The 55,199-nt window shown below is 32.3% G+C and overlaps 3 protein-coding genes across 3 annotated transcripts; 2 read left to right on the plus strand and 1 right to left on the minus strand.

Annotated features, from left to right (window-relative positions):
* Nucleotides 1-11,805: 11,805 nt before the first annotated feature.
* Nucleotides 11,806-36,633, minus strand: LOC115884937 (serine proteinase stubble-like). Its single transcript, XM_030903658.1, has 10 exons — nt 36,504-36,633; nt 26,220-26,530; nt 24,802-25,336; nt 24,221-24,604; nt 23,966-24,163; nt 23,547-23,906; nt 17,696-17,873; nt 17,089-17,357; nt 14,080-14,278; nt 11,806-12,177 (listed from the first exon to the last, which is right to left on the minus strand). The coding sequence occupies exons 1-10, from the start codon at nt 36,631-36,633 to the stop codon at nt 12,060-12,062; spliced, it is 2,682 nt and encodes an 893-aa protein (XP_030759518.1). The 3' UTR covers nt 11,806-12,059.
* Nucleotides 36,634-36,722: 89 nt separating this feature from the next.
* LOC115884816 (salivary glue protein Sgs-3-like) lies at nt 36,723-38,480 on the plus strand (the record flags this gene model as incomplete). Its single annotated transcript, XM_030903516.1, has 3 exons — nt 36,723-36,750; nt 36,808-37,115; nt 37,968-38,480. Coding segments are annotated over exons 1-3 (849 nt in total), but the record flags the coding sequence as incomplete, so codon positions are not given.
* Nucleotides 38,481-39,222: 742 nt separating this feature from the next.
* LOC115884908 (serine proteinase stubble-like) lies at nt 39,223-51,602 on the plus strand. Its single transcript, XM_030903630.1, has 6 exons — nt 39,223-39,263; nt 39,323-39,682; nt 45,228-45,405; nt 45,747-46,015; nt 48,872-49,070; nt 50,975-51,602. Exons 2-6 carry the CDS (start codon nt 39,622-39,624, stop codon nt 51,090-51,092), a joined length of 825 nt encoding a protein of 274 aa, XP_030759490.1. The 5' UTR covers nt 39,223-39,263; nt 39,323-39,621; the 3' UTR covers nt 51,093-51,602.
* The last annotated feature ends 3,597 nt before the right edge of the window (nt 51,603-55,199 follow it).

Below are 55,199 nucleotides of genomic sequence, written 5' to 3' on the forward strand. Positions count from 1 at the left end.
TTGGAGAAATGAAGCTTTAAAATTTTTACTGCAATTTCACAAAATTGAAAATATTTCAAAAACGGTAAGGTTTAAGTATAATAAACCTTAATCAAATTTACCTTTATTTTAATCGTAGAAACTAAAAATGTAATAATATACAGATTGTTCCATTTAAAAAAATACAACTTTGATATTTTTAATTTATTTGGGACACTCTGTATCTGGTAAAAATATTTTTAAATTGTAGCTCTAATAGTCCTTCAACGAACCCCAAACTTACAATTTGTAAAAATCTCATCCTTTAGCTACAATACTCCGTGTCGTATGTGGTGAACAACCCTGTATATATATTTCGGCTGAAATTTATAAGCACAAAGATGTTTTTTGATATAAACCGTTAACACTTTAAGAAAGTATATTTGATATGAATTACATGAAGAAAATGATGAAATCGACGTTTCTGCGTGTAATAATAGGTATGGGCCATATTATATGTAAAAATAGGAAATATATTAACTGTTTTTATATTTTTTTAGCTTTAGACCCAATGATCTTGGGATATTTTTTGCCAAGGATTTTTCCGTATCCCTACTTTAAAGACTCTGATCGGTGATTTTGAGCAATTGAACGCAAGTTATACAAGGTAAATTATGATTATTAAACTATTTATTACATATCTATTACATTAATTGTCTACAAGATGAACAGAAATGCGTAATTACATACCACATAGGTACCTATTATGTATTTTAATAGCAATAATGCAATAAATCTATGTGTGTAGATTATTTTTACATATAAAATGCGGTATTAGATGTATATGTATCATATTTTTATTCATTTTATTTTCATTCAAGTCCTGTTTGATTTAATTCACAAAAGTCTTATGTACCTATATTCATGATATTTTACATATTTTTTTTTTGGATTCCAGCTTTTGTGTGGGTCCCTGTTGTCTATTTCCTGCTTACGCCCGTGAAGCTGTGAAAACATTTATTTATCTTCAAGTTTCTGTAAGTCAATGCTCTGTTACTTTACTAATTCACTTTGACACAGTATCTCTGATATTATTTAAATATTTGATATTGATACAGTAGTTTATGTGTTTATATCCTCTTTAATTGTGTTGATTTGCATATTTACATTGTTCTAAATTTCAAATAAATATTTTTGAGTAGTTTTGTTGTATTATTTACTACTAGAAAGAGTAAAAAGTATATTAACCCTCATTTAAACCTCCTGAACAGCCCGCTATTAAAAACCGGAAACGGAAATAAATTTAATAAAATTGACATTGTCATTGCTATGTCATGTCAAATATCCCAGCCGCCATATCTGGAAATTAGTTACCCAGGCAGCCACACTCTTTCCATAATTTAACACTGACTTGACACTTACTCTTGTATTTATTATATGTTACCCTGTGTGTATTATATTCTCCATCTATTTTTAATCCTTTGTTGGTGCAGTCTAGTTGACGGAAGGTTTATTCTAATGTTCGCTGTAAACAGTAAACAGCTTTAGGGATATCATGTCTTCCTCCTCCTCGTACTCCTTTGCCACTTGGGATGTACGAATAATATGTGGTAGTAAATAATAGATACTCATTTTATTTAATGTTCTGTCGAATTATTTGAGCTAAAGCTCTTGGACTACAATGTCAAAGATGAAATCGGAGCGGTGAAATGTTTGCTCTTTTAATTGTGAACGCTCGGACTTCGTTGACGCTTAGTTTGCGGTTAAAAGTTTATGCTTTCGTTCGATTTTCGTTCTTTTTCTCCTTGCTTAATCGTTTTTAATACACTTTCTTTGCCCGGCATTCTGATCAAAATATCATTAGTAGTAAAAGAGAGTGTAGAATTTATTGTCGATTAAAAAACTATAAATAAAACTCAATTACTTCTTTAAATATCGCAGAAAATGACAACTTAATCATTGATGGTTGAAATTCATGATGTATCGAGGATGCTTTTTGGGGATTTTTTTCTGTTGCATCCCAGTCTTTTGTAAATAAATAAATAAATCTCATCAAGTCTTTTTCGATTTACATCATTTTCAAAATGATTTGTTATTTAAATCTTTATTTCGAAATAGAAGAAGATTTAAGTCTCTTTAGAAAAGACTAGTCTAAGTGTTTCTAATTCTGTCTCTTCTAGTCTTCCCCATTATGGTCCTTATGTTCTTCATTTCAGCGACTCTTAAAATGCTTTTGGTCTTATTTGTTTCCTCTCGGTTTTCTATATACAGGGTGTCCCACTTAAGATGGATCCAAGCCAATATCTTGGTTGTTTGTTGAGCGATCTTTTTCATTTTTGGCAGGAGGCTGTATGCCTATAAGACGTACATTTTGCCCAGGGTAAGAAATGCGATACCTCATAGACGTACGTTTTAATGGGGTTTGTTATTTTTCGAGTCAAGAGTAAACTACCCTTAGGACAGTATTTATTTCAAATCTGATAAATTATATTAAATCCTCCTTACCCAAGATACTTTAGTTGAATTCTTAAATTATTAACTTTAAAAAAAATTATACTTAAACATTTAAATTCTACGTAAAAAGGTGATTTGGAAATGTTTTCATAAAAATACAAAATTTTCCATAGCAAAAAAGTTACAGCGATTTGTTAAAAATGCATATATATGTATACCTATTTTTGAAAAATACCCCATAGATAACTCCGAAACGGCAACAGATATCGATATGCGGTTTTCATCATCATGTTTTTGAGAAAAATTGAGCTCCAGACACCGATATTAGTTTTTGTTTATCTCCTATAGAAAAGGGTGTTTCCATTTAAAAGCGTCAAATTTGACCCACCCTGTACAAGCAAAAAGTAAACAAACCGTTTGGTTATTTACAGATTGATTCGTAGGATTCTTCTTGTGTACTTTTTAATGCTAATCTATTCTTTGTTTATATTGTATTTCTGGCTCAAATTCGTCCAAACCCCAAAACCCAAATTTCTCTCAAAATCATCTTCTCCCAACGATCCAATCGTCGCGATGAGAGCGCGATCAACGGAAGAGAACGGCGATGACCACTGGAAGCTTTCACTCCTTCTTTAATAGTACCACAACGATAATAAAGTACCGTCACCGTCAGGGGTACGGAGGCTGCAGTGCCGGTACCCAGATGTCGTTCACGAATCGCCTGCAGTAAGTATCTGAAAAAGAACTTGGAGATGAATGAGCCGAGAAGAGAACCAGTTTTTACTTTTTTTTCATCCGCTAGGTACGACTATAATAGTACTGCGACACTGTAAAATAGTATTTGAAAAATGGGAAATTTATAGTTAATTTGTAAAAAAAATGTATAGTTAATTTGTGTAAAACAGAAAATTTGATTTTTATATGGGACACCCTGTATATTTTTAGTTTATTGAAAAGAATTGAAAATTACCTTTCTAAAAATATAACATTTGATATTTTGCTCGATTCCTCTTCGAGATATAGAGTATATAAAAATTCGCCCGCTTTAAATAAGTATATAGGCTTTGAACGGCACCGGCTGTAATGCAAAAAAAATTAGCTGTGAGCATTAATTAAAACGAAAATAATATAATATAACCAAACTAAGACATGAGATTTTGCTACAGGTGTTCGACATATCGACCGTCTTCTGTTATGGACAGACACGGGGCAGTTTTTGAACATTTCTCGCGGAATTCATTAACTCAATGCGGGTGAAAGATACCCTCTCATAACTGTTAAGTATTTCTAATTCTTGTCTAGATTATACTGAAAAATAAGGAACCTTTATTCTTCTGCAAATATATCCATAGGGTAAATAGGACTAGATCCATGGGCACTAAGTCAGGCGGCCTCGAAGGGATCTTGGTTAGCTATTCAATTATTCTTGAAATTGGCTGCAAAATTTGCTGATAACTTCAGCGTTCAGAGGCGGTGCTCGTCTTGCTGAAAAAATATGTTTTCGAGTTTCATTAAGGGCATATCATCAATAAGGGGTCCAAAGCCTAACTAATTAAATGTGGCGAACTTTTAAAAATTCTGTATTTCGAAGGGGATTATAATAAAATATCAAGTGTGCTCTGTTTTTGGAAAGGTAATTTTAATATTATTAAATAATACGGCGTATTTTTTTTGAACAATAAATATTATTATTGTTGTATTATGTCTATTGTTATTTAATAATCAGTAAAGTCATAAAGCTATTTTATATTTGTTTCTCAACATTTAATTGTTTGTGTAAAGCACTTTAGCGATAAACAAAATTATCTAACAAAAAGCAATTAAAATCACCTAGAAACTAATTAGAAAACTAATAATAGACCAGTGTCGGTCTCTCAATAAGTGAACGTGACACCCAAATTTAATGCATCTTCAAAATAATTTAAATGGTATTATTCTTTCGTTTTATCATTTAACAACTACCTGAAACTTGGAGTGATTTAATTTGGAATTATAATTTTACACTTTGAAGCAAACATTTTAGCAACTGTGAAAGCCTTATATATTTCATACCAATTAATCGTTTAGTTACGTAATCGAGGGCGCGATTTTTAAATTCATTGTTGCCAGCCATGGACATATTCGGCGCCGTGCTGGCTAACTGGAATTTAAATTTCGCGCTGGTGATTTAGGTGGTAGCTCTGCTGTAAAAAAATTCAAGTAACCGCATTTATTTATTTGTTTCCTGATATTGTCTTTCGTTTTTTGTATTTTGTATGAGTTTTTGGTTTAAATAAATAATGTAGTAAAACTTTAGGCTTGAAAATGTTTACTAGCAGATCTTGCAGTCGAACATTGTTCTTTTTAGAACCACTTTTAGTACGAAGTGTACAAGATAATAATGATAATAATAATATGTCTTTATTTTAATAATCCTCGGCGAAGTTCAGTAAATAACTGCTTAGTTAACCGAGTACTATTACAGTATAACCTAACAAATAATATCAATATCTACTACCTTATCTTAAATTAATATATCAAATGTATAAATATAATAACAAAAAAAACAATGAAAAATACAAAAAAATATAAAAAATATAAAGCATTAACAAAACTATTAGTGTAACACATAGAGCACACATAGAAAACAATTAATACTTATAAGTACATTATGCAATAACATAAGACAACAGGCATGTATTGGTGTTGATGAGAGCCAAGGAGAGGCATAGTTGGCTGGTTTCAAAAAGTATGCTCAACTCACAGTATGGAATAATAAATCACTGAACCCCGATCTAAATGAACCGAGGGACTTAGCTATTAAAGCACTTGGCAGGGAATTATATAACGAGACCGCAGAATACGTAAATGATCGTCGATATAAAGAGGTCTTATATAGCCAAATGCAGTCTACGGCGTTCATACATATTAAGCCACTTCAATTCTTTAAGCCAAGGTGAGATATGCTCCCCTCTATCCAGAGAACAAATAAAACGTACACATGAATTTTGAATCTTCTGAATTCTGGAAGAGGATTGCACGTCAAGACAAGGTCCATAGACAATGTCAGCATAGTTGGCATGGCTAAGAACTAAACTGTCACATAGGCTACGTTTCAATGCTTGACTCACAATATTTTTATTCCTATACAATCCCCTCAATGCTGTATAACTTTTCTGCACAATCGAATTGACATGATTTCGAAATCTCAAATTACAATCTAGAGCCAAACCCAAATTCTTGACAGTTTTTAGTGGATGGATTATTTCGTCATTCAGTTTAACAGATAATCCCTTTGCTAAGGGTACCCTACCAAAACAAATCATTTGAGTTTTGCCAAGATTCAACTGAAGACCATGATTCAATGAGTATATACTTATTTTCCCAAGAGCAGAATTAATATTATTGTAAACAGCTGCTGCATTTTCAGCAGTGTAAGTTGCATATATTTGCGTGTCATCGGCAAATTGATGCAGTTCGCAATCCACAACATTATTTTTCAAATCAGCGGTGTAAATAAGGAATAAGAGTGGTCCCAAAATGGAACCCTGAGGTACACCTCTAGAAAGCGGTAAAGCATCCGACTGAGCCTCATCGAGAACTACACACTGGCATCTATTAGACAAATAACTGCCAACCAATTCCACAACATTTTCCGAAAACCCGTAATAATGAAGCTTTGCCAGTAAAAGGTCATGCCCCAAGGTGTCAAATGCCTTAGTAGCTTAATAACCGTAAAAAAACTTATCGCTACTTTATTAGAATATTTTGAACGGGAAATCGTTAGTTTTTGGGGCTTATATGTCCCTTAAGTGCTGTTAAGAAGGCGAGTCTTGTTGATGTAAACAATAACTGTTTATATATTTATAATTAATTTATTTTTGTTTCTTGAAATATTTTGATTAAAAGAAAATACATAAAAGTGGGCAACGCTGTGCCGGTCAAGCTGCTTAATCACGTGACTAAAAGTTTATTTGGTATTGAACTGTAGACCTGAGTATATGGTTTTAATTTCAACTTTTTCAATAATGTTCCCGAGATAAAGTGCTTTGACAGACAGATGGACGGACAGACAACAAAGTGGGAGATCGGGGAAGTTAGCAACTCATTGAAAGCAGGAATTATAAAATACGATCCTGCTTGGGCTGCTACAATCCTGCTTTTTAACCCTAAGCTGACACTTATCAAGTTCAATCATTCATTCAAAACAAATCATTCTTAATCTTAATGTGCGACTGATTACCAGGAATCGATTCGTTTTATTTTAAAAACGACAAGAGTGGCTGGTATCGGGTTTGAAACAGGATAATGCAGGATTATAGCAGCCAAAGCAGTAACTTGTTTCAGCCATCCTGCTTTTATTATGTTGCTTTGTGTGACGTCACCAATCAGACTAAAACTTGCTGTATTCTAAAAACAGCAAGTGTTGCTGGGATGAAATTTACAGTAGGATGCAACAGGGGTATATGATTTAAATTTCAACTTTTTCAATAATGTTCCCGAGATAATGTTTCCGTTCTTGCAGCGCAAGCAGGAATCAGTTTTGGCGATCTTGCTTCTCATGTGTTGCCAACTGGGAAGTTAGCAACCAAAATAAAAGTAACTATGGCTCAAAATTGGTAGGTGTGGCTGGGTTGGGATTTGAAGCAGGATAAAGCAGAATTGTAGCAGCCCAAGCAGGATCGTATTTTATAATTCCTGCTTTCAAAGCTAACTGCCCTGATCTTAAAGTGGGTTCAAAGTTGTGCACTCCCAAAGTATTGAACCACGCGCCGCTACTGTTGTATTGGACAGATCATATACACCGAAGAGATATCTCATAAATGAAAAGCGATAAAATTAAATGACTCATTAACGTTTTCGTCGGTGTGAAAATGAATTTCCCTAAAGCGCAAAGCGAGAATCGGGGTCAATATGTCGCGTGGACATTTTATATCGAAAACTTGTGGAGGAGAAGTAAACAACATGGTGGTTTTGTGTTATATGTTATGTCGTGGTTTGTTTTAGAAATGCGTCACCCAAAATGCCACTCTCTTTCAATCAAACCGTACGCGCATTGTGACTAAATTAATGCTGATATTTAACTAATATACAGTGTGTTATGCCCACTTGCACCGTTTGTATAAATTTTGTTTAAAGCCTAAACAGTGATTAACTATAATAAAATAAAATAGTTAATCACTGTTTAGTCTTTAAACAAAGTTTATACAAACGGTGCAAGTGGGCATTAGTCTCGGTTACAACCAAATGAAATAAATATGACAATATTTGCTAGTTTTCCTTTTTGTCATATACCTAGATATTATAATAATAGTTATTTATAGCTTTATTATTATTTATAGTTTTTTTCCATAGCGAGTTACGTTTTAAAAATTGCTTGGGGGGGTGGAGCGAGCTCCATGAGCACGCCATATGCCAGGTTATACGCCGTTTTGCAAAACCTCCCGTTCAGTTTTGACGCGAAGGACCCCTCTGAGTCCAATTCTAATCTAGATAATAAAATACTAATGAGTTTTAATAAAAAATGATATTTTTTATTACATTTCTTAACCCATATAACACACAATATTCGCAGGATATTCATAGAATGTCGGAATGTCCCATTATAAGATCATCTTATAAAGACATCAATAAGATATCCTCCAGACATCCTGAAATCCTGTAGATGTCTCAGAATAGAATATCCTATGGATATCTCTGTCGTATATCTATTGTACATCCAGCTGAGATATCCAAACATGCTCATGATAATAAAATATCCTAACAATATCGTCTAGATATTTAGGAAAAATAAATAATGTACTACTTTTTATATTACATCAAATGCAATAAACCATACAGATAGATATATATTACGTCAAGGCAACAAAATATCCTGTTGGTATCTTCTGGATAATCTGGATATGTATGAGCTTGGCCACTCCCAGTAATATAGAGAATTTAAAACGCCCGCGCAAAAAATTTCCCACAATCCATCTCGACAGTTGTTTATTTTTGATGGTTTTTGCATCCTGTATTATTCAGTTCATACTCTGGTTCATATTCAGTTCTTTGAGTTAGTGAAATTCGAGGCGAATTCGGTCGTTTGTCGATATTGGATGGGCTTAAAAATGACTGAAACTAACAAAACTGGTTGAGTTTGACTTAGTTTTTCTTATACTCATAGTTCTAGCCTTGTTCTAGCAGAAATTCTATCCTAACCTCAACTAATGTCGAAAAACAACTCAGTGTCTCACAATGAAGAATTTGTGACAAAATTATAGGTGAAAATTTGTTGAAAATCGCTTGTTCTTTATCCCTAAACCCATTTTCGTGTTTGATCTATTCAAACAGAAATCCTATTTTTGGGTTTAAATTGTGAATTTCTGGAATGTGTGGTGTTAGAAGTTATACCTGTATCCTGTGTGCTAACCTTGATGTAAACTGTTGCTGCTAGACATAAACTGATAGACTCCATAAAGGGTAGTATAATCTGGTATAATACCATACGACCGAAAAAAACGGCGTCATAGGTGGCTTGGAAATGAAGATTGCTGTTATTTTGTACGTAAAATGATATGGGGAATGTCATCGATCGTAATTTTCAAGCCAATTGAACGCCGTTTTTTCGATGGTACAGTATAAATTGAAAGCTCTTAACTCATACAAATAAACTTCTAAATTTTGACGCAAAATTCATTGACATAATATGTAGGTATATTTTAGAGCTGTTAATAAAAATATCCAATGAATAACGTCAAAATGTGGCTAAATAAAACTAAATCGCGAACGTTTTTACTATAAACTAAGGATGAAGTAAGTATTGTCAAATAACAGTCCTCATATAATGTCCTAAAAATATTCCATAATGCTCCCAACATCATCCTTGTATTATCCTAGAAATATCCCAAATAATCCTAAAAGGCTTGCCTAGAGATGTCTTGCCTAGTGAAGATAACTTTTTTTGTCCCACTTGGATATCCCATAAATATCCTCCTCTGGTTTTGGATATCCCTAAGATATTTACTATATCCTTGGTGGATATCCTCAAGATATCTATAGGATTGTGTTGTGTTATATGGGAAGCTGAACGCTTGAAGAAAATTATTAAGTCTGCACTTAGCAGGGGTGGATGGGGACGTGGAAACCGGCCCGGGAAAAAGAGGCAACCGGCCCGAGTCCACAAAAACAAAATGACCATAACGAAGAAACATATTTTATTTATTAATATATAATTAAGAGTCTTTTTCGGTCGTGCGAAAAAGTTCTTTTGCCTCCGGTTAAAAAAAAAAAATTGTCTTGATCAAAATTTTCGTAAAGACCAATTTGGGTCGGACATCTGAATTTTACTACAAAATGGCTCAGTTTTACAGGTTTCTACTGCTTTATTTCCATTATCGATCACGGTAATTTGATCTTGAATAGGCACGATTTTCAGTCATGATTTTGAGAAACTTTAAGGCTTTCTGATTCATTCATTTCAGCTGACCCAATCCTCTGTGAAATATATTACTTTTAGCTTTTCGGGTATATACTTTCTTACACATTGTAGAAAGAAATTCTCTCTTTTCTGCTACAGCAGCAGCTTCCTCGATGTACACGCGTGTTTTTTAACGGAATGAACCGCGGTCGCCATTAAAACTGCAGCATTTTTTAGGTTATTATATAGTTCTTATCACGAAACTTTTCCTCCATACTTTTCTACATTTGGCATCTTGTATGATAATGCCATGACTCAAACGAAAAATACTTAGGCAATGCCTAGACAGTGGATATAAATGTATTCTGATGTAATAATATGTTACAGTTCATAATAAGAATATTTGGATTTTCGAGACATATTAATATTTTATTATCTAATCTAGGTTAAACCTTATTAACTCTTCTCTGCTGTCTCAGTAATTTTTAGCAAATTCATTTTAGCAACATTTTAAACAACAATTTAGACTTGGCTTTTAGTTCTCAGATTTGGACTTTTTAGTCCGTCCCCAATTCAAGCAAACCATAGATATGTTTTTTCCGTCAACCGCAGAGAGTTCGCGTCAACTTCGTCTACCATTTTACAAAGGGAGCTGGAAAAATATTGCACCCAGTTCCCCAGTTGTTAATCTACGCTACCGTATTCTTAGTATACATTTAGATCGAGGCTATTTAAATTCACCTAATGTTATTCATTCTTTTTTTTGCTGCCAATCATATTTATTAGTTATTAATAAAAGAATAGTGGGTAAAACTATACAGGGTGGGTCTTAAATAAGTGCAAATATTTTCAGGGGTGGTATATTTCGACCCCAGGACCCCAGGTCTATGAGGTTTTTTTTGCAAAAAAATATGTTAAAAATCGAGCATTTTCTTTTAAATTTTCCTGTATATTTTAGTAAACTTTTTAGAACTTCCTGCTCACCGCAAATTTTCCCACGGTATAGTTTCTTAATCTCTAATATTACGGCACTAAAAGAGATGCGAATACCGAAAAATTGAGGTGGCTCAATTTTTTTTTTAAATTTCCAAACTTTAATAACTCGATTGAACTTATTTGAAACTCGATAAAGAGAATATATTATGTTTATTTTATTGAGATCTACCAGCTCTGAAAATATTTGCACTTATAGACTCACCTTGTATAATAAAAATTTTCAAACCGAACAAACAACAGATGATTATTAAAATTATACGTGTCCCAGAGAAAGACATTTTACAATAGTTATTTTACAAATTGGTGTTTATGTTTAAAAGCAACTGACGATTATACTGATGTAAATTGATTAGTTAGTTATGGATCACTAAGGATTTTACGTCACTTTAGTTAGAAGATTAACCGTTTAATTTTTGCTAATCCAATATTTTTTGAGCTCTGATCGGGACCGGCCCACCGGCCCACCGGGAATTTTCCCGTTTTTCCATATGGCCCATCCGCCCCTGGCACTTAGTGCACTATGGTATTCATGACAAATGGTGAAGGACTCGAAGATTGTTTCTCATAAATTTACAGTAAACTGATCGTGCTGCCATCTAAACAATTAGACCGTAAACTCAAAGTACCTTAAGGTTGTTTAAATTCTTATTCATTGAGTTATTAGTGCGATTAGTTTGTACATAGATGGCACTGTGTGTTATAAAAAGAAAATTATATTAAATAAAAATCCGTAGATACTATAAATAATGTTTTATTGTTGGTTTTTCTACATAAAAAACTGTAGTTACAGGCACCATTAATTTACTATGTACAATTAACGTAAAAAACATATATTTAAAACTTTTTTTGAATAACATATATATTCTTCAGTCTATATATTAAAGTTATTTGTATTTTTTTTTACTTAATATACTATGGGAATATAAAATGTGACATGAGCAAGAAAAATGAGCTATTTTATTCTTAATGCTGTTAAATAAAGAAAAAAATATATCTACTATATATTTAATAAATATTAGGTGATAAAAGGTATTTTGTGCATAATATTAAAATAAATAAATATAATATCAGAATTTCTGTTTTTTTGTTTGTTTCTTAACTCTAAGTCGTAGAAAAAATACTGTACAATAATTCGATACTTAGTTCACTTATTAAATGTCATTTTTTTTCTTTGAGAAAATCTTGTTTTATCACAAAAAGTACGTTTTTTAATGTTTATAAAAACACTCGCGCTTTGTATTTGTCGTTTGGTTCGTTTTTTTTTCGTTTGGTTCTAGAACTGTAGAATTTTATTGATCCACACTCTAAACTCGCTGATCCTAGTATAGACTCCCGGTTGGTTCGGTTCTGCACAGCCTATACCCCAAGATATGATGCCGGCTAAAAGAAACCTAAAAAATAAAACAAAATTAAATTAAAGAAAATATTAAATATAAATAAAATATAAAAACATATTAAAAAAAAATTACCATAAAGATTTAAAAAAATATATATATTTAAAGAGATTTTACTAATAGAAAATAATGATCATAAAAATAGATTATCTATACAGGGTGTTTCAAAACGAATGCGAAAAACTTTAGGGGGTAATTCCTTGTTCAAAATAAAGGGTAGTTTGCTTTATAAACGTTGGGTCAAAAGTCAACCATTAGGGAAATATCGCGGTACAAAGATGGCGGAAAAATAATGTTTTTATTTTTTATCTTGAAAACGAAAAGAGATAGACTAATGAAATTTTATGGAAGCATTACTGTTATGAAAACACACTTTCAGGTAATTTTTACTTTTTTTTAAAATGAGTGGAAGGGGTTGAAATAAACTACCCTATCATTCTTGTTAACGAAATTTAAAGAAAAATCTTATCAAACACATGCAAATTCTTTAATTTGGACAGTTTAGTTTGTTTAGAAACTTTTTACCTCTTGTGTTTTTTTGATAAAACTCACCGATTCGAAATTAAAAATAAAATGTAAAGCATTACATGTCAGGACAAAAACATTTTTAGATTAAGAATCTAGTGATAATAACGATAATAATAATCATCTAGATAATAGCGTATTGCAGTAGAGTAATGTCAAATAAAAAATAATATTAGGAATATCCTAAAAGTAACAGCGGCCGACTAGATTTTTCGTAAAAAATTACAGCAGCCCACTAGATTCTTTATCAGAAAATGTTTTTTGTCCTGACATGTAATGCTTTACATTTTATTTTTAATTTCAAATCGGCGAGTTTTATCAAAAAATACAAGAGATAAAAAGTTTCTAAACAAACTAAACTATCCAAATTAATTTTTTTGCATGTGTTTGATAAGATTTTTCTTTAAATTTCGTTAACAAGATTGATAGGGGTAGTTTATTTCAACCCCTTCCACTCATTTTAAAAAAAGAAAAAATTACCTGAAAGTGTGTTTTCATAACAGTAATGCTTCCATAAAATTTTATTTGTCTATCTCTGTTCGTTTTCAAGGTAAAAAATAAAAACCTTATTTTTCCGCCATCTTTGTACCGCAATATCTCCCTAATGGTTGACTTTTGACCCAACGTTTATGAAGCAAACTACCCTTTATTTTGAACAAGGAATCACCCCCTGAAGTTTTTCGCATTTGTTTTGAAACACCCTGTATTTTGGCGCTAAAATGACGACGAATGAAAAAAAAAACTGCCTAACACTCATCACCGTAGTCATGGCGATAATGGTTTTTAAAAAATACCATTGTCAAATATATTAATTCGTTCCTGTTCCTTTAAATAAAAGACTATGAAAGATGTCTAATAGTATTTATACCATACGATTGAAAAGAAACGCCGTCAAAGACGGCAGGGGAATGACAGTCGATGATACTTTTGGCGGGGTTAATCTCTAGACGGTCTACTAAAAATTGACATAAAACTTGTCAAAGTAAACAACATCTAGAGATTGACCTCGTCAAAATTATATTTGATTATCATTACCCAGCCGTCTTTGACGCCGTTTTTTTTCGATCATAAGGTGTATATTATATTCATGCATTAGAGGCGGGATTGACATCATGATTCCATCTTTGACGGTTTTGTGTGACGTTTCAATTGACATATTTGAAATCGATTTGAAATTTTGCGGATCTGTTGTGCTTTTTCGAGCATTATTCTATGTTATTTATTATTTAATCTATCGGTTTTGTTTAGAGGTACTAAATCAGGAAGGATATTGTGTCAGAGCTTAAATTTATAGTCAGATTATTGCAAATTCCAGAAAAGGTTGTAAAATAGTTAAGCAGCTCAGCGAATTCAATTTGGCAGACATGTCCAAACCTTTTGTCCTCTCTTTGTATGACCATTGGTCCTCCTGAATCACCCTCGCATGAGTCAAAACCACCTTTTCTCCATCCTGCGCATATAAATATGTTGGGGATGTGCTCAATGTACCCTGCAGATCGGTACATTGTTTCGCAGACTGAATTGTTGATCACTGGTACGGACACTTCTTGCAGAACGCTCGGTAGAGGTCCATCTGTATGAGAAAATACAATTATTGGTGAGAATTGAAAAAATTAATTTTATTTGAAAGGGGTAGATATAATGTGATAATATAATATTATGAAATACCGGTTGCCTCTCAAAAATTGAAACCACCTCCTATAACTTTTTCAGATAAAAAAATGAGACTTAGTATGATAGTATATGACATAAATTGGGATTGATTGACATATTCATTGTTTTTCGGTCACTTCCTGTTTCACCGTAAATGACTTCGCTTTTGATTTATAAATGGCACCCTTGGTATTTTTACATTATTCGATTGAAAAGCCAACCACTGAATCCGATGACTTATCAATAATAACTTTTGATATATTCATAAAGAAATAAGGTATATTTTTCATTTCAATCTAGAAGTGCCATGACATGTTAAAAACTCTAAAATTTTTAATCAAAGGAGCCTTGGAAAAATAAAATTTTGAGTCGTCTAATGTTTTAGTGTCTTATCCTGGCCGTTTAAAAGATGCCCAAATCATTTTTTTAACCCATATCTCAATTTTTCAAATGGAACGAGGGTGGCTCAGTAGCATATTTTGAAAAAAGCATTTTTTTTAACGAATAATTTCCGCATGTTACAATTCCAAACCATAATACAAAAATGTAAAAGTTGACATATATGATATGTCATTCTATTCAGAGTGTCATTTTCTATCGAGGAATAAAGTAAAAAAAATACCGAAGGTGCCATTTAAAATTCACTTTTAGTCATTTCCGGTGAAACCAGGAAGTGACAGAAAACAAATGAACATGTCAATAAATCCCAATTTATTTCATATTCTAATATACCAAATCTCGTTGTTTATCTGAAAAAATAAAAAAAGTTAGGGGCGAGCCACTTTTGAGACACACCAGGTATAATATACTTTACTAATAATAATAATTACTAACTAATATTGGCTTTATATTTGAAATTTATACAACGTTTTGGTGAGATGTATCACCGACTAATACGACGAATAATATTTTAATAAATCTAACAAGTCCACAAATGACGCTATGTTTCCCTCCTTAATAAAGTTTACTCCAGCCTAAACAACCATCATTCTACAGCAACAATTTTTCTGTGATTTTTCTAAGGCGTTCGATTGTGTAAATCATAAGATCTTAATTAATAAACTGCAGCACTATGGGTTCAGGGGATCATCTCTCGAATGGTTTAAAGTCGTATCTGAGCAACAGAAGTCAACTTGTGAGGGTGCATACCACGTTGTCTTCTAACAAGCCAATAGAATGTGGAGTACCACAAGGCTCAGTACTAGCCCCTATTTTTTGTTTCTTCTTTTTATTAACGACATTGCTAACATAAACATCAGTGGCAAAATATGTCTTTTTGCGGACGACACTAGCTTCACTTGGAGCAACAAGGACCTCACGGCACTTCATAGGATTATATCAAATAACTTAATCACCATTAAATCTTGGTGCGATTCGAACCTCCTGAGTCTCGACATTTCTAAAACTAAAGCTTTGTCGTATAAAAACTCGTCGCAGCCTTTTGTACTTAACAACACCACCATTGACGTCGTCAAATCTGTAAGATTCCTGGGGCTTGTTGTGGACAATTCTGAAATGGGACATACATATCGAAGCTTTGTCGAAAAAATCGAGCTCTGCCTGTTTTGCATTAACATCTGTGAAGTGTGAGCTTAACTTGTCAGTGGCTAGAGCTGTTTATTATGCACTTTTTGAGTCGCACCTCAGGTATGCCCTTCCATTCAGGGTACGTGTTGTGGGCTCAGATTTATTTATTTTTCGAGATGTTCGTGTTCACTGGGTTAAACAGCAGAACTCATTGCGGGAACTTTTTGGTAAAAATAATGACTCTTCCTTCCTTATTTATATTTGAATCCGTTTGCCTAATACGTAAACATGTAGCCAACTTCTCAAAGAAGGCCATCTCACACTTATCCACTCAGGAACGCGGAGCAAGATCTTTATCTACCCCACGCTCCAGAGTTAGTTAAAAGTTCAATATTGCTTCTACAACTCGAAAAAAAAATGCACAATCACCTGCCATTTTGAAATCAAATCCATAACATCATTTCTTCATTTTAAAGCGTGAGCTCTTATTTACTAGACAAGGCTTTCTACGCGTAAAATGGTATATTTTGAAAATCGAATTTGATCTTGTAAACACTGGTCTAATGTTTACTATTGCTATATTTACTAATGACATCCAAATAATTTATTTTGAGGTCATTGATATTTTACTATTAACTAGCTAAATATTTTTTGAATATTATTTTATTTTTTTGTTCTTTGACATTTATAAATGTTTATAAATTGTTTATTTAACAATAAGACTGACAATATTATTTGTATAATGTTTGTATTATCTTTTTGTTTGTTTTTGTGTACCTTGTTTTTTTACTTTGTTTGTTGGTTTACCTTTGTCTACAGAGTGTAAAAAATTTTTTTTGACAATAAAGGCATTTATTTATTTATTTATTTATTTATAATCCCTACAATTACTGAGCTTATAAAATAGAGCAAGACATTCATTCATGAAGAGTTGGTTGTAATGAAGCGTCATTTTTTCTAATGGGGACACCGACAGCATTTCGTACGTTATCTAGAGCTCTGGATCGCAAGCGACAATTGCTATTTGGGACATCAAGGCTCCGTAACAACAGGAAGAAAAGGACAAAATCAGTACAAAAATAGGTACCTACTAAAACTATTTTTATTTTACTCAAAACAGTTGGCTGGCGGACTGCCGGCTGCAGTATTGGAACCACCGGGAACCATATAAAACTGCACATGCATGTGTTAAATGAAACATACCTTCATATAATCTTCCCCATCCAGTTACATAAGCAGTTCTTCCAACAAAGTTCTCGTCTTCAGTAGGAACACAGATTGGAATGATGTTAGGTTGAAACTGAACTGGTTCGTAGAACCTGAGCAATGCCAAGTCGTACTCGAACGTCCTAGGGTCGAAGTTTGGATGAGAGGCTACTATCTGGACTCTTCTTTCTTCATGAAGGTAGGGTTCTCCTTCGGTGGAGAGATCGTGTTCTCCCAGTCGAAGTAGAAGGTCACTTGGAGGTACGCTGTGGAAGAGAAATAGTTTAAATGGATTGGAATAAATAAACTCAGAAAAATGTTAAAGTAAAATGTTATCAGTAAATTAGGGTAATGTGAAATAGATAGGGGTAACATGGAATCCACTATATTTTAAAAATAATGTCTCATCTAGGTTCTAATAGCTAAAAGATCAATAATTGTTTTGTAGAATGTTCACAACAATAAAAGTTAAACTTTGACACTGATAGGTAATATAAAAAATAGCTCTATTGTTTAGATCATTAAAAATTTAATTTTATCTAGAACAAGATCATTTCAATCCAAGAAACATTAACAAGTATAAAGAAAAATGTTTTGTACTTACTTGTCAACGCAATGGGCAGCTGTTATAGCCCAATTCTCGTTCAGCAAAGCTGCACCGCACTTGTGTAGGTACGTGGAGGTTCTCCATTGTCTGAGGGATATCTGCCAAGGCCATTTTCCAAAGCTGGATTTTTCTCCTCCGACTATCCTGGCCTCTGGCCACATTCTCCTACCGCATACTGTCGTAATTGAAACATTTTTTAAATCTGTTACTTTTATGGAGAATGTATGGAGTATAATAACTGTGAGAAGGATGGTAAGTTCTTGAATAAACATTTAATCCAAAATGCTTATATTTAGTAGTAGGTGATAACGTTATTTACTTTTACAATGTGTTACAATAATTACTAGGGGTGGTGAAGCTATACCGGGTGTCCCATCAGCGCTTCATTCACCGGTTCGCCATGAACATCTAAGGTCTAAGGTATCAAATAGACAACATTTAATTACTAGGACTGTTTATAACGTAACATAAAGAAGTAAATTGGTCTTTAATGGCTATTTTTTTTTATACAACTGTTATGTAATTTAAAACAGGTTTAATTTGAAAAAAATGTTGAAGGTAATAATTTTTAATACAACAGAGTTGGAGTCAGGGAACAAGGAATAAATTAAACATTTAATTAGACTATTTTTCCTAATTTAAAGCTGCTTTATTTTTAAAATTCAATTTGTAGTTTCCTGCAAGCACGTAATTCAAATAATATACGGGGGTCTATTATTGTATAAGTGCAAGTATTTTAACTGGCATTTACGACCTCCAGAAACACGCCCATGAGATTTCTTTTGCAAAATAATTGTTTAAAATTTTGCTTGATATTTTACAGAAAGAGGAGATATACTTTGCGAAGGCCACAGAATCAAATCCCTCAAGTGGCAATGCAGGAAAAATTAGGAAAATTAATTTAATTTTTGTCAGTGACATTTAGCTAAAAGCCAGCTGATTGATACCGGTGGTTCTCAAAATGTCAGCATTATCTCTTAAATTTTCAGTTAATTAGATAACTCGGTTATTGTCAATTTATTTTAAATGATGATAAACAGAAAATATGTTTCTTCTATCCAGATCATCCATTAAAATAGTTGCCCTTATTTTAGAAACACCTTATATACATATCAATAAAAATGGCGGAAAAGGTAAACTATAGTGTAGAATTTTCTAAAAATAAGAACAATATTTTTGCTTTTTCATTTACATGTTTGACATAATTTCAATTATTATGAGTTCAAACTGAAATATTGTTTTTAATTATTACACGGAAGATGTAATAATTGAACTTATTAATGTAATTAATTATACGTATGATAAGAGAACCATTTCCTCCACTATTGTATTCAAATAAAAGCACACAGTAGGTATATTATTTCCTCTTAATAATATATTTTCGCTCATGCAAAAAAGGCATGATAATATATCCATAAAAGTAGAATTTTCACATGGTTCACGGCATTTCTAGATCTACAAAGGTCTCACATATTTAATTTTTCATATACTGTATGATCGAAAAAAAAACGGCTTGGAAATGACGATCAGTGACATTCCCCATATAATTTAACATATAAAATGACAACGATCCTCATTTCAAAGCCATCGCTGACGCCGTTTTTTTTGATCATACAGTATATACAGGGTGGTCTGAACTTTATTCCGGAAACTTCGGCATCATATTCTGACAAAAATAAGTAAAAAGTTATTAAGTTATTATAAGTTAAAAGTATAAATGTAGAAGATTATTTATATAATTTTGATTATTAGGCGTCCCTTTCAATATGGCAATATTCGTAAAAAAATCGCATAAAAGTGTTTATACTCATTTCACCCGGTATATAATGACGAACGTATATCTACATACAAACGACATTAAATTCCCCATGGGATTTAAAAGCCGACGCGCACATTTGCACACAAAATACACGCGCACTCACACAATCGCACTCACGCAAGCCATAAGCGACGAGTACACGGTCCGCTAACGAAGTTTACACGGCCAGAAAAAAGCTTAATTGTGTTGTTGAATAGCGCCCGATGAGCTTCCAAAGAACAAGAGCTGGAAGCGTACAACGTACGTTCGATTGTCCGGTTTACGGTTTTTTACGGCTCGGAATATGAAAATATAGGGATGTCAGGCAATATCGATATTTTGAAATATCGATATCGATATTATTTTTAATATTATCAATATCGACATTTTTTAGGAAAATTAGTTTTATCGATATTTTTACGGAATATCGATATCGCTATTTTTTTTAATTATTCACATTGATTTTTTTTACGAAAATATCGATATCGATATTTTCTTGAAATTATCGATATCGATATTTTTTAGAAAATTATCGTATTCGATATTTTTACGGTATATATTGATATCGATGTCTGGAAAACAGCCGGGTAAAACAGAAATTAATAAATTTTTCTTTTCTCTTTGATTTATCCAAAATTTGATTTTTGTAAATAATATACAGGGTGTCCCAGAAATAAGTGCAAGTATTTTAAGGGGTGGTAGATATCGATAAAAGAAACATATTTTCCCTTTATCGTTTTTCAAATTAGTCCAAAATTACGGAGTTATTTTACTTTGAAAATTTCCAAAAAAAATGATTTTTTGCTAAAATTTTGAGAACCACCGGATCTTTTCTGGATTTTCTTTCTTGTATATTTAATCTAATACCTATGTTGCCATATTATCAAGAAATTACGTTTTTTAACTAAAAACTAAAAAAAATAAAAACAAATCGAATTTTCAAAATGAAATGCGCGAAAAAAAAACCCATAGACGTGTTTCTAGGGTTGAACTATACTACCAGTTAAAATACTTGCACTTATTTCTGAGACACCCTGTATAGGTATTCAGATGATATAATATTATATATTTATTTTTGCAGAATTTTTGATGTCGATAATTTTACTTTAAACATACTGATATCGGTCTCCGAAAAACGGCCAGGTAAATCAGAAAACTAGATATTTTTCGGAAATTTTCTCTTTGACATTTTTCAACAAAATATATTGATATCGATATATTTTTTACAAAATTATCGATATTTGTAAATATTTTACTGTAAACATATTGATATCGATGTCCGAAAAAAAGCCTGGTAAAAAAGAAAACTAAATATTTTCGGAAATTTGGTACATTGACGTAAAACCAAATTATGAACTTTTGAGATTTTCTCTTTTTTTATTTCTCTAAAAATATCGGTATCGATATTTTTTTATAAAATTATCTATATCAATATAACTTTTGAATTGAAAATTATCGATATCGATATTTTTTTAGGAAATTATCGATCTCGATTTTTACGATAAAAATATTGATAATTAAATTATAATTAACAGAATATTCTAGCAACTGCCTGCAGCAATCAGTTGTATCCATAGAATGAAAGCCTAATAAAACAATAAACTTTTGATTTCTAACCAAATTTTCTCTTGACGGATGATAATCAAAGGCCAAAATGACATTCCTCGCAAATTTTGAAGTATAATTAGTAAAAAAGTTAAAAGTTAGGTTAGGTTGTCTATTGTAGCTTTAAACTATCGATTTTTTGGGAAACGAACATCCCTAAACATGCATTTGATTGTCCGGTCTGCTTAGCTTTTTTATGTGTAATCCCCTGTTTTTTTTCTGGTTATTTGTTTTCCTTCTCTAGTGTATGTAGTTGCTGTTGCTTGTTCTCAGCCGCTTCTTCTTATAGTATTTTATTTCGATCGTGTAGGACGTAATTTACCTTGAAAAAGTTCGAAGAACTGGATCGCGAACAGGGACGAATTCAGTGTTGTTACATTTCAGCTAGTAGCAAATAAATAAATAAATAAATTATCTAGCAATTATACAGGGTGAGTCTTAAATAAGTGCAAATATTTTTCGGGCTGGTAAATCTCGATAAAAGAAACGTATTTTCTTTTTGTCGTTTTTCAAATAAGTCCAAAATATCTGAGTTATTTTACTTCGAAAATTTTGTGCTTCAATTTTGAGAACCACCGGATCTTCTAGGGGGTTTCTTTCTTAAAAATTTAATCTACTACCTATGTTGCCATATTATCAAGAAATTGTGTTTTTTAATTAAATTGCAGTAAAAAAAGGCTTCATTTCTCCAAGGGTATGAGAGTTTTTAATACTAAATATTTACTGAAGTCTATTTATTGATCAGTTATTGTGTTGCAATAATAAAAATAATACCACCTCATACAGAGCGTCTAAAAAATTATTTTAAATTATTTCTAGATTTAAACGGCAATAACTTGTTTAATTTAAATGGAACGCCCTGTATATTTTAGGAAAATCAGATGCATAATTTAATTGTCTATCAAATTGTATTATACCACTTTTTACCTATCCCTTCAAGTTTTCGTAGAAAATGCATTTTCTTATAATTTAGACCTCATTTATCAATATACCCATGGAATATTGACATTTTAAATTGTTTTTAAAGCAGCAAATGTACAAAATGTACAGGCTAGTAATATTATCGTTTTTAGCAAAATTATAATATTACTAGCCCATTTGTATGAAGAAAGAAAACTATTTAAATCTTTATAAAAGAGTATACCATTAATTAAATATACCACCATTATTTCCGCTCAAATACTAATTAATTACATACTTATGTTCGTTAATAAATTATTATTCTAAATAAATGTGGATTTGAATCAGAAATCAATATAATAATAATTTATGAAAATGAATATATCTGTTGTTATAAATAAGCATTGGTTAAAAATGAAATATCATTTTTTAAGGTGTTACTTTTTACCACACTGTCTAATACAGATACAAAATTTAGTTTTTTAGTATTTGGAGCAATTATTATTAATCAACGCAAACAGTCAATTAATGTAGTTTGAATACTGGAATCATATTAATTGGTCCTCTTTAACAAATATTTAAACAGTTTTTTTTATTTTTTAATGAAATAAACGAATTATATCAACAATATTAGTATCTGTACTCTTTAAAAATTTGGTACATCTTTAAAAATAATCTAAAATGTCAATAGTCCATGGGTATATTGATAAATAAGTTCTAAATTACAAGAAAATGCATTTTCTACGGAAACTTAAAGAAATAGGAAAAAAATGGTATAATATAATTTGATAGACAATTAAATTGTGCATCTGATTCTCGTAAAATATACAGGGTGTTCCATTTAAATTAAACAAGTTATTGCCGTTTGAAGCTAATAATTATTTAAAATAAATTTTTAGAGACTCTGTATAAGGTAGTATTATTTTTATTATTGCAACACAATAACTGATCAGTAAATAAACTTCAGTAAATATTTAGTATTAAAAACTTTGATACCCTGGGAGAAATGAAGCCTTAAAATTTATACTGCAATTTCACAAAATTGAAAATATTTCAAAAACGGTAAGGTTTAAGTATAATAAATCTTAATCAAATTTACCTTTATTTTAATCGTAGAAACTAAAAATGTAATAACATACAGGGTGTTCCATTTAAAAAAATACAACTTTGATATTTTTTACTTATTTGGGACACTCTGTATCTTGTAAAATTATTTTTAAATTGTACCTCTAATAGTCCTTCATCGAACCCAAAACTTACAATTTGTAAAAATCTCATCGTTTAGCTACAATACTCCGTATCGTATGTGGTGAACAACCCTGTAGATAACACTACCATCTGCCTATATGATTATTGAGATATTAAAAATTCCCAAATCCGACCCTGCTTTAAAATTTAATTTGGAATTTTCATACTCTTCTTTATTACTAATAATCCTCTTATATTATTATCTTACCATCCTTCTCTATCATACTGGATAATTATATTCACATTACCAACGAAAAAACATAAAAAGAAATACGAAAATTTTTTCAGCAGACTTACCATCTGTAAAATCGCTCATATTCACTGGCTTTTTCGTAACTTCTTCTGTAGTAGACGTCATGATACCAGTACTCGTTGACGTTGAACTCTCAGTACCACTGACATTTACTATATCAGTGACATTTGGAGCAGCTGTTGTTGTCAAAGACACGACATACTCTTCTGTGGTTGGCGATATAGGTTCCTTGATGGTTGTTGGAACTGGTACTTCTACTAAACCTGGACTAGATGTTGATTCTGATGTAGACACAGGTTCTATTGAGCTAGTACTAGAGGTAGATTCGTTTTTCTGTTGATCTGACGTAGTAGTAACACTTGGAAGCAGTACCCAACTATCAGTCGTGGTTATGGGAATCCATTCTGTAAAATATCAGCTTTATATAGTGTTTTTGACATGTACAAAGTACCTGATGAAGTACCATTAGTCACATTTCCTATCAAAAAGGTTTCGTTTACTGGTGCTAGGGTTGTGGTGTTTTTAACATCCTCTAAAGTCCATGTTACTAGTCCTGGAGGCTGTGATGTAGTTGAACTTGGTGATGTTATTGTAGTACTTGAATATACTGTAGTAGACGTGCTTGAAGCAGTACTGGAACTTGCAGTAGTACTGCTTGATTCTAGAATTAGATAATATTATTACCATTTTTAAACTATTAAACATACTTTTATTTTACCCGAAGAAATAGAAGTTGTACTAATTCCTGTAGTACTGTAATCTGTAGGTTTTGAAGACGTGGTATTAACGATAGTTAACAATCCAGAGCTCTCAATAACCTCATTAGAAAGGGGATTTATAGTTGTACTACTCTCAAAACTAGTAATATTTTTTATACTAGTAATATCTGTTGATTCAGTACTTTCAGTTGATAATAAAGGTTTCTGACTGCTTGTTGAAGTAGACAAAGTGGTTGATGAAGGTTGAGTAGTAACTAATTTTTGAGTTGTACTTGATGGTTTTGTAGTTGACTCTGTAATTTTCTCTGTAGAGCTAGATATTGAAGTTGTTGATTTTGTGGTTGTTGTTTGTAAGGGTCTCTTTGTTGTACTAACAGGTTTGGCTAAAATAAAATCTTACTAATAATACCTATATTACATAACAAGTAAAGAAGTGTTTCATTAATGTTAAGTTTAGAAAAATTAAAGAAGTGTTTCATTAATGTTAAGTTTAGAAAAATTAAAAGGAAGTAAAAGTGACTTTCAACATTTTAAAAAGTCAGTAATGCCAAAAAAGAATGTTATAAATAAAAATACTTACATGTAGTTTGTATAGGAGGTTTAGTATATACTTTCGTTGGTTTTACACTTGAAGGCTTTTTAGTAGTCGGCTTTTTCGTACTCGTATAAACTTTCTTAGTTGTAGTTGTCCTTCTTGTTGTACTATACGGTCGTTTAGTACTACTTAAAGCTGGTTTTATAGGTTTGCTTGTTCCCTTAGTTGTAGAAACCGGTTTAAAAGGTTTATTAGTCGTTGCAGCAGTTGGTTTATATGGTTTCTGTGATGGCTTAAATTTGGAAGTTGTTTTTATAGGTGCTACAGTGGTTATATTCGGTTTCCTAGTTGTTGACTGTGATGTAGTTCTGAACGTAGTGGTTTCTATGGAAGAACTACCAACAATTTGGAACGTTTGAAGTTTCTGAGGTACTGTAGTTATTTCGGTTGATGTGCTAATGGTTACAGGTACTTTTTCAGCAAAGGGTTTAACTGTTGAGCTTAAAGGAAGTGACACAGAGCTGGGATGACTTGTACTTGATGTTTGTTTCTCTGTCCAAGATATACTTGATCCTACTTCCTATAAAATAATAGTTATTTATTATACAGAGTGGTCCGATGAATTTGAAATATGTTTATGCCAAAGGTTCAACAGAATTATCGTATTTTTTTCTAGATAAATTCATGATTAACTGAAAAACATAAAAGAGTTCCTAAATTTATCATTTCAGCCAAATAACCAGTCAACAAGTTTATTTTTTGTCAATAATGATATGTATTGACTATTTCTATTCCAAGTATCTCGAAAACGGCTGCCCATAGCGACTTTTACCAAGATATATTTTTTACGTAAAAAATGACAGAAATGTATAATTTATACAGGTATGGACAAAAAGATATTACTCTTCAAAAAAGTTAAAAAATATATAGGTGATGAAATGAATTTTTCATGTCAAAAAATACCCAAAAACCAATTTTGATTCAAATGTCGACTTTTGTAAGGTAGAATGTAGAATGAGTAAGAGGGGGGTTAATCACTGCGACCTTAAAGATCTATTGTGGTCCCCTTCCTTGAGTCATCACACAGTCTATAACCCATCATACCCCTGTTGTAGAGGGGACAGGGTATTTCCCATCCTCCTCTAACAACAGTTCGACTTCATTTCAATTCAGACCCGAAAATCTGACCATTAGTTTTTGGTGGGGGTGGAGGTTGGTAAGGGGGTATGGGAGGGGGTTAAAAATTTAAAAAAATCGTAACTCCAAAATTACAGTAGCTAGCGAAACGCGGTTTTCAAATTAAGATTAGGAATAATATTTGCAACAAAATTTGTAATAACATCAAAATCAGTCAAAGTTGAAGTTTTCGAGATATTAACATATTTTAATATGGGCGGCTATACGTGCCTCCCGGCGCCAATTTTTTTTTACTTATCTTGATAAGTATAACATTATTTACTTACAGTAATCACACTGGTTTCAGTACTACTACTAGTACTGCTGGTATTTCCCATTAAAGCAAGCGTAGTATTATGGATCCTCTCTGGTGGTTCTCGACTATCCAAAATGACGTTAGATTCTATGTTATTTCCTAAATCTTTCACTGGTTCGATGTGGCAACAGGAACCAAAGTAAAATCTGTCTATGCAGGTACCCAAGTGAGTACCGTTGGCTTTTAGACAGTCTATGGCGAACATGCATACGCCACTGAGATTGTTGTTCTTTCTAGATATACAAGGTAAGTTTCTGATGTTTCTGCCGTTCGTTGCAAAACCTGTAATAAAAGAAAACAGAATAAAAAAATAATAAAAAGTATTAATAAAGTGAAATGCCTAGCTCTTGCAGATGATTTAATTATTATCTTAGCAAGAGATAATTAAATTAGACCTGAAATCAGTGATTAAGCGTAAAAAGTAGGCTTAGCGTTTAATGAGAAAAAAGACTAAGTTTATGGAGTGGTCAAATAGGGATTTTAAGAAAGGAAGATGTCTACAAATACAGGCGGAGAGGGAGAAACGATACAAGTTTGAGGAAGTAGATACATTCACGTGTCTAGGAACTGTATTCATAAGGAAACCAAGTGTAACCCATGAAAATATGTCAAGAATAATGGCAGAATAATACAGAGAATTAGTAAGAGCAAAAATATCTCTATAGAAGATTAAATGCTGGAGTGTACCAAAGAAGAATACGACCAATAAACGTCGATGTTCAATGCAACGGAAAATTCGAAGCTACGGATTTGGGAAAGGAAAATACTGAGGAAGATTTTTGGTTTGGTTTGTACCAGAAGAACAAAAGAAGAAAGCAACTATATCGTGCACCGAGTATAGTATTTATACTAATATATAAAATCCTTAAGTGACTGACATACTGATTAATCACGATCCTGCTCAAACCACTCAAAGTATAAGAAGCTCAATTTTGGCATACAGGTGTAGAAGAAGGGATTTTTCGAAATTCCAGTATACATTCCATCACGTATACATACATTATAAAATGTTAGAAAAATGTTATTTATACATACATTACAACTGGTTACAATCTAGGGTGCAGCCTCATCTATTTACTGCCAGTTTTCTGCATCATGGAGCCTTTGTTGCGTTGCTGGCAATATTCTTATAGTTATTAATGACACAAGTTCGATACGAACATCATAACGAAACGCGTGTAACGTTCAAAGGTGCAACGTTAAGCCACGAGGCGTTAGCCGAATGGCTTAGTTACACAAGTTTCATTAAAAAGTTCGTATCGAACGTGTATCATTCAAAATTTAATCTACGACGCGACACGAGGGACGATTCAAAGAGATTTGATTTAATTTAAAATATCAGAGATATCCTCATAAAAATTAAAATTCAAAATTATCAGGTGCCCATATTAGTCGACGCCGTGGTAACTGTGCTTGTTGGTTGTTTCCATTTTGGCTTTGACAACTCAATTATTGATGTTCAATTTTGTGTTAAACGTTCAGTTTTAGCAAAAAGCAAAAAATAATATTAATATGGGTGATTCTGATTCTGAAAATGTCCCTTCGGATATTGAAGGCATTGCGCAAAACGTTGTCGATTCCCTAGTTCCCGAAAAATCAAGACAAGCGTACGAGCAAAAACGTATTTAGGTACCTTTTTTTGCTTGTTTCTTATTTTAAAATTTGCGTGTTATTATGAATTCATAATAACACTAGTGCTATTATGAAAGCCATAATGACATCCAAATGACAATGTTAAATGTGTCATAATGACATTGTCGTAGATTAATACAGGGGCGGGAAAGTGAAATAGCAAAAGCGGTTCCGCCGTTTCCACGGAAATCTCAAATAAAATAGTTCCAGCCCTAGCCACTATGTGGTAGTGCAATTAATTTTTAGGTTAAGTAGTTGCTACTAGTTATTGCCAGATGGCGTTAAATCAGAATTTTTTTGTAGTTTCCATAGTTTCCAACGGCCATTGTCATATTATTGTCAAATTCTCAAAAAATATTGTCGTTGTCATAGCGCCAATCATAATATTATCCAGGGGCGGGAAAGTGAAATAGCAAAAGCGGTTCCACCGTTTCCACGAAAATTTCAAATAAAATAGTTCCAGCCTCAGGCGCTAGGTGGTAGTGCAATTAATTTTTAGGTTGCTAGTTGTTACTAGTTACTGCTAGCTGGCGTTAACCTTTTGTAGTTTTCATAGTTTCAAACGGCCATTGTCATATTATTGTCAAATTCTCATAAAATATTGTCGTTGTCATAGCGCCAATCATAATATTAATGTAAATAAATGATTATCAAAATGTTTTCAAACTATAATTTGTTATATGCGTTTTAATTAGACAATTCCTTTGTTTGTGGCCCCTAAAAAATATAATGTAAGTCTTTTATTTTGCCATCATTTAAGTACCTATTTATATTTAATACTCCATTTACAAAACTTTCATGCACTATGCTATTCTTGTTTTATTATAATAAACGATGCTTAAATATTTTATTTCTTTTAAATAAAACCTTAAATAATAAATAATATTTCACATGTCTAATTTTAATTTTATTTAATAATTGTATAAATTATACAATCAATTCAAAATCAAATAATTATTGTATAAATCTATACCGTTAAATCTTTATTTTTACACATCACAACGATACATGTTATTAGTATTGTTGAATTTGTGTAAAATAACATTTAATAATCAAATTTAATTATATTTTAGAGTAAAATTCAATAAATACGCTCATTTAAAAAGCCCGCGCTTCGATCCATTTAAGACAAGCTCTACTCAATAGATGGCGCCACTTCTGTAGGACTATTTTTCAGTATGGCAGAGTCCATTCTTTTTCTAGCTAGGTATATTCTTTGGATTAATATATCTATTGTTCAGGGTTATTCTCAGATATTAGACTGCCTGTGATGGCAGTATTTCATTTCCACCTAGTTGGATTCTTTTCTCATAAGCTATAACAGAATGCGATGTAGGCATGTAAACATTAACGAATACATAGTTGAAGTCTTTGAATAAGAAGACTAAGGAAGGAGCATATCAAAAATCTTAGGTACACCGCGATGGGCCTCAAATATGGCCGACTTAAATTCCGGTTTATCAGTGTCGTTCTAATTTTATTTAAAATGTAAACTAAGGATGGTGGGTAGACGTGGGTAATCTAATAATTTGTTGTTTTCATTTTACGTTGTGAATAAAATGTTGGTAGTTATTAAAATTATATAAAATATATAATCCTAATAAAAATAGATAAGTTATAATAAGTATTTATTAACACAAACATCCGATACGCTACTGAAGCAGGTAAGTCAAATTAACGTATCTAAATTCCTTGACATCTAATCTTTGACAAGTAATAAATAAAAAGCTAAAATGCAAGAAAATATATAATTTAGTTAATTTTTATGAAATTCACTTAAATGATCGGTTTACTACACGTATTATATAGTCACTTACTAGCGAAAAGTTGTTCCATTATTTCACTCAATTTTGCTGAGATCTACCGTACGCTACACAACTAACTATTTTAGAATCTTTTCGATAAATCGCGATAGTGTCACTGTTAATTTGGCAAGGCTATAATTTCCATCTAGATTTACCACCTTTATACAACTATCAGTAGTAGAATAAATAATAAATAACATAAAAATAAGCTCCGTAAAGACTGACAAATCCACAAATTTCAAATCAAATTCAAATGTGTCAAAATGAATCGTCAAACAGAACTGTCAAAGATCCCCACCCTAGAGAGCTTTTATGGTGGCTTTTCCGCCCACCATGCATGAATACATGGATAGCATTATGCTCCTTCCTTAGTCTTCTTATTCAAAGGTTGAAGTACTCCATCTATGTAGAAAGAAAGAAAGAAAGAAAGAAATTGCTTTATTGTCATAAAAAAATTTTACAATTTTATGTTTTTTTTTTTTTTTTTTTTTTAAATACAAAACTTTACTTAACAATAGAAAACATATAAAACTAACAGCAAACATACAAAACTAAACACACTTATACAATTATAGAAATTGTATTATTTTTTTTTTTTTTTTTTTTTTTTTTTAAATTAAAATATAAAACATACATGTAAATAAACAACTGTATATAATGTCAATAATTAAATTTAAATGGATAGAAAAACAAAATCATTTCTTAAATTTAGGAATGTGTTAAATTTAGAACCCTGACATGGAATAAAAAAATCACTAACCGCGTAAAAGGCTTTCTCCAGTAAGTATGGTCTCAAGGCTCTGCGAAATGCAGGAAAGGATGAAATGGAATCAATTTCAGATGGCAGATGATTGTGCATTTTTTGCATTGTACAATATGGAACCCTTTACTAACTCAGAATGAGGGTCATAGATACATGTTAAGTGCTCCTTGCGTCTCTAATTGATAGCCGCTGAACTTGTTCTAGAGGGAATACTCGATACGTGCGCTTGCGAACTAGGTGACGGATTCGAGCATGAAGTTGTGGGGCTGGTAAAGAGTTAATATTTTATATCTTTTAAACAAGTCCCGGCAGTGGGCACGACTGGTTAGCCTCAGTAAATATCGCACAGCTCTCTTGTAATTTGAAAATGCTGTTAAATTGAGTCGCACAACACGCACCCCAGAATGGAAGTGCGTATCGGAGATGCGACTCAAAAAGGGCATAATAGACTGTCCCAGATGTTGACAAATTAAGCACATTAGCAACTCATCTAAGTGCGAAACAGGTAGAACTTAATTTTTTAGCTAAAGCATCGATGTGCAAATCCCATTTTAAATAGTTGTCCGCAACAAGGCCTAAAAATTTCACAGAATCAACGACGTCAATGGTGGTAAGTACTGCTGGAAAAGGTGGCAACGTACTTTTATATGATAAGACTTTAGTTTTAGAGACGTTGAGACACAGGAGGTTCGAATCGCAACATGTTTTGCGTTGATTAAGTCACTGGAAATGGTTCTATGAAGTGTCGTGGTGTCCGGGCTGCTCCATGTGAAACAAGCATCATCCGCGAAGAGACAGGTTTTACCACTGATGTCCAGGGACTAGAAATATCGTTGATAAACAACAGAAACAAAATAGGGCCAAAACTGAACCCTGAGGAATCTTCGCATTCTATTGGCTTGCAAGAAGACATAGTCTTATCAACCCTCACGCGCTGGTTTCTGTTGTTAAGGTAGGACTTAAACCATTCAAGAGGCGTTCCACTGATACCATAGTACTGCAATTTGTTAGTAAGGATGTTAAGGATTCAATACTAACTCGAAAGCCTTAGAGAAATCACATAAAATTGTTGCTGTAACGAGACGGTTGTTATACGACTGGAGTATACATTATTAAAACAAAGGAAAACATAGCGTCATTTTGTACATTTGTTCATCAAGAACCCAAACTGAAAGGGGTGAGTATTTTGTATTTTAGAAGAAATGATACAAGCCTCTTTAACCAGTCTCTCCATGATCTTCGATAACGTGGGAAGGAGTGTAATTGGACGATAGTTGGAAGCTTGCTCTTATCACCTCCTTTATGCAAAGGAATAATTATCGCCGACTTAAGTCAATTTGGAAAAGCACCATCTTCAAATGACATATTAATTAAGGCTGAAAGATGGTTTAATGTACATTCCGGCATACTAGAGAACATTTTAAGAGTAAGTCCGTCAGTCCCTGCTGAAGATTTATTTTTAATATCATTTAATGTATTGCGAAGCTCTGCCTGTATATCTATTCTGTATTTCTGCTACTCTATATCTGCTATGTATATCTATTATTTCTCAAACGTAATTGTAATATCCCGTATGGTTGTTCAGATTAGTAGAATTAGTCCTATCCCTGCATTTCGGAATTAAAGACAGGTGGTACTACACTAAGGTACTACAGTGCCAGACACGAACAAACGGAACTTCAACGGGCGCGCCACTGCGTATACCGGTCAATTATATAACACGTAAAATATTTTAGTGGGTCAGACTTGGTCAAGTCCCGTTACGTTGCCCAGTTTCGTGGCTCGCGACTACGTCATCAACGATACGACTCACCGTATATAAATCGAATATTGGACGATAATAATTTATTATGGATTGCTCGAATCGATTACCAATCGATATTATTAATTATAAGTTTTGATTTATTATTTGGAATGTTTTTTTTTTCTCTGTGTTTATGTTTTTTTTTCATACCTTCGTTTCACGCGGAGATTACGTTCCTTGAAAACGCAGCGTAAATAGAAACCTCGTATACCGGGTGCTGCTCAAAAGTGGCTCACCCCTATAACTTTTTAATTTTTTCAGATAAAAAGACGAGGTTGGGTATGTTAATATATGACATAAATTAGGATTTATTGACGTATTCAATTGTTTTTGGCCACTTCCTGTTTCATCGGAAATGGCGACAACTTTTGATTTTTAAATGGCACACTCGGTATTTTTTAACTTTATTCGATAGAAAATGGCATTCTAAATAGAATGACATATCATATGTCAATTTTTGTCATTCTCGCTTAATAAAAAATCGTATTTTAAAATTCAATCTAGAGTGTCTTAATCAAGGAGCCTTAGAAAAATAGATTTGATCGTCTAATGTTTTTAATGTCTTGTCCTGGCCAATTAGAAAGTGCCCAAATCGTATTTTTAATCATATCTCAAAATTTTTCAAATGGAACGATGGTGGCTCATTAGTATATTTGGAAAAAGCATTTTTTTACGAATAATTTGACACCACACACTTGGCATTTCGAGTCAAATTTTCGTTACAAACCACAAGTTATAATTTGAAATAAACCATATGCGAAAATGTCAAAAGTTGACATATGATATATGATTCTATTCAGAGTGTTATTTTCTATCGAATAAAGTAAAAAAAATTACGAGGGTGCTATTTAAAAATAAAAGGTTGTAGTTATTTTCGGTGAAGCAGGAAGTGACCGAAAACAATTGAATACGTTAATCAATCCTAATTTATGTCTATAATAAGATACAAATCTCGTTTTTTTATCTGAAAAAATAAAAAAGTTATAGGGGTGAACCTCTTTTGAGACACACCCGGTATTGAAACGAACTTTTTATTACATAAACTATACAGGGTGAGTTTTAAGTTAGGGGTAACTATTTTAGGGGTGGTATATTTCGACCCCAGAAACACGTCTATGGAATTTTTTTCGTCAAACAAAATTTGAAAATTTTTTATTTTTTGAAGAAACAGCAGCAATGTCCAACAGCAGCAAACCTGTCCAACAGCAGCAATGGAGGTCATTCTAGATCTAACACCACTGCACATTGTCATTGGTAGATATGCCAATGCGACAATGATTAGAATGGTCACTAACGGAATTAGTACTGCGAGAATTGTCAGATCAGGGGCTTGGAACACCCTCAAAAAGGAAATACCACTCCTGCAACTCACAGTGGACGATATGCCAAGAACGTACAACTTTGAGAAACATCTCAATGTAGTATTGAGCAATAAAAAGGATTGGAAGAGAGAAACATCTGCACAGCAGTTAAAAGACCATACCATAACTTGGTATACTGATGCTTCTAAAGCCAATGCGCGAACAGGGATCGGAGTATTTGGGTCGAGAACTAAATACTCCGAACCAATGGGGACCTACCCTAGCATCCTACAGGCAGAAATCTACGCTATCGAAAGATGCGTACAACTTATTTTAGATAGGAACTATCGGAAACAAGAAATAGCCATCTTATCTGATAGTCAAGCAGCGTTAAAAGCGATCAACTCAGTATCAATCAATTCGAAATTGGTCAAAGAATGCATAGAGAAGCTGAATAAATTAGTCAAAGAAAAAAGGCCTCCTACTCTGGGTCCCTGCTCACCAAGGGATAGAAGGCAATGGAAAAGCAAATGATCTGGCTAGAAAAGGAGCGAACACTCCACTAACTGGACCAAAACCGTTCTGCTTCCCAAGTAGTAACTAACTAAAAGCGGAACTCAAGAACTTGGAACACTCCATCCGCAACCTGGAATGGGAATCTTGCAACGGTCTAAGACACTCGAAGAAGTTTCTGTGAGCTTACGACCAAGAAAAATCAAAGATCTTCCTGGATTTAAGTAAGAACAATCTTCGGATTGTCACGGGATTTTTAACAGGAGACTGACAGTCTCCTCAATGAACACCTCGGTAGATTGAAACTAAGAAAAAACGGCAAATGCAGATTCTGTGGGAAAAATGGGGAAACACCAGAACACCTCATCACTGAGTGCGCCGAGACGACAACCATTCGTGCCATGAACTTGGAGATACGACTGATATTGGAGATGGAGAACTACCCTCTATAAAACCGTCCCAGATACTGGCTTTTGTCAAAGCCCTGGGACTGTATGATGAGTTATGATTCAAGAAAGGGGGACACAATGGATCTGTAAGGTCGAAGTGATTAACCCCCCTCCAACTAATTCTAAATTCTAAAAAAAAAATTCTAAATTTTTTGAAGAAAATTATAGAATTTTTTAAAATTTCCAGTAAAAAAATCAAATCTTGATAACATACATACCAGCATGGGTAGTAGATAAAATTAGAGGATTTATTAAATTGAGAGGAAGGATAACATAGAAAAAAAGTGGTTTTCAAGATATAGTTATTTATTTAAAAAAGAACTTATTTAAAAAAACGATAAAAAGAAAATATTTTTTCTTTTATCGAGATCTCTTAGCCCTGAAAATATTTGCATTGTTAAAGTCTCACCTTACACACTAAATTCTTTATATGTACAGTCTGTCCCACGACTCAGAGAAGATTTCGACAGATAACATCTACAAAATGATAGAACATACAATTTGCCTGTGAATTAAAATGAGAAACACAACTATCACTGACAGGAGTGTCAGGGATCCTCCCATTTAACAGACTATATTAAGAAAAATATTTTTCCATATAAAGAAATACAGGGTGGTCCATCGAAAACGTTCCGCAAGGCATAACAGCCAGGGTATTTTTTTTTCAAAAAATCCAGAAACACGTCAATTTCGTTTGTGAGGGGGACAACTTTTGTCCCAAAAATGATTGCAAAATCTTCAACCTTCTAAGGGGGGTGTCATCGCCCAACTTTTTTCAAATGGGAAGGGGGGTCAAGTGGCGTCTCAATGAAAAGGGCTTTCTATTCTCTATATTTCCCCACTTCGTTTTTAAAAATCGGTCATTTTGGAAATATGAAAGATTGAAATTTGAAAAGTACTTTTTGCAAAAAACGCATAAATTGAGTTAATTAAAAAAAAACTTATCTTATTAATGAAGCAAATGGTGAAAATGTTGCCCGTCAACCTCCACACAGTAAAACAAATTGTTTTCAATCCGTTCTAGAACATTCTGAAGAACTTCCGGGGTCACTTCGCGACAAACATCAATAATTCGTCTTCGCAGGTCTTCTAATGAGGCGGGTGGAGTGCTATACTTTACTTTTTATGTGTCCCCATAGAAAAAAGTCTAAAGGAGTCAAGTCGGGTGACCGGGGAGGCCACTCAATTGCACCCCTTCGTCTTATCCACCGAACGGGAAAGTATCTCTGATATTTTAAATTAAATCAATTTTTTTTTTTTTTTTTTTTTTTTTTTTTTTTTGATTAAATTTTGAATGATGCACGTTCGGTACGAACTTTTTAATGAAACTTTGTGTAACTAAGCCATTCGGCTAACGCCTCGTGGCTTAACGTTGCACCTTTGAACGTTACACGCGTTTCGTTATGATGTTCGTATCGAACTTGTGTCATTAATAACTATAAGAATATTGCCAGCAACGCAACAAAGGCTCCATGATGCAGAAAACTGGCAGTAAATAGATGAGGCTGCACCCTAGATTGTAACCAGTTGTAATGTATGTATAAATAACATTTTTCTAACATTTTTATAATTATTGTAATATTTGATGGGTTGTTTCACCCCCTTTGAACTTGAATTTCGAAAATCCCTTCTTCTACACCTGTATGCCAAATTGAGCTTCTTATACTTTGAGTGGTTTTGAGCAGGATCGTGATTAATCAGTATGTCCAGTCGCAGGATTTTATATATTAGTTTTTTTTTTTTTTGGAAATTTTTGAAATTTGATCTTTCTTCTTTTGTTCTTCTGGTACAAACCAAACCAAAATACCCTCAGTATTTTTGCTTTCCCAAATCCGTAGCTTCGAATTTTCCGTTGCATTGAACATCGACGTTTATTGGTCGTATTCTTCTTTGGTACACTCCAGCATTTAATCTTCTATAGAGATATTTTTGCTCTTAATTCTCTGTATTTTCTGCCATTATTCTTGACATATTTTCATGGGTTACACTTGGTTTCCTTATGAATACAGTTCCTAGACACGTGAATGTATCTACTTCCTCAAACTTGTATCGTTTCTCCCTCTCCGCCTGTATTTGTAGACATCTTCCTTTCTTAAAATCCCTATTTGACCACTCCATAAACTTAGTCTTTTTTCTCATTAAACGCTAAGCCTACTTTTTACGCTTAATCACTGATTTCAGGTCTAATTTAATTATCTCTTGCTAAGATGACAGTCAATCATCTGCAAGAGCTAGGCATTTCACTTTATTAATACTTTTATTATTTTTTTATTCTGTTTTCTTTTATTACAGGTTTTGCAACGAACGGCAGAAACATCAGAAACTTGCCCTGTATATCCAGAAAGAACAACAACCTCAGTGGCGTATGCATGTTCGCCATAGACTGTCTAAAAGCCAACGGTACTCACTTGGGTACCTGCATAGACAGATTTTATTTTGGTTCCTGTTGTCACATCGAACCAGTGAAAGATTTAGGAAATAACATAGAATCTAACGTCATTTTGGATAGTCGAGAACCACCAGAGAGGATCCATAATACTACGCTTGCTTTAATGGGAAATACCAGCAGTACTAGTAGTAGTACTAGTAGTGTGATTACTGTAAGTAAATAATGTTATACTTATCAAGATAAGTAAAAAATTGGCGCCGGGGCTTTTATTAGCCGCCCATATTAAAATATGTTAATATCTCGAAAACTTCAGCACATTTGATTTTGATGTTATTACAAATTTGTTACAAATATTATTCTAATCTTAATTTGAAAACCGCGTTCATAGCTACTGTAATTTTGGAGTTACGATTTTTTAGAATTTTAACCCCACCCATACCCCTTACCAACCTCCCACCACTACCAAAAACTAATGGTCAGATTTTCGGGTCTGAATTGAAATGAAGTCGAACTGTTGTTGGGAGTATGGGAAATACTCTGTCCCTCTACAACAGAGGTATGATGGGTTATGGACTGTGTGATGACTCAAGGAAGGGGACCACAATAGATCTTTAAGGTCGTGATTAACCCCCCCTCTTACTCATTCATTTAAAGTCGACATTTTGAATCAAGGTGGTTTTGGGTATTTTTGACATGAAAAATTCATTTCATCACCTATATATTTTTTAACTTTTTTGAAGAGTAATAACTCTTTTTTTGTCCATACCTGTATAAATTAACATTTTCTGTCATTTTTACGTAAAAATATATCTTGGTAAAGTCGCTATGGGCAGCCGTTTTCGAGATACTTGGAATAAAAATAGTCAATACATATCATTATTGACAAAAAAATAAACTTGACTTGGTTTTTGGCTGGAAATGATAAATTTAGGAACTCTTTTATGTTTTTCAGTGTCATGAATTTATCTAGAAAAAAATACGATAATTCTGTTGAACCTTTACAACTTGGCATATTTCAAATTCATCGGACCACTCTGTATAATAAATAACTATTATTTTATAGGAAGTAGGATCAAGTATATCTTGGACAGAGAAACAAACATCAAGTACAAGTCATCCCAGCTCTGTGTCACTTCCTTTAAGCTCAACAGTTAAACCTTTTGCCGAAAAAGTACCTGTAACCACTAGCACATCAACAGAAATAACTACAGTACCTCAGAAACTTCAAACGTTCCAAATTGTTGGTAGTTCTTCCATAGAAACCACTACGTTCAGAACTACATCACAGTCAACAACTAGGAAACCGAATATAACCACTGTAGCACCTATAAAAACAACTTCCAAATTTAAGCCATCACAGAAACCATATAAACCAACTGCTGCAACGACTAATAAACCTTTTAAACCGGTTTCTACAACTAAGGGAACAAGCAAACCTATAAAACCAGCTTTAAGTAGTACTAAACGACCGTATAGTACAACAAGAAGGACAACTACAACTAAGAAAGTTTATACGAGTACGAAAAAGCCGACTACTAAAAAGCCTTCAAGTGTAAAACCAACGAAAGTATATACTAAACTCCTATATACAAACTACATGTAAAGTATTTTTTATTTATAACATTCTTTTTTGACATTACTGACTTTTTAAAATGTTGAAAGTCGCTTTTACTTCCTTTTACTTGTTATGTAATATAGGTATTATTGGTAAGATTTTATTTTAGCCAAACCTGTTAGTACAACAAAGAGACCCTTACAAACAACAACCACAAAATCAACAACTTCAATATCTAGCTCTACAGAGAAAATTACAGAGTTAACTACAAAACCATCAAGTACAACTCAAAAATTAGTTACTACTCAACCTTCTTCAACCACTTTGTCTACTTCAACAAGCAGTCAGAAACCTTTATTATCAACTGAAAGTACTGAATCAACAGATATTACTAGTATAAAAACTCTTACTAGTTTTGAGGTAATACAATATAAATCCCCTTTCTAATGAGGTTATTGAGAGCTCTGGATTGTTAACTATCGTTAATACCACGTCTTCAAAACCTACAGATTACAGTACTACAGGAATTAGTACAACTTCTATTTCTTCGGGTAAAATAAAAGTATGTTTAATAGTTTAAAAATGGTATGTATTATCTAATTCTAGAATCAAGCAGTACTACTGCAAGTTCCAGTACTGCTTCAAGCACGTCTACTACAGTATATTCAAGTACTACAATAACATCACCAAGTTCAACTACATCACAGCCTCCAGGACTAGTAACATGGACTTTAGAGGATGTTAAAAGCACCTACAACCTAGCACCAGTAAACGAAACCTTTTTGATAGGAAATGTGACTAATGGTACTTCATCAGGTACTTTGTACATGTCAAAAACACTATATAAAGCTGATATTTTACAGAATGGATTCCCATAACCACGACTGATAGTTGGGTACTGCTTCCCAGTGTTACTACTACGTCAGATCAACAGAAAAACGAATCTACCTCTAGTACTAGCTCAATAGAACCTGTGTCTACATCAGAATCAACATCTAGTCCAGGTTTAGTAGAAGTACCAGTTCCAACAACCATCAAGGAACCTATATCGCCAACCACAGAAGAGTATGTCGTGTCTTTGACAACAACAGCTGCTCCAAATGTCACTGATATAGTAAATGTCAGTGGTACTGAGAGTTCAACGTCAACGAGTACTGGTATCATGACGTCTACTACAGAAGAAGTTACGAAAAAGCCAGTGAATATGAGCGATTTTACAGATGGTAAGTCTGCTGAAAAAATTTTCGTATTTCTTTTTATGTTTTCCGTTGGTAATGTGAATATAATTATCCAGTATGATAGAGAAGGATGGTAAGATAATAATATAAGAGGATTATTAATAAAAGAAAAGTTTTTTTTTTTTATATTCCAAATTAAATTTTAAAGCAGGGTCGGATTTGAGGAATTTTTAATATCTCAGCATAATCATATAGGCAGATGGTAGTGTTATCTACAGGGTTGTTCACACATACGACACGAATTATTTAGCTAGAAAACGATGAGATTTTTACAAATTATGAGTTTTAAGGTTCGATGAAGGACTATTAGGGGTACAATTTAAAAATAATTTTACAGAATACAGAGTGTCCCAAATAAGTAAAAAATATCAAGTTGTATTTTTTTAAATGAACACCTTGTTATACATTTTAGTTTCTACGATTAAAATAAGACAATTTGATTAAGATTTATTATACTTAAACCTTACCGTTTTTGAAATATTTTCAATTTTATTGAAATTGCAGTAAAAATTTTAAAATATTTCTCCAAGAGGTATCAAGTTTTTTAATACTAAATATTTACTGATTTGTTACTGATCGGTGTGTGTTGCAACTAATAAAAATAATACTACCTTATACAGAGTGTCTAAAAATTTATTTTAAATAATTATTAGCTTCAAGCAGCAACATTTTAGTATGGAACACCTGTATATTTTACGAAATGAATTAGATGCGCAATTTAATTGTCTATCAAATTATATACCATTTTTTCCTATTTCTTTAAGTTTCCGTAGAAAATGCATTTTCTTGTAATTTAGAACTTTGTTATCAATATACCCATGGACTATTGACTTAGATTATTTTTAAGATGTATAAATTTTTTAAAGAGTACAGATACTAATATTGTTGATATAATTCGTTTATTTCATTAAAAAATAAAAAAAAAAACTGTTTAAATATTTGTTAAAGAGGACAATTAATATGATTCCAAGTATTCAAACTACATTAACAGCTGTTTGCGATGATTAATAATAATTGCTTCAAATACTAAAAAACTGAATTTTTATGGGCATTAGACAGTGTGATAAAAAGTAACACCTTAAAAATGATATTTTATTTTTTAATAAATGCTTATTTATAACAGAGACTTTGAATTTGATAACTTATTATTATGTGATTTCTGACTTAAATCCACATTTATTTATAATAATTTATTAACAAACACAATTAAGTATGTAATTAATTAGTATATGGGCGGAAATAATGCTGTTATATTTAATTAATGGTATACTCTTTTATAAAGATTTAAATAAATACATGGTATTTTGGATATTTTTTTAGTTTTTAATTAAAAAACACAATTTCTTGATAATGTGGCAACATAGGTAGTAGATTAAATTTTTAAGAAAGAAACCCCTAAATCTGGTGGTTCTCAAAATTTTTTTTTTTGAATTTAGAATTTCGAGAAATAAAATAACTCAGATATATTGGACTTATTTGAAAAACTACAAAGAAAATACGTTTCTTTTATCGAGATTCTCAACCAGAAAAATATTTGCACTTAAAAAAAAAAAAACCCTGTATAATTACTAGATAATTTATTTATTTATTTATTTGCTACTAGCTGAAATGTAACAACACTGAATTCGTCCCTGTTCGCGATCCAGTTCTTCGAACTTTTTCAAGGTAAATTACGTCCTACACGATCGAAATAAAATACTATAAGAAGAAGCGGCTGAGAACAAGCAACAGCAACTACATACACTAGAGAAGGAAAACAAATAACCAGAAAAAAAAAAAACAGTGTTTTTTTTTTAAAATTCCTTATTTTGTTGCTGTAAACAGCTTTAAGGATATTTCGTTTCTCAAAAAATCGATAGTTTAAAGCTACAATAGACAACCTAACCTAACTTTTAACTTTTTTTATAAATTATATAAGGTAGGAATGTCATTTTTGGCCTTTTATTATCATCTGTCAAGAGAAAATTTGGTTAGAAATCAAAAGTTTGTTTTATAAGCTAGATATTAGACTTTTTCTATATGGATACAACTGATTGCTGCAGGCAGTTGCTAGAATATTCTGTTAATTATAATTTAATTATCAATATTTTATCGTAAAAATCGAGATCGATAATTTCCTAAAAAAATATCGATATCGATAATTTTCAATTCAAAAGTTATATTGATATAGATAATTTTATAAAAAAATATCGATACCGATATTTTTAGAGAAATAAAAAAAGAAAAAATATCAAAAGTTCATAATTTGGTTTTACGTCAATGTACCAAATTTCCGAAAATATTTAGTTTTCTTTTTTACCAGGCTTTTTTTCGGACATCGATATCAATATGTTTACTTACAGTAAAATATTTACAAATATCGATAATTCTGTAAAAAATATATCGATATCAATATATTTTGTTGAAAAATGTCAAAGAAAAAATTTGTTCATAATTTGATTTTACGTCAGTGTATCAAATTTCCGAAAAATATCTAGTTTTCTGATTTACCTGGCCGTTTTTCCGAGACCGATATCAGTATGTTTAAAGTAAAATTATCGATATCAAAAATTCTGCAAAAATAAATATATATAATATTATATCATCTGAATACCTATACAGGGTGTCTCAGAAATAAGTGCAAGTATTTTAACTGGTAGTATAGTTCAACCCCAGAAACACGCCTATGGGTTTTTTTTCGCGCATTTCATTTTGAAAATTCGATTTATTTTTATTTTTTTTTAGTTAAAAAACGTAATTTCTTGATAATATGGCAACATAGGTATTAGACCAAATATACAAGAAAGAAAATCCAGAAAAGATCCGGTGGTTCTCAAAATTTTAGCAAAAAATCATTTTTATTGGAAATTTTCAAAGTAAAATAACTCCGTTATTTTGGACTAATTTGATAAACGATAAAGGGAAAATATGTTTCTTTTATCGAGATCTACCACTCCTTAAAATACTTGCACTTATATCTGGGACACCCTGTATATTATTTACAAAAATCAAATTTTGGATAAATCAAAGAGAAAAGAAAAATTTATTAATTTCTGTTTTACCCGGCTGTTTTCCAGACATCGATATCAATATATGCTTACCGTAAAAATATCGAATACGATAATTTTCTAAAAAATATCGATATCGATAATTTCAAGAAAATATCGATATCGATATTTTCGAAAAAAAAATCAATGTGAATAATTAAAAAAAATATATCGATATCGATATTCCGTAAAAATATCGATAAAACTAATTTTCCTAAAAAATGTCGATATTGATAATATTAAAAATAATATCGATATCGATATTTCAAAATATCGATATTGCCGGACATTCCTATATTTTCATATTACGAGCCGTAAAAAACCGTAAACCGGACAATCGAACGTACGTTGTACGCTTCCAGCTCTTGTTCTTTGGAAGCTCATCGGGCGCTATTCAACAACACAATTAAGCTTTTTTCTGGCCGTGTAAACTTCGTTAGCGGACCGTGTACTCGACGCTTATGGCTTGCGTGAGTGCGATTGTGTGAGTGCGCGTGTATTTTGTGTGCAAATGTGCGCGTCGGCTTTTAAAATCCCATGGGAATTTAATGTCGTTTGTATGTAGATATACGTTCGTCATTATATACCGGGTGAAATGAGTATAAACACTTTTAATGCGATTTTTTTTACGAATATTGCCATATTGAAAGCGGGACGCCTAATAATCAAAACTATATAAATAATCTTCTACATTTATACTTTTAACTTATAATAACTTAATAACTTTTTTACTTATTTTTGTCAGAATATGATGCCGAAGTTTCCGGAATAAAGTTCAGACCACCCTGTATATACTGTATGATCAAAAAAAACGGCGTCAGCGATGGCTTTGAAATGAGGATCGTTGTCATTTTATATGTTAAATTATATGGGGAATGTCACTGATCGTCATTTCCAAGCCGTTTTTTTTTCGATCATACAGTATATGAAAAATTAAATATGTGAGACCTTTGTAGATCTAGAAATGCCGTGAACCATGTGAAAATTCTACTTTTATGGATATATTATCATGCCTTTTTTGCATGAGCGAAAATATATTATTAAGAGGAAATAATATACCTACTGTGTGCTTTTATTTGAATACAATAGTGGAGGAAATGGTTCTCTTATCATACGTATAATTAATTACATTAATAAGTTCAATTATTACATCTTCCGTGTAATAATTAAAAACAATATTTCAGTTTGAACTCATAATAATTGAAATTATGTCAAACATGTAAATGAAAAAGCAAAAATATTGTTCTTATTTTTAGAAAATTCTACACTATAGTTTACCTTTTCCGCCATTTTTATTGATATGTATATAAGGTGTTTCTAAAATAAGGGCAACTATTTTAATGGATGATCTGGATAGAAGAAACATATTTTCTGTTTATCATCATTTAAAATAAATTGACAATAACCGAGTTATCTAATTAATTGAAAATTTAAGAGATAATGCTGACATTTTGAGAACCACCGGTATCAATCGGCTGGCTTTCAGCTAAATGTCACTGACAAAAATTAAATTAATTTTCCTAATTTTTCCTGCATTGCCACTTGAGGGATTTGATTCTGTGGATGAGATCTATTTCCTGGCTCTTTTGTCGTATCCACTCTATTCTTTTACGGTGTTGCTTGGTTATTCCCAGCACATTTCCTTTCATTGAGCGTTGTGCCACCTGCAGTTGCCTTATGATGTCCCAGTTTGTTATACATTAGTTTAGTTTATAGAATATCTTTTCTGTCTACCAGTTCGTTGTACATTAGTTTAGTTTTTGCTAAATTCACTTTGAGGCCTACTTTATTGCTGGCTGTATTTAGTTCGTTAATTTGTGTTTGTAGTTCTTGAGGACTATTGACTATTAGGACTGTGTCATCAGCAAATCTTAGATGGTTAAGATATTCTCTTGATATTCCCGGTATATTGGCGTGTTTCTGAGGTCGTAAATGCCAGTTAAAAATACTTGCACTTATACAATAATAGACCCCCGTATATTATTTGAATTACGTGCTTGCAGGAAACTACAAATAGAATTTTAAAAATAAAGCAGCTTTAAATTAGGAAAAATAGTCTAATTAAATGTTTAATTTATTCCTTGTTCCCTGACTCCAACTCTGTTGTATTAAAAATTATTACCTTCAACATTTTTTTCAAATTAAACCTGTTTTAAATTACATAACAGTTTTATAAAAAAAATAGCCATTAAAGACCAATTTACTTCTTTATGTTATGTTATAAACAGTCCTAGTAATTAAATGTTGTCTATTTGATACCTTAGACCTTAGATGTTCATGGCGAACCGGTGAATGAACCGCTGATGGGACACCCGGTATAGCTTCACCACCCCTAGTAATTATTGTAACACATTGTAAAACTAAATAACGTTATCACCTACTACTAAATATAAGCATTTTGGATTAAATGTTTATTCAAGAACTTACCATTCTTCTCACAGTTATTATACTCCATACATTCTCCATAAAAGTAAGAGATTTAAAAAACGTTTCAATTACGACAGTATGCGGTAGGAGAATGTGGCCAGAGGCCAGGATAGTCGGAGGAGAAAAGTCCAGCTTTGGAAAATGGCCTTGGCAGATATCCCTCAGACAATGGAGAACCTCCACGTACCTACACAAGTGCGGTGCAGCTTTGCTGAACGAGAATTGGGCTATAACAGCTGCCCATTGCGTTGACAAGTAAGTACAAAACATTTTTCTTTATACTTGTTAATGTTTCTTGGATTCAAATAATCTTGTTCTAGATAAAATTAAATTTTTAATGATCTAAACAATAGAGTTATTTTTTATATTATCTATCAGTGTCAAAGTTTAACTTTTATTGTTGTGAACATTCTACAAAATAATTATTATTGATCTTTTAGCTATTAGAACCTAGATGAGACATTATTTTTAAAATATAGTGGATTCCATGTTACCCCTATCTATTTCACATTACCCGAATTTACTGATAACATTTTACTTTAACATTTTTCTGAGTTTATTTATTCCAATCCATTTAAACTATTTCTCTTCCACAGCGTACCTCCAAGTGACCTTCTACTTCGACTGGGAGAACACGATCTCTCCACCGAAGGAGAACCCTACCTTCATGAAGAAAGAAGAGTCCAGATAGTAGCCTCTCATCCAAACTTCGACCCTAGGACGTTCGAGTACGACTTGGCATTGCTCAGGTTCTACGAACCAGTTCAGTTTCAACCTAACATCATTCCAATCTGTGTTCCTACCGAAGACGAGAACTTTGTTGGAAGAACTGCTTATGTAACTGGATGGGGAAGATTGTATGAAGGTATGTTTCATTTAACACATGCATGTGCAGGTTCCCGGTGGCATAGCGGTACAGCTCTAAAGGTTATGGGTTCGAATACTGCAACCGGCAGTCCACCAGCCAACTGTTTTGAGTAAAATAAAAATAGTTTTAGTAGGTACCTATTTTTGTACTGCTTTTGTCCTTTTCTTCCTGTTGTTAAGGAGCCTTGCTGTCCCAAATAGCAATTGTCGCTTGCGATCCAGAGCTCTAAATAACGTACGAAATGCTGTCGGCGTCCCAATTAGAAAAAATGACGCTTCATTGCAACCAACTCTTCATGAATGAATGTCTTGCTCTATTTTATAAGCTCAGTAATTGTAGGGATTATAAATAAATAAATAAATAAATAAATGCCTTTATTGTCAAAAATTTTTTCAATTTGTAGACAAAGGTAAACTAACAAACAAAGTAAAAAAAACAAGGTACACAAACAAACAAACAAAAGATAATACAAAACATTATACAAATAATATTGTCAGTCTTATTGTTAAAATAAACATTTATAAATGTTTATAATGTCAAAGAACAAAAAAATAAAAATAATATTCAAAAATATTTAGCTAGTTAATAGTAAAATATCAATGACCTCTAAATAAATTCATTTCGATGTCATTAGTAAATATAGCAATAGCACACATTAGACCAGTGTTTACAAGATCAAATTCGATTTTCAAAATATAATTCATTTACGGCGTAGAAAGCCTTGTCTAGTAAATAAGAGTTCAATGCTTTGCGAAATGAAGAAAATGATGTTATGGATTTGATTTCAGATGGCAGGTGATTGTGCATTTTTTCGAGTTGTATAATATTGAACTTTTAACTAGCTCTGAGCGTGGGGTAGGTAGATAAAGATCTTGCTCCGCGTTCCTGGGTGGATAAGTGTGAGATGGCCTTTCTTGAGAAGCTGATACATGCTTACGTATTAGGCAAACGGATTCAAATATAAATAAGGAAGGAAGAGTCAATATTTTAATTTTTTAAAAAGTCCCGGCAATGAGTTCTGCTGTTTAGTTCCAGTGAACATCGAACAGTTCTCTTCTGGAGCCTGAAAATGCGGTCAAATTGAGTTGCACAACACGTACCCCAGAATGGAAGGGCATATCTGAGATGCGACTCAAAAAGTGCATAATAAACAGTTCTAGCCACTGACAAGTTAAGCTCCTTAGAAACAGACCTTAATGCAAAACAGGCAGAACTCAATTTTTTCGACAAAGCTTCGATATGTATGTCCCATTTCAGAGAATCGTCCACAACAAGCCCCAAGAACTTTACAGATTTGACGACGTCAGTGGTGGTGTTGTTAAGTACAAAAGGCTGCAACGAGTTTTTATACGACAAAGCTTTAGTTTTAGAAATGTTGAGATTCAGGAGGTTCGAATCGCATCAAGATTTAATGGTGATTAAGTCATTTGATATAATCCTATGAAGTGCCGTGATGTCCTTGTTGCTCCAAGTGAAGCTAGTGTCGTCCGCAAAAAGACATATTTTGCCACTGATGTTTATGTTAGCAATGTCGTTAATAAAAAGAAGAAACAAAATAGGGGCTAGTACTGAGCCTTGTGGTACTCCACATTCTATTGGCTTTCTAGAAGACAACGTGGTATCCACCCTCACAAGTTGACTTCTGTTGCTCAGATACGACTTAAACCATTCGAGAGATGATCCCCTGAACCCATAGTGCTGCAGTTTATTAATTAAGATCTTATGATTTACACAATCGAACGCCTTAGAAAAATCACAGAAAATTGTTGCTGTAGAATGATAGTTGTTTAGGCTGGAGTAAACTTTATTAAGGAGGGAAAACATAGCGTCATTTGTGGACTTGTTGATTATATTAAATAATTATTATTCGTCGTATTAGTCGGTGATACATCTCACCAAAACGTTGTATAAATTTCAAATATAAAGCCAATATTAGTTAGTACTATCTTTTAGTAAAGATATTATACCGGGTGCGTCTCAAAAGTGGCTCGCCCCTATAACTTTTTTATTTTTTCAGATAAAACAACGAGATTTGGTATATTAGAATATGAAATAAATTGGGATTTATTGACATGTTCATTTGTTTTCTGTCACTTCCGGTTTCACCGGAAATGACTAAAACTTTTGAATTTTAAATGGCACCCTCGGTATTTTTTTACTTTATTCGATAGAAAATGACACTCTGAATAGAATGACATATCATATATGTCAACTTTTGACATTTTTGCATATGGTTTATGTGAAATTGTAACATGCGGAAATTATTCGTTAAAAAATGCTTTTTCAAAATATGCTAATGAGCCACCCTCGTTCCATTTGAAAAAATTGAGATATGGTTAAAAATACGATTTGGGCATCTTTTAAACGGCCAGGATAAGACACTAAAAACATTAGACGATCAAAATCTATTTTTCCAAGGCTCCTTGATTAAAATTTAGAGTTTTTAACACAGTCATGGCACTCTAGATTGAAATTTAAAATACAATTTATTTTTGAGTGAATATATCAAAAGTTGACATTTGATATGTCATTCGATTCAGAGTGTCATTTTCAATCGAATAATGTAAAAAAATACCAAGGGTGCCATTTATAAATCAAAAGTTGTAGTCATTTACGGTGAAACAGGAAGTGACCGAAAACAATTGAATATGTCAATCAATCCCAATTTATGTCATATACTATCATACCAAGTCTCATTTTTTTATCTGAAAAAATAAAAAAGTTATAGGAGGTGAGCCACTTTTGAGAGGCAACCGGTATTTCATAATATTATATTATCACATTATATCTACCCCTTTCAAATAAAATTAATTTTTTCAAATTCTCAACTAATAATTGTATTTTCTCATACAGATGGACCTCTACCGAGCGTTCTGCAAGAAGTGTCCGTACCAGTGATCAACAATTCAGTCTGCGAAACAATGTACCGATCTGCAGGGTACATTGAGCACATCCCCAACATATTTATATGCGCAGGATGGAGAAAAGGTGGTTTTGACTCATGCGAGGGTGATTCAGGAGGACCAATGGTCATACAAAGAGAGGACAAAAGGTTTGGACATGTCTGCCAAATTGAATTCGCTGAGCTGCTTAACTATTTTAAACCTTTTCTGGAATTTGCAATAATCTGACTATAAATTTAAGCTCTGACACAATATCCTTCCTGATTTAGTACCTCTAAACAAAACCGATAGATTAAATAATAAATAACATAGAATAATGCTCGAAAAAGCACAACAGATCCGCGAGATTTCAAATCGATTTCAAATATGTCAATTGAAACGTCACACAAAACTGTCAAAGATGGAATCATGATGTCAATCCCGCCTCTAATGCATGAATATAATATACACCTTACGATCGAAAAAAAACGGCGTCAAAGACGGCTGGGTAATGATAATCAAATATAATTTTGACGAGGTCAATCTCTAGATGTCGTTTACTTTGACAAGTTTTATGTCAATTTTTAGTAGACCGTCTAGAGATTAACCCCGCCAAAAGTATCATCGACTGTCATTCCCCTGCCGTCTTTGACGGCGTTCCTTTTCAATCGTATGGTATAAATAATATTAGACATCTTTCATAGTCTTTTATTTAAAGGAACAGGAACGAATTAATATATTTGACAATGGTATTTTTTAAAAACCATTATCGCCATGACTACGGTGATGAGTGTTAGGCAGTTTTTTTTTTTCATTCGTCGTCATTTTAGCGCCAAAATACAGGGTGTTTCAAAACAAATGCGAAAAACTTCAGGGGGTGATTCCTTGTTCAAAATAAAGGGTAGTTTGCTTCATAAACGTTGGGTCAAAAGTCAACCATTAGGGAGATATTGCGGTACAAAGATGGCGGAAAAATAATGTTTTTATTTTTTACCTTGAAAACGAACAGAGATAGACAAATAAAATTTTATGGAAGCATTACTGTTATGAAAACACACTTTCAGGTAATTTTTTCACTTTTTTAAAATGAGTGGAAGGGGTTGAAATAAACTACCCCTATCAATCTTGTTAACGAAATTTAAAGAAAAATCTTATCAAACACATGCAAAAAAATTAGTTTGGATAGTTTAGTTTGTTTAGAAACTTTTTTATCTCTTGTATTTTTTTGATAAAACTCACCGATTTGAAATTAAAAAATAAAATGTAAAGCATGTCAGGACAAAAAACATTTTCTGATAAAGAATCTAGTGGGCTGCTGTAATTTTTTTACGAAAAAATCTAGTCGGCCGCTGTTACTTTTTAGGATATTCCTAATATTATTTTATTTGACATTACTCTACTGCAATACGATATTATCTAGATGATTATTATTATCGTTATTATCACTAGATTCTTAATCTAAAAATGTTTTTTGTCCTGACATGTAATGATTTACATTTTATTTTTTAATTTCGAATCGGTGAGTTTTATCAAAAAAACACAAGAGGTAAAAAAGTTTCTAAACAAACTAAACTGTCCAAATTAAAGAATTTGCATGTGTTTGATAAGATTTTTCTTTAAATTTCGTTAACAAGAATGATAGGGGTAGTTTATTTCAACCCCTTCCACTCATTTTAAAAAAGTAAAAAAATTACCTGAAAGTGTGTTTTCATAACAGTAATGCTTCCATAAAATTCATTAGTCTATCTCTTTTCGTTTTCAAGATAAAAAATAAAAACATTATATTTCCGCCATCTTTGTACCGCGATATCTTCCTAATGGTTGACTTTTGACCCAACGTTTATAAAGCAAACTACCCTTTATTTTGAACAAGGAATCACCCCCTAAAGTTTTTCGCATTCGTTTTGAAACACCCTGTATAGATAATCTATTTTTATGATCATTATTTTCTATTAGTAAAATCTCTTTAAATATATATATTTTTTTAAATCTTTATGGTAATTTTTTTTTAATATGTTTTTATATTTTATTTATATTTAATATTTTCTTTAATTTTATTTTGTTTTATTTTTAGGTTTCTTTTAGCCGGCATCATATCTTGGGGTATAGGCTGTGCAGAACCGAACCAACCGGGAGTCTACACTAGGATCAGCGAGTTTAGAGTGTGGATCAATAAAATTCTACAGTTCTAGAACCAAACGAAAAAAAAACAACGAACCAAACGACAAATACAAAGCGCGAGTGTTTTTATAAACATTAAAAAACGTACTTTTTGTGATAAAACAAGATTTTCTCAAAGAAAAAAAATGACATTTAATAAGTGAACTAAGTATCGAATTATTGTACAGTATTTTTCTACGACTTAGAGTTAAGAAACAAACAAAAAAACAGAAATTTTGATATTATATTTATTTATTTTAATATTATGCACAAAATACCTTTTATCACCTAATATTTATTAAATATATAGTAGATATATTTTTTTCTTTATTTAACAGCATTAAGAAGAAAATAGCTCATTTTTCTTGCTCCATATCACATTTTATATTCCCATAGTATATTAAGTAAAAAAAAATACAAATAACTTTAATATATAGACTGAAGAATATATATGTTATTCAAAAAAAGTTTTAAATATATGTTTTTTACGTTAATTGTACATAGTAAATTATTGGTGCCTGTAACTACAGTTTTTTATGTAGAAAAACCAACAATAAAACATTATTTATAGTATCTACGGATTTTTATTTAATATAATTTTCTTTTTATAACACACAGTGCCATCTATGTACAAACTAATCGCACTAATAATTCAATGAATAAGAATTTAAACAACCTTAAGGTACTTTGAGTTTACGGTCTAGTTGTTTAGATGGCAGCACGATCAGTTTACTGTAAATTTATGAGAAACAATCTTCGAGTCCTTCACCATTTGTCATGAATATCATAGTGCACTAAGTGCCAGGGGTGGATGGGCCATATGGGAAAACGGGAAAATTCCCGGTGGGCCGGTGGGCCGGTCCCGATCAGAGCTCAAAAAATATTGGATTAGCAAAAATTAAACGGTTAATCTTCTAACTAAAATGACGTAAGATAAGGATCTTACGTCATTAGTACGTATTACGTATTAGTTAGTTATGGATCACTAAGGTGATCCATAACTAATTAATCAATTTGCATCAGTATAATCGTCAGTTGCTTTTAAACATAAACACCAATTTGTAAAATAACTATTGTAAAATGTCTTTCTCTGGGACATGTATAATTTTAATAATCATCTGTTGTTTGTTCGGTTTGAAAATTTTTATTATACAAGGTGAGTCTAAGTGCTGATATTTTCAGGACTAGTAGATCTCAATAAAATAAACATAATATATTCTCTTTATCGAGTTTCAAATAAGTTCAATCGAGTTATTACAGTTTGGAAATTTAAAAAAAAATTATTTTTAAAAAAAAATTGAGCCACCTCAATTTTTCGGTATTCGCATCTCTTTTAGTGCCGTAATATTAGAGATTAAGAAACTATACCGTGGGAAAATTTGCGGTGAACAGGAAGTTCTAAAAAGTTTACTAAAATATACAGGAAAATTTAAAAGAAAATGTTCGATTTTTAACATATTTTTTTGCAAAAAAAAACCTCATAGACCTGGGGTCCTGGGGTCGAAATATACCACCCCTGAAAATATTTGCATTTATTTAAGACCCACCCTGTATAGTTTTACCCACTATTCTTTTATTAATAACTAATAAATATGATTGGCAGCAAAAAAAAGAATGAATAACATTAGGTGAATTTAAATAGCCTCGATCTAAATGTATACTAAGAATACGGTAGCGTAGATTAACAACTGGGGAACTGGGTGCAATATTTTTCCAGCTCCCCTTTGTAAAATGGTAGACGAAGTTGACGCGAACTCTCTGCGGTTGACGGAAAAAACATATCTATGGTTTGCTTGAATTGGGGACGGACTAAAAAGTCCAAATCTGAGAACTAAAAGCCAAGTCTAAATTGTTGTTTAAAATGTTGCTAAAATGAATTTGCTAAAAATTACTGAGACAGCAGAGAAGAGTTAATAAGGTTTAACCTAGATTAGATAATAAAATATTAATATGTCTCGAAAATCCAAATATTCTTATTATGAACTGTAACATATTATTACATCAGAATACATTTATATCCACTGTCTAGGCATTGCCTAAGTATTTTTCGTTTGAGTCATGGCATTATCATACAAGATGCCAAATGTAGAAAAGTATGGAGGAAAAGTTTCGTGATAAGAACTATATAATAACCTAAAAAATGCTGCAGTTTTAATGGCGACCGCGGTTCATTCCGTTAAAAACACGCGTGTACACGAGGAAGCTGCTGCTGTAGCAGAAAAGAGAGAATTTCTTTCTACAATGTGTAAGAAAGTATATACCCGAAAAGCTAAAAGTAATATATTTCACAGAGGATTGGGTCAGCTGAAATGAATGAATCAGAAAGCCTTAAAGTTTCTCAAAATCATGACTGAAAATCGTGCCTATTCAAGATCAAATTACCGTGATCGATAATGGAAATAAAGCAGTAGAAACCTGTAAAACTGAGCCATTTTGTAGTAAAAATTCAGATGTCCGACCCAAATTGGTCTTTACGAAAATTTTGATCAAGACAATTTATTTTTTTTTAACCGGAGGCAAAAGAACTTTTTCGCACGACCGAAAAAGACTCTTAATTATATATTAATAAATAAAATATGTTTCTTCGTTATGGTCATTTTGTTTTTGTGGACTCGGGCCGGTTGCCTCTTTTTCCCGGGCCGGTTTCCACGTCCCCATCCACCCCTGCTAAGTGCAGACTTAATAATTTTCTTCAAGCGTTCAGCTTCCCATATAACACAACACAATCCTATAGATATCTTGAGGATATCCACCAAGGATATAGTAAATATCTTAGGGATATCCAAAAACCAGAGGAGGATATTTATGGGATATCCAAGTGGGACAAAAAAAGTTATCTTCACTAGGCAAGACATCTCTAGGCAAGCCTTTTAGGATTATTTGGGATATTTCTAGGATAATACAAGGATGATGTTGGGAGCATTATGGAATATTTTTAGGACATTATATGAGGACTGTTATTTGACAATACTTACTTCATCCTTAGTTTATAGTAAAAACGTTCGCGATTTAGTTTTATTTAGCCACATTTTGACGTTATTCATTGGATATTTTTATTAACAGCTCTAAAATATACCTACATATTATGTCAATGAATTTTGCGTCAAAATTTAGAAGTTTATTTGTATGAGTTAAGAGCTTTCAATTTATACTGTACCATCGAAAAAAAACGGCGTTCAATTGGCTTGAAAATTACGATCGATGACATTCCCCATATCATTTTACGTACAAAATAACAGCAATCTTCATTTCCAAGCCACCTATGACGCCGTTTTTTTCGGTCGTATGGTATTATACCAGATTATACTACCCTTTATGGAGTCTATCAGTTTATGTCTAGCAGCAACAGTTTACATCAAGGTTAGCACACAGGATACAGGTATAACTTCTAACACCACACATTCCAGAAATTCACAATTTAAACCCAAAAATAGGATTTCTGTTTGAATAGATCAAACACGAAAATGGGTTTAGGGATAAAGAACAAGCGATTTTCAACAAATTTTCACCTATAATTTTGTCACAAATTCTTCATTGTGAGACACTGAGTTGTTTTTCGACATTAGTTGAGGTTAGGATAGAATTTCTGCTAGAACAAGGCTAGAACTATGAGTATAAGAAAAAACTAAGTCAAACTCAACCAGTTTTGTTAGTTTCAGTCATTTTTAAGCCCATCCAATATCGACAAACGACCGAATTCGCCTCGAATTTCACTAACTCAAAGAACTGAATATGAACCAGAGTATGAACTGAATAATACAGGATGCAAAAACCATCAAAAATAAACAACTGTCGTAATTTTTTGCGCGGGCGTTTAAAATTCTCTATATTACTGGGAGTGGCCAAGCTCATACATATCCAGATTATCCAGAAGATACCAACAGGATATTTTGTTGCCTTGACGTAATATATATCTATCTGTATGGTTTATTGCATTTGATGTAATATAAAAAGTAGTACATTATTTATTTTTCCTAAATATCTAGACGATATTGTTAGGATATTTTATTATCATGAGCATGTTTGGATATCTCAGCTGGATGTACAATAGATATACGACAGAGATATCCATAGGATATTCTATTCTGAGACATCTACAGGATTTCAGGATGTCTGAGGATATCTTATTGATGTCTTTA

Source organism: Sitophilus oryzae, unplaced genomic scaffold (genome assembly GCF_002938485.1).
Source record: "Sitophilus oryzae breed Bouriz unplaced genomic scaffold, Soryzae_2.0 scaffold_358_pilon_pilon, whole genome shotgun sequence".
Lineage (NCBI taxonomy): Eukaryota > Metazoa > Arthropoda > Insecta > Coleoptera > Curculionidae > Sitophilus > Sitophilus oryzae.

Excerpts from the sequence above, each read along its gene's own strand:
- LOC115884937 (XM_030903658.1), bottom strand. The coding sequence starts at position 36,633 with ATGGAGTGGTCAAATAGGGATTTTAAGAAAGGAAGATGTCTACAAATA. Across the intron at positions 24,164-24,220 it reads TACAACTTCTATTTCTTCGG|AATCAAGCAGTACTACTGCA; the intron begins GTAAAATAAAAG and ends ATCTAATTCTAG. Across the intron at positions 14,279-17,088 it reads ATGGGGAAGATTATATGAAG|ATGGACCTCTACCGAGCGTT; the intron begins GTATGTTTCATT and ends TTTCTCATACAG.
- LOC115884908 (XM_030903630.1), top strand. The coding sequence starts at position 39,622 with ATGACGTCTACTACAGAAGAAGTTACGAAAAAGCCAGTGAATATGAGC. Across the intron at positions 39,683-45,227 it reads TATGAGCGATTTTACAGATG|TATGCGGTAGGAGAATGTGG; the intron begins GTAAGTCTGCTG and ends CAATTACGACAG. Across the intron at positions 49,071-50,974 it reads ATACAAAGAGAGGACAAAAG|GTTTCTTTTAGCCGGCATCA; the intron begins GTTTGGACATGT and ends TTTTATTTTTAG.